Genomic DNA, 72,089 nt, shown 5'->3' on the forward strand with positions numbered 1-72,089 from the left:
TAATTCAGCCTAACAAAACACCTCTTTGCAAATGATATATAAGGCCAGAGAAGCTTCTAACACTAAATATACTACAATAATTATGTTGTTGGTGTTTACTCCAATTTAATGTTCGCGGGTTGTCATTTGTTTCTCCGATGAACATAAATGGAAGTGTCACCATTCATCAAAGGGGGGAAATTGATTCAATGAATTATCAACAAATTTGTGGAGCATTATCACTTGTTTTAGTATATCTACGGTTTTTGGGCACGGTTTGCAGTATTTGTCTGGTCAAAGTTCACTGATGGTTTCCTGCATTCATGATGTTGTTGCTTTACCAATATTGATAGCAATAAACATTGTTTAAATTAAATTTAAAGCTACCTCTCTTAAAATACAAATGTTTCGTGGACACAATTAAGAGAATACCACTGTACCATGTATTTATATGGGCTCCGTGCAAGCTGTTGAGGAAAGAGCCAGTGAAAAAGGCTGAAGTCGAGAAAACAGAACAAACTCAATACTGAGCGACTGAATTTGTATATGTTGCACATGTACGGGTAGTCTTGTTACATTGTTTAGAAGAGTATCAACACCTATCCCAAAGTACAGGTTTCTGCGAGTTTTCGATCTTAGTTTCCACCGTGATGGTTGTTTGGTGGTGAAAATACCCGAATGCCCCCCCCCCCCGAGGATAACATTGCACTGATATCGCAAATGGCATGTTCTTTATAAATAGTCTGCTTCATAAATAACAACAAATAGTCAGATGTGGGTTGGTTTCTATATCAGTTTATTTCCGAAGCAAACAAAACTATCGAACTGTTCAAAAATGTCGATACCTCCAAAATACAAAGTGTATAGATAGTTAACACTAGGTGGCGCTGTACAGTGAGAATACTCGTACTTTGTGTAATGAGTAGTATCTACTACGGTCCAGAAGGGGTACTCAAAGTCAGACCTGGTACCCATGCTGAAGTATAAGTTTTCAAAAAAGCCTCTAAACACGTAATTATTTTTGTGAAATTATACCCTTTTTAAAGTGCAGAAACTTAAAATAGATACCCTATATACATACTAAAATCATACTGTTTCCAACATGAAATCACTTGTTTTCACACTTTATTACTATACACACCTCAAATAACTAAATAACACCCATTTTACGCGTTTTATTACTTCAGCTTGCGTACCATATTTTATACAGAGAACCCCTACCCCTCCCCGGGTACTGTGGGAGATGTTGCTTTTGCAAAATGTATGCGCATAGTCAGACAAGGTTACATGTGAGTAATGAAGAGCGCCACCTAGTGAAATAAGATAACGATTTTCGTGTTTTAGCCAACAGAACATAGTTGTGTGTTTAAAGATTAAAATATACATCTAGGAACTACGACGTGAATGTGTTGGCGCCCTCAACTTATATTTCTGTAAAAACCCATCAATAAATATTAGTGAATGACAAACGTATACACATTGGTTTCATTCCAAAGTACCAGATTTACTACGTCATTTTGTCGCAACAAACGTCAGGAAAGTTTGTATTCGTTGAGTGTGATATTTATGGAATATACATATATCATTTAAAATGGAAAATATGTTTTTCACCATATAGGGAGTAAAATTGTACACTTCAATTCAATATAGACACGTATAATATAGAAAACATCCTGACAAAATAGACAGTCATGTAAGATTAAGATCTGTAATATATATGAAAATAGGCGAAAACGAATATATTTTTCATAATTGCATATTTTTGCATTCATATATCTACATAAAGATAATGGAGTCAACACATTTTTGTCTACAATTGAAAACTTCGAAGTATTTCAAATTAGTTTTGATTATTCCAGTTTTGTTGCTATTCTGTCCAATGGAAATATGTCTCCCATGATGCATTGGACAGTGTCGTTGGAAGAAGTTTTAGACAAATGGCCGCCAAGATCTCGTGAGAACAAGAGAGCCACGTGACCTGTTCATCCACTCAAATAGTGTTCATTCTTTCCCGCCGTAATGTCCACTGTACAACTAACCTATGTAACCATAATATTCAGAACAGTCAACGAGATGACAGGGAAAACTGGAAAAAACAATTTGAAGGAACGAAACAAGTCATGTGACTCCCTCGCTCTCGATGGCCATTCAAAATTAATATGCATTGTAAACATGTAATTTATAATTAAAACAAATAACATTATTTCATAAAAAAATATCTATCCGTGAACAATACAACATGAAAAATAAATAAGTACATACATGGCTCCTAAAGCAACAACCAAAGAAACAAAGGCCAGCCGCAGCAAGACACCCACATAGCTCCCAGATTGAATATCATTAAAAATACTATTACAACTATTGGAGTGTTTGATTATGATATTCAAATTTGCTTGGTAGCTCACTATAACTTACAATTTAACTATATTATCTCACAATTTAAGGATTACTAAATTGAATTTATGTAGTATAGATATTTTGTTTTGTAGCAAATTTAGGTTAAATTTGTGAAAAACAAATAACACATACGTGAAAAAAAATCCAAATTCGTAAGAAAAAATCACAATTTCATTGATAATAAACAATTGACTGAATTTATACGTGTCACACTTTCTGTACACAGTGGTGCAACGTGAAAGTTGGGCTTGTTTGCAACTTTCTTCACGAATGGAGGTGCTAATAATATGTATGCAAAATAGAGAGTGACCGTACAATGTCGAATAATAGTAATACAGTAATTGCAATACGGAACTGCCATCATATATCGGAAACATGCATATATATTTTGGGTGTATTGATAAGAATATGCCAATTCTCACCACATTGTGTGAAGGAAACTACGCATTGTGTTCGAGTTTAAAACTCTTACTTATTTTCACTTCCCCCACCCCCACTAAGAACACCACAGTATTATTAAAACACAAAAAGGATATTCAAGCGTTAACTTCAAATATATTAGAATATCTGTTTTTCATTCGTCGTTATCATCCTCACAGCCTTTTATAAAATGACGATAAAGTGTTTTTCCTTTGAATGATAGAGTTCCATTTTAAGCACTTGTCTGCCATAACAGAATTATGTATATCAATATTACATACGCCGGTGATATATATATATATATTGCCCATATGTATTGGGCATCGATTCAGAGCAGCTGATGTACCGGATAATATATGGATAAGTGAGAAATAAAGTCATTGCAACAACAAGTCATGTTTGTTTGTTTTTAGACAGAGTAGTTATGCTCTTGTTTAATTGTCACCAGTGTTAAATTACGTATTTACCTCTGTGAATGTTACTTTTTTACACATCCATCTAGTGTGCGCCCATTCGTAGCAGGAGGTGCGTGTTTCGTGAAACCAGTATGGTTAGTTATGGCTCCAACACGGTCGCGAAGCATTGCTTTATCAGAATTTCCAGAGTAAGTAGCAGGAAGGGAAACTTTACAATCACCGATATTCGATTTAGATGTTTCGACTGAAGAAGACGGATATGACTCTGCTACTTTTGTATTCAACCCTGACGACGTGCACTCTATTCCTTTGACATTTGTTTTTACTGTTATTTGTAGTGATTGACTTGGCACTCCATTTGAATGAGAGCTACAGATTTGTTCAGTTTCACTGGACCGATCGTAATTGAGGGTGACCATCGGTGCTTGTTTATTACTCTCGTGACTGGCCTCTTTTTCAATCACATCAGTAATGAACACAAACATGTTTTCTGCTAAATGTGGATCATAGAGATGTTTTCCTGGCTCTCCTGTTTCTTCGCAAATACGCGTGGCCTTGTTTTGCAACCGGGCACTACAGACATCCACTTGATTGGCAAATTCTTGGCTTGTTTGGATTTCGTTATCTCTCGACATTGGTAGCTCGGGTGTAGCATTACTTGGGTTTTCTGCCACGTGTTCACCCATTTTTGATTCGTCATCACCGTCTCCAACATAATGAAGTACATCGGTGTCAATGCGCATTAAACATCTTTCGAAAAAGTTGCATCAAAACGTCTCTTGCTCTAGAAGAAGCTAGTGTATAATATTCAATCTTTTTATGTAACTGTTTAGTTTCTATGGCCTTAAGAAGGTTAGCTCTAATTTCTCGTACCTCGGACGCACACTTTGACCGCTCAATGAATGGCTCATTGCAATTATTATCCGTCTTTGCCACATTAATAAAATCACACAGGATCTGTTTTGCTATTGTGTCATTTACGATTTTCTGATCTGTGAACTTTTCCTCACCAAACAAACTATGCATCAGATCATAGGATCCTGGGCTAGCCTTGAAGGCTGGGCCGTCACGTGCCACATTGCCACTTGTCGCCAGCGGATGCAAAACATCTTGCTTTGCCTTACCAGTGCCGAGGTTCTTCGTCTCGGCAACCTTTTCTACAGGAATTCGGTCGTCATTTGCTGGCATATTACTGATTGACAACAAATTATCTGTATGAAAATTGTTTAATCTTGACAAATTACTGAATATCACACACGCTTGTCGTTCCGAGTCGGAGTAACTTTCATCACTAGTAACACTCAAGGCTGATCGTTCTAAAATCTCTATCATTTCATCTGGAGTGTAGTCTTCTTTACTCAAAGATACACCAATCTGTATCAAATATTGTGGAAGAAACCAAACCGCTTTAACAATTTTTGTAAGATTCTCTTCACTAACTTCAATTCCATTATTGATATTTCTTTGTAGTAGATTTTTTGCGTCAGCAATTGAGAGTGGAAGCATATTATAGTTTAGCGTGTAAGGTCTGGTAAGTCTAAAAGATACTCTTGATGTAATTATAAACATGACATTTTCATATACGTCTAAGAGTTCAGCTAATGTATCTAGAAAAGATGTGCGACTGTCTCTATTTTCACCAAGGGTGTCGCAATTCTGCAGCAAGAACAAATGCGTTGCGTCTGATGATTGAAGAAAGTCACAAATGTCATCACAATTCTGTTTCAATGCACCTTTGATTTCTTTAGTTAAAGCTTGTTTAAGGTAAACCTCCTTATCACCTCGGAACTGTAGAGAATATGCATGCAATGATTCACCGCCGTTTGGGATATCGTCTTGGTACGTCTTAACAATATTGTGACATACATGTCTAGCAAAAGCGTCTTTTCCGGTGTTAGGTGTACCTTGAATAAAGACCAAGCGACGACCATTGATAAGACAATCTCGTAGGTTTTGAATCTCTGCCTTGTGTCCAATGAAATATTCATCGTGGACTTTGATGTGATCATATCGGCTGTCCGTTGTCCATCTTTTCCGTTGAGGCATTTTTCATCCAGCTATGGCAATCAACTTGTCCTGTCAATACACAGACAGAAAGTGTGAAACCATCACAGAGTGAAACGCAATAAGAACTTACTCAAGGATCAATTTCAATGTTAATCAGAAGTTCTTATGCTAAGATAGCTTTAGCATTCAATGTCGCTCATTATTAAGTGCATTCATTGTTCCAAAGATAAGAAACATCAAAAATAGATTAATACTTGATTTTGACAAACTCACAAGATGTTTTTATACAATTGTATACTAATAATAAATCGACGATTTTATGCTTCAGGAGCATCTATTTATAACGCATGCAGTACAGTCCTCTTATCTGAAGGTCGGATGTCAGATACATATCTCGTTTGAGAGGAGATCAATATCTCACTTAAAACCGTTAAAGCATCACATTCACCGTATCGTGTTGTCAGTACACGATATGGGTCCAAGCAACGCATGAACCACTTGTAAAACCTATTGTTTCACTAAACGAAAAAAACACATACAGTCTATTATAAGTCACATAAAATAACTCGAGGTTGTAAAGAATTTTTTAAAAAAGCAGTACTGTTTCAACAAAACTAACCACCTGTTGTTGCCTGCCTGCTACCAACATGCTCGCGCCGTTTATCATATGCGTGGTCACAAGACAACGAACAACATAAACAACGATAGCTGTCTTAATGATGAACCATGCCAAATCTACGTCTTCTGTGAGATACTTGACAAGCATAAGCATGAAAACAATGAGTCAAATCTAAAAAAGACAGGGAATCAAAATTGATAAAGCGAATTTCTGAGAAGCAAAATGAGTTGAAGCAATTACAGGACTCTCAAAGTCTCTAAATTGCACTTTACGCTGGCGGCGACTCCAACATTCATGGCCGCCGTTTGTAATGGCATAATTTCAAAACTATGAATGATAGGAACAGTAATGTTAATATGAATATTGGAGTAATCTAGCGCGAGTTGGCAACTCTTCCCAGTAGTTCGTCTTCATACTTACTGGTGGAGTAGAGTAAACAAACACATGCACAAAAGGTTCAAACGTAACATTTTATTTTCTGTAGGGTCCGCTCAAGTGGTTAATATAACAGGTTATGTGTACACACTGTTGTGCAGTAGTAAACTTTGGATATTATAGTAAAGATATAATGCTACATAATCCAATGTCTAAGCAACTGAACGGTACAAACAAACGTGTAAATAAATCTCATAGGATCTGACTTAGATTTATTGCTAGGTAAACAATATATTTGCCATGTACAAACTGTCGTCTGATCGGGTGGCTTTTATACACTGCATTACAAAACTGGTCCCTACAGAGCTTCTATCTTCACAGATTTTTTGCACATACACATTCACAGTAACAAAAGATTTGCGTTCCGTTTTCTGAACTTTTCAATTGCTTTGCATCATAAATAGATTACATTAAATATAAATGCGATCTCATCAAATTTTCATTGTGTGTTTGTTTGTGTTCTTGTTCATACGCCAACGCCATACGGTAACTTATGGGCCAACTGTGGTACTTATATTGGCTCCGCTCTACGGTCAATCGAGGTACACAACTATGTGTTAGGGTTTCACACATTAGAATTACCAATAGTTATGAATCCATTCACACAATTGCTTGTTATCCATGGGACAAACAGAGATTATAACTAACATATAATAAAATAACACTTCAACTGATAAGCAGCGGACAGTTCTCTGGCAAATGTATCTCAAATTATCTACTACCTCTGGTTTTGGTAATATACCTTGGCATGTACGTAGTCCACGTACTCTATTTTATAAAATATGCGATTATGGCTTGCCTTTTAATATATATTTATTTCGAGACGAACATAATTTGTCGGCGTCGGACAACCAAGAATTTATTTTTTGTGTATTATTGCCGCGCTAGCTGAGCTGTTGTCATTATTCACAAAATAGTTGGAAATATATATAGCTTTCAGTGTTTGTCTCAGCTGTGAAAAAAATAGTAGTTTAATCTTGATTCCCAAGTGTGGCATGGCTGCAATCATGCAGTTACGGAGTTAGCACTGCTGGCAACTGAAATGGACTATGAGGCAGTTATAAATTATGTCTATCGTTTTTCATTTTCCAGCACACAATTATACAGCATTTCTGGCGGCAGGACATTATGAAGAAATGTTGTTTTCTTACTACTCGGACCCGACTACGTAAGCATGTACACTGTATCACATAAAGGTGCTCCTCATTGTTATAACATGACGGTTTATATGTTTTCTATACAAGCACTGCGCAATGTACAGGAACGTAGAGGTGTGATTGATTTGTAGACAAAACTGACTTAAAATTGCTAATGGAGCGACATATGACTCAAAGAAAATGCATGTACAAGGAATAAGGTGGTGTGTTTCCTCGTTGTTGGGATGACTTACCTTTAATGATGAAGATGTACCAGCAATCGCAAAACCAGGGCACTCACCGCTCTTATCTCTTATTTCGGAGACTGGCGAATTTTCAAAAATACCTGTGTTTTAATGAAGAGAACACCCACGTTACTTTGCACGCATGCGTAAACTTGAATATTTACGCCATATACGCACCTGTGTGAACCTAGATGTATATCGCTGTGCAAACAATGACGTCATTGCAATACTGTAACGCACCATTGTCCGGTATCAAATATTATCATACAGTCACTCCTAGTCATTCCTTGTACCGCGTGCAGTATCTGTAGAGATGGCGCTGTAGAAAGGGTGCCATAAAACGTTATTTTAATTTGCTGCGTTTCTGTTGTTGAAGCCACATAAATTGTTCACTCATATGCTAGAAGATTGTATTATTGAAATTCGGTGATTTTACCTACATTTCCTGTGTTTCCGCGACCGCACACCGATCGTAGTATGGGCCGCAATGTACAATATATATGCATTACATTTCAGAGGCTTGATGTTTTCATACTCAAATTTTCATTGTAATCAACAAGTTCATGGTACGTCGAAAAGTTGCAGCGGTTGTGTTAGGATTTCATTTGGGCCAGGCAGTTACAGGACTGACATACAGCATGAGTAATACAATGGATCCCACATTGGCTGGCTTCAGGTCAGGAATGTTGTGTAGACAATTTAGTGTCATACCAGTTATGGTACAACGGCCAAGTTATCATTTCTAAAAATATACAGTTTTGTGTAGTCACTAGGTATATCCTCTGTTCATATGTAGTAGATTTAAATGACGTATGTTTTGCAGAAGTGTTAATAAGGGGAAAGATTTATCGTCACTTCACTCGAAACTTATGCTTGCCATGCATATTTATGTTCTTTGAATATCACACAGGCAATAATTATTGAATTCGAGTTTACGCAATCTGATACATTTCCCCATCCCTGCAGTTTATTATCTCAGAAAACACCCCCACATTGGCGCTTGGTATCCGGGTAGTTGCGCCCGACCCTGTATGTTATCCAGTAAGCCTTTATATTTACTGGTGAAGTACAGTAAACACATACACACAAAGGGTCATTGACATACTGTACGCATTAATATATTAATATTAAACATTTTATTTTCTGATAGATCATCTTTATTATTTAGTATCTTTCCAAAAGGTCAATCTAGCACGTTATGTGTGTACACCGTTCTGCAAGAGTGAACTTTAGATTCTGTACTAAAAATATTTTAATAATGCCTTAAATATTTTAACCAATTTCTATGTAACCATGCCGTACAAACAAACTTGAAAATCATATATAATATATAAGTGATATATTAGTATATAGTTCGGTTGTCACGAACATTTTATTCTACTTTCTGTAGTTCAGTTTCAGGGGAAACAACTTCAAAAATGACCGCGCGTAGTGAGGTGACTGACCACGAAAGCGCAATGAAGGCTACAATCAATTACGGCTGCAATTAGTTATGGATTTGGCACTCCTGGCTATTGCAATGAACTGTGAGGCAGTTATAAATTATGTCTATCATTTTCATTCTACAACGCGCAATTATAGCATTTCCGGCGGAATGACATTATGATGGAGTGTTGTTTTCATACTACACCGTCCCGATTACGTATTCGTGTACATGCCATATACAGAAACATTTCACAAAAAAGGCACTCCTCATTATTATAACATTCTAAGTTATTTCTATACAAGCACTGCGCATTGTACAGGAACGTAGAGGTGTGATTGATTTGTAGACCAAAACTGACTTAAAATTGCTAATGGTAGCGCCATATGACTCAAAGAAAATGCATGTACACGGAATAAGGTGGTGTGTTTCCTCGTTGTTGGGATGACTTACCTTTAATGTTGAAGATGTACCAGCAATCGCAAAACCAGGGCACTCACCAGTCTTATCTCTTATATCGGAGCCTGGCGAATTTTAAAAAATACCTGCGTTTTAAAGAGATGACACCCACGTAATTTTGTACGCATGCGTAAACTTGGATATTTACCGCCATATACGCACCTGCGTGAACCTAGATGTATATCGCTGTGCAAACAATGACGTCATTGCAATACTGTAACGCACCATTGTCCGGTGTCAAATATTTTCATACAGTAATCATGAATCATATAGTCATTCCTTGTACCGCGTGCAGTATCTGGAGAGAGGGCGCTGTAGAAAAGCGTCATGCGTCGACCATTGTCCCATACCAGTAATTAGCATACATTCAAAATATATCATATAGTCATACCTATTGTCGCGTAAAGGATGCGTTGAAATGACACTGTGCAAAACGATATGCTACACAACGACATTAGTTGAGCACCACGAATGGTTATTTATAACATGGTTAGTTGAATCTATACATTTGAAGATATACCCAAATTACCTGCGTTTTAATGAGAAGGGCATACAAACGTAATATCACACGCTTGTGCCATCCGGGATTTTCCGGCCATATCCTCAACTGCGTGAACCAAGATAGCTTTCACAGTACAAACAATGACATCATTGCTATACAGTAACGCTTCATTGTCCGGTTTGAGTAAGTATAATACATTCACCACGTCAGGAATCCAAAGTTTAATTGATTTCCGAGTATTACGCCCTCCCTGTTAGACTTATATGCTAAATACATACATAAATACATATTAAAACGATATATATGTCGATGCTCAGAAAGCTTGAAAAACGTTACAGTTAAAAGTTTGAACAGTTCATTATTTAAGATAAAGTTTAAAAAGCAGACGTAGTGCGATATAAAAAATATTGTTCATGAATGTTTTTCATATGTTAAAATCTTACAGGTAGTCGTTACGTTATTGTATCAGCAGTGGCGGATCTAGGGGGGTTGGGGTCCGGAAAAAAACATCATTAACTTAGTCTGCAAATAACACCGAATAAACGGCAAGGTAAAGACTATGTCTAATTATAGTAAATACGTACTGCGTGCGTGACTCGAACCGGCGCTCGCGTACGGCACCTAATCGCCTAGCTTCACGCCACTACACGTCTTCCCCTCGGCCACCGGGCATCCCCAAAAAAGGATGCTTAATAACCGAGCTTATTACGTGCAGAGAACGTGAAACCCGTCCACGCGATACGCGCCACACAGCATGGCCAGAATGCGGCAAAGGCCTTCAGATCTGGCTGTAGTAGGATGGTGAAAGTAATGGTACAGCATTTTAACAGTGAATAAGTACTGAGAAATAATTTTTAAACTCATAGTTGCTGTCGACATAGGAAGTAAAGTAAGCAAATAACACCGAATAAACGGCAAGGTAAAGACTATGTCTAATTATAGTAAATACGTACTGCGTGCGTGACTCGAACCGGCGCTCGCGTACGGCACCTAATCGCCTAGCTTCACGCCACTACACGTCTTCCCCTCGGCCACCGGGCATCCCCAAAAAAGGATGCTTAATAACCGAGCTTATTACGTGCAGAGAACGTGAAACCCGTCCACGCGATACGCGCCACACAGCATGGCCAGAATGCGGCAAAGGCCTTCAGATCTGGCTGTAGTAGGATGGTGAAAGTAATGGTACAGCATTTTAACAGTGAATAAGTACTGAGAAATAATTTTTAAACTCATAGTTGCTATCGACATAGGAAGTAAAGTAAGCAAATAACACCGAATAAACGGCAAGGTAAAGACTATGTCTAATTATAGTAAATACGTACTGCGTGCGTGACTCGAACCGGCGCTCGCGTACGGCACCTAATCGCCTAGCTTCACGCCACTACACGTCTTCCCCTCGGCCACCGGGCATCCCCAAAAAAGGATGCTTAATAACCGAGCTTATTACGTGCAGAGAACGTGAAACCCGTCCACGCGATACGCGCCACACAGCATGGCCAGAATGCGGCAAAGGCCTTCAGATCTGGCTGTAGTAGGATGGTGAAAGTAATGGTACAGCATTTTAACAGTGAATAAGTACTGAGAAATAATTGTTAAACTCATAGTTGCTGTCGACATAGGAAGTAAAGTAAGCAAATAACACCGAATAAACGGCAAGGTAAAGACTATGTCTAATTATAGTAAATACGTACTGCGTGCGTGACTCGAACCGGCGCTCGCGTACGGCACCTAATCGCCTAGCTTCACGCCACTACACGTCTTCCCCTCGGCCACCGGGCATCCCCAAAAAAGGATGCTTAATAACCGAGCTTATTACGTGCAGAGAACGTGAAACCCGTCCACGCGATACGCGCCACACAGCATGGCCAGAATGCGGCAAAGGCCTTCAGATCTGGCTGTAGTAGGATGGTGAAAGTAATGGTACAGCATTTTAACAGTGAATAAGTACTGAGAAATAATTTTTAAACTCATAGTTGCTATCGACTATGAGTTTATTAACTTAGTCTGGCGATTTTAAAGTTTGGACCCCCACCCCCTAAAAAATCGTGTATCCGCCCCTGACCCGCAAACAGAAGACGGTCTCCTACTACGTCGGCGATGGCGCTGTTTTCGCAGAACTTCAACGTTTCAATGGAATTATGCAGTAGATGAAACTTGAATCCAGGCGTTTTTTTTTGTCATTACTCTTGTTTTGAAGCACTACAGTACATCGGTTGGCTCTATTTCTTGTTATACCGTGTGATGTGGGTGGCTACTATAGCGGTATTTAGCAGGTAGCATAGTAGTCGATGTACAGAAGAAGTACGTTTTTCTCTTGGTGGGCCAAGGCAGTACCAGCGAATAGGAATATGATCTATTTCAAGCAATACTGATATTACATCATTGAGTGCTTTAAACAAAGGTAACAGTCTAGGGCACTCCAGAAAAATGTGCAACAAATCATGTTTATCATTGCAGTATGGACATTTATCAGAATTACGGATAATAGATTTTCGTAGAAAGCCACCTGTTGGATAGGCTCTGTATAATAATCGCCACTGTAGGTCTCCGTCCTTTTTAAGGATTGGTGTTACATACGTATCTATAAAATTTGGTTTTATATCTGTACTATACCATGGAGTGAATCTTCATCAGTAGTTATATTTTCTAGGTGATACTAGAAATTCATAGAGCGAACCCTTTTCAAGTTTATATAGAGGATAATGTAAAAGCACTCCCTGGTTATCAGCTCAATATATAATCTCACAATGATATGAATTGAGCATTTTCGAGTCGTCCGGCTTAGGTCCAATCTGATTAAAATAAGATCCTTGTGGGGATATGTTTATATTTTTTTCATTTTATTAAAATTATTGTTTGTTTATTGTTTTATTTGTTAATATATTTGTTTTCATTCCTTTCTACGAGTTTTTTTTTTCGTTCGCGAAATCATGTACGGCGGAATTACAAAAAAAACACAAAATCAAAATCAAAGTAAAATAATGAAATAAAAAAGCATTAATAACAAAAGTAATAAAAAATAAAATAAAAATAAATGTATAGCCAAAATAATTAAAGCCCGTACACTACATCAGATTTTAATCAGATTGGCTTAGGTCCGCCATTAAGAGAATGTTTCCATTCTAACGGAATTGCTCTTTTTACCACATCAAGAGCCATATCTAAGATTCGCCGTGAATATATGGGTACAAGGCATTCGGGCTCTAACCAACCACTGTCATCAATCAAGTCCAATCTTTTTTTTTTTTTTTTTTTTTTTTTTTTAGTGTAAAGTAGATATTTAATTTGCCTGAATCGTAAAACAGGCTAATAAACTAATTGTCAACAACAACTCATTGGTAACGCGTTCAATGACGTGCTAGCACTAAAACTAACATTTTGACTTATACACAAGGAGTATGTTATTAACAGAATCAAAGGCTTACTGAAATATGTGTATACACAATCAACCTAAATGTTCAAGTGAAAACTGTCAATGAATAAACATATCTTAAAAGATTACTTTGTGTTTACCGACGATTCACCTATCAATGATATGTTTATTATACAACCCCCAGAGCGAAAACTGCGACAAAATACTATTTGTTACATGTTGTTTTTTTCCGGGGTTCTGAACCGCGAGTAACCCCGGTGGCAGCCATTTTTTCCAAGGTCGAACAAGGACACCTATAGTGCATAACGAGGACACACTTAGCATTAATCTACACGCAATTTCAATCGCCTTTACTGCGTATGTTGTTTGACCTGCATTCCTTTGAAGGTCCATATACTATAACAGGCGAGTTATTGTGTGTACCCTATAGTGACATTGTATTAGTACTTAACGAAGCTGTTACAACGAACTGTTAATATGCTAATATGCTGACTCAATGTATATATAAATTCATGACATATGTGGGGAACCCTTATCAAATAAAAATACATTTAAAATGCATTTACAATGCGTTTTTATTTACACATTTTAATGCATTTACATGTGTTTCAAAGGTGTTTGAAAGACATTTTACACGGCGAAAAAACGCCCTTTAATGCCATATTTTCGACACTTGGAGCGATGAAGTTAATGCATTTTGAATATGTTAAAAATGCGTTTTAAGTATGTTTATTATATTTGGCCATATTAGTTTGTAAATAAACAATAGTACTAGTTTCACTATGTACGGCTTTTTAAATGCATTCATACAATTCCGTGAACATGACTTGATAAACAGCAGTTGAACCAATCTTAGTAATTCCGGCTACTTTGAAGTGCACCAGTTTTAATGGTGTTCTTTGTACGTGATTCAAATAGTGTTGAATGTAACTTAGACGGTAACAAGATATGCGAGTATGGAGGTCAATCAATCCTTGGCCACCCGCCCTGACCGGGGGATAAACAATTTCTTTACGAATCCAGTGTCGACCATTCCAAAAAGAGTTTAGAAACAGCTCTTGAAGCTCATCAATGATCTTGTTGGGCGAACATAAGGAAACAAATTTATGAATCAGTTTAGACACAACGATCTGGTTGACAACTAGAGTGCGCTCTCTATAATACATCAAGGGTGAAAATTTTCCAACCACTCAAGTTTGGTCCTGGTATTGTTAATCACGGCGTACGTTCAGTATGTCATTGTCCGATTTTTCATGTGCTCTTTTAGCAAACTTTTTGTTTTTAATTGTTTGTTTTATAGTGAGCCTTCAGTCTAAAGAGCATGCGCATAACAAGTGCTTTACCATTGATTGGCATCTCGACATTTTTTAATTACATTATTGATAGACCTGATAAGTAAAGCAAGGTCGGAGCAAAAACCAAGTGCAAATTCAACAATTCTTTTGTTGTGATATGACTTTTTTATGAAAGCCAACACCGACGCTTGGTCTAACAGTTTGTCTTTAGCTGAATCACTAGTGCTCATTTGAGATATATCAGAAATGTCTGATGAGATAGACTCTGCATCATCCCCATTATCAGGGGGGCTACCATGTTCGTCAAACTTGCTGTCAAAGACATCAATAAATTGTGGGACTGGACTGAGTGACGGACAAGGGCCAGGCTAGTACCGACTCCTCAATGGTATGTATGCCATCCATGCTGACTGACAAATCATCAGTTACTACGTCGGTCGTATCCATACTATTTTTAGTTGATTTTGAGAATCAGGAAAGTCATTCTCGTTATTGTTTGCATGTACAACAGACTTGTGTTTTTTATTCACAATGCTCACGTTATTAATTTCATTATTTTCAACATCATTATTAATATTTTTAATTATTGATTCATTTTGAGTGTCATTGGCAAATGTGACCATATCAATCGGGTTTTTCCAGGGTTCAATATTTTTAACAACTTCTATGACCTTAGTGTTGGGGTATATGTTGGACCCGATAATGTAACAATTACCGATAATGTATCATTAACCGATAATGTAACACGAATTAACCGATATTGTTATAGAAACCGATAATGTAACAACACGCAACCGATAGTGTAACAAAAAAAGCAACCGATAATGTAACAACAAATAACTGATAATGTAATAGATTATTTTCCAACTGATAACGTAACAAGATGATTACCGATAATGTAATAACATATTTCCAAATAGAAAAATCAATATTAACGACATGTCAACATATGTGTGGGCACCTAATTTTGGGAGTCGGGATTCTATTATTCACGATTTTTATTATTGTTTTCTGGTAATCTCTAACACACTATTTTTTCGGTGTAAGATTGACCTCTAAAGAAGTAAATCACATGACATACGACCTTTGTGCATTGCAATAATGAATATTCATGCCAATGAGTTACTGATTTCCCGCCAACTTGGCCACATAGGAGTAGTAACCATTATTGAAGCTTTTCACACATTCAAGTCTGCTGTTTCGACAATAACGACAGCACTGTGTTGATTGATGTAATGATATAAATGAGAGAACGGGGGAAAATAACATAACTATGCTATCTGTGATGGATACATTGTCTAACAGAAGCACGTACAGGGAACAGTGCCAATTAGATAAACAGTCAGAGCGCCGCCAGTTTGCGTGGTTGATGTAGAGCAATGCAATGTGTCGTACAACGTGACGTAGGCACCGAAACTAAAGTGCATTGAAATGATAAATATTTACGCCTGCCCTGTAAGTTACTGATTTCCCGGCAATTTGGACACATAGAAGTGGCCATCTTAGCATCAGAGTTACTTTAGCATGAACTCATGTCATCATTGTACAGTGTCCGACTGCACGGTGTAGTTCCGTTCGGATATTCCTCCTTCTACAAACACAGTGCGGTAATTCTATTCATAACCGTGTATGTCACGTGGTTGCGCGATAGAAAGTTTACCGACCAATAGAAAGCTTTGTTACAATGACTGCCAGTAAGCGCTTGGATCTTTGCGTTTCCGATGTCTTTGGCTTCATTTCTGCCAATATATGTTGCAGTGACCTCATGAAATTTGAGGTATAACACCTAGTCTTCTACAATAGTCAGCAGTGGCGACAACACAATTACCACACTCGATGGTCGAAAGGCCGGTAAACCATAATAACATAAGGATTTACTATTTCCAGTGCGACAAAACAGACTCGGCACTAAGTACAGTTTGAATAGCTTTGGTCTGAATATCTGTGAGTTGCATGATGTATGGATATCGTCGCTGTATTGCCTCGACATCCAAGCCAAAAAAGCTTCCACTGTGCGCAGCGACATTTATTCTCAGGTCAGGCATTTTCACCGCCTGGCAACCATGGTGAAAACAAAGACCAATAAATTCTCAGAAAACGGTATTTTGGGACGGTTGTTGACACCCCCCTGAACAGTGTAACAAGATTACCCTACATATGCGACATATTTCAATTTGGTTGTTTAGAATTTCTTCAAATGTATATTTGTGTTGTTTCCTCGATTTTAGCTATTTTCACCGGCTCGCACAGAGCCCATAGAAATACATGGTAGAGTGGTGCGCGTCTCGTGAATTGGCCCCGCCTTGAAAATTTCAATAGCTTTCCAAGCGCGTTGTAGAAAGAAGCAATATGATTGGCTGTTGGTACTAAACTGATTCTAAACTGTGAGGGCATTGTCACATACACATAGTCCTAATGAAATACTTCAAGGTGATAGTGGAGTGCTTCACCGGAACATTCACCTTGAAAATTCAAGATGACCGTAACTCGAACAATTCAGCATTTCCTCCGCACGTGCCACTCTACCCAAGGCTTGTAAGTACAAGGATCGCGCGAACCCCGAGGCACGCTGCGTGATTGGACATTGGACAATTACATGGTTGGAGCGCGGACGTTTTGCTTGTCGAAACATTTGTACACTATCTGATACATTGGGAAAAATTACAAGTCACCATGTAAAATCTTATTTAATCCCATGAGGCAATTCAGTGTTTTATTGTGGGTGTTTGATCATAGTGACATACATTGACACACAGATGATTAGGTCTGGCGTGTTAGTTTGTTTAAGTGACGCCGGTATGATAGAACCGGTTCCAGTCATGAATTTTTATTTTCAGTGATCAATCGTTTTCGCCAGGCAAGGTCCGTTTATTCGACGATTGCCTCACTGCCACACCTCAGCATATATTGTTTGCAGTAGCCAACGAATATTTGAGTGCGCCCTCTTTGGCAATACTAACATATTTCCTGTATTTACGCTAAATTTGATTGGGCACGTGCTTTAGAGACGCCTCCAATCAGATCTATGCAATTTACTGAAGTCTAATACGTGGTTTCTTGTTGGAATCCAGCACGGGTTCGAGTGATTCGTCGCCACTTCAGATCGTCTATAGAGGCTGTAAGCATTGTAGGCTATTGCGTGTGTACGAGTGTGGGCTTGTCGCACTTTGTTGTCCAAGTACAGTTATATGTTGTTAATAAAGCTTCCAAATCCTAGATATATGTCTTCTACTAGTACATGTTTATTTGTCTGAAATCCACTGAAACATTGTTTCATTGGTGGACGTGTATTCTGTTTCCGCCATTGACAACAATGTCATCAATAATTTTGTTGCTGCCGGGTATTCTATTGTCACACTGTCCCACCATAGAATTGACATTCGTTGTGGAACTGTCTGCTTTGGTAGGCAGTCATAATTTTAGCCACAGACAATGGACGCGGATTTCAAAACACGAAATAAGTACCCAATATACGTGGCTTCGAAATATGCATCACCCCCTTTAGAAGTTCTTCCGTGATTTAAAATAGTGTACATGACGTCATTCACGGCGTGGTTATTGTTTTAATATGCGGGTGTATAACAACCAGTTCTATATTTCAATTTCAATGACGTTGGTCACTCCCTGTCTATGACGTCATTTTAACGTCATAGAATCTAGATGTTTCATGGTGAGTCGTGTATTTCTTTACGTACAGTTAATTGTAGCAATGTTGTGATACTGACGATCTTTTTTAGTTCAATCATTTCGCCAAAATCATATCAAGTCTATTTTTTCTTCAGATAAACACATTAAATTTCGATCAATTATGTTTCTTACCAACTTTTTACTATTGTACCACATTTTTGAAGCTCCTCATACATTTCATAAAAGTTTGCTGCTTCGGAAATCACAACAAACTCTGTGTTGATCGACAGAGATGAGGGCATGGAAAAAGATAACAGAGCGAAGCTATATTAGGGATACAGTGCCCAATAAAAGTGCGTACAGGGACTTTAGTAAAAAGTGGGAGAGCCGGCAGTTAGCATGGTTGGTGTAACTGTGCAATGTGAAGTTCGTACAATAACGTGCCGTAGTCGCCGAATTATTGTAAACAACTAATGTGTTATACGCTGTATATGGACCTATATCGAACATGGAGACTGTGCTGCTTTAACGCAGGTCGATATTTTCCCATTAATATTACCCTGTCAGCGATAATTGGGGCCTACTTGAATGAAACATTCATTCAGAATGATAGTTCGTTCTTTTTTCTGTATAACACTTAGATAAAGGCTTTCCGTTGTATACATTGTGAAATTCTTTCGTTTTTACAAAGTAAAATTGTATTTATTAAAGTCAGTGTTTATACGCGAGTTGTTGAGCGCATTTTATATTTTTTAATTTCATTCAGATGTTTGCAGTCATAATTCAAAACAAATGAAATGGACAAACAGAGAAATACGACTTGTCTTTTACACACAGTTAGTAATTATCACATGACACTGTCGGCTATAAATAATCATACTCCATAAATAAAGTCAGATGTGGGTTGACTTCTATATCAGTTTATTTCATCAAACATGGTAGTAACACATATCCAGATTCACTATATATCACAGTGATAAATCAACCTTATATTTTTATGAAGCAAATAAAACTATCAACCAGTTCAAACATGTCGTTGCATCCAAAGTTGTGTATAGTTAACATAAGATAGCACTGTACTGAGAGAACGCTTAGTTTTTTTCGTGTAATGAATAATCACTGCGGAAATGCAGCCCACATGGTTAGACATGCATACTGCAGGGCGCCTTTGAGTGAAAGATGTAACGACTTTCGTTTTTTAAGCCAACGGAACTTAATTGTGTTTACAGAATACAATTCACATTTCCACGAACTGATCTGTGACGTAAATGAGTGAAAAGAAGGGCGACGATATTATGTTGTTTTGTAGTAAGCCATCAATGAATAGGAGTGTTTTTATTGGTTTACTGTTTATTCGTAATGAGGAACCAAAATCTCCATAATCGGTCACATTGATTTCATCTCAAACTACAGGATGCCTTACTTAATTTTTCGCAGCAGAATTCGAAATTTGTATTGTACAATTGACTAATTCAATCATTGGATGTAACGCCACGTACACGAACACGTTGACGCTGTCTAATACAAATATGCTAGTACAGTTGAGAGAAAGGTATATTGAATATATATATATATTTCATTTAAAATATTCTTTTTGCAGCATATATATTAAAAACTAACACCTTAGTCCAACACACATGCATAATACAAAGAATTAAAACGAAACAGACAATCAAAAATGTTTAAGATTCGTCACAGTAATATATAAAATCATTTGGACCAAATTAAAGATCATTGTATATATACGGAATCGTATTATCTGGATACAGACAACAAGGTCAATGGGGTCAAAGGAAATTGTTCCTACAACCAAAGATGCCGAAATGTGACGTGACGACGGAAAAAGTTAGAAACTATTTGAGAGATAGAAAACAATTTCGAGGTACATTTACATTTAAGGTATATTTAGCTCTAGTAGCATTATTCAATAAAATAAGTTAGCACCAAATAAAAACACACTATAATACTACATATATACTTTAAATACATAATAAGATTTTATAAAGAAAAATATATATTCTTCTATAAAATAACCACTCTATAATAATACAAAATAAAAATAAATTAATACTTCAATGGCTCTTAGGACAAAAATAAAGCTGTTTAAAAATAACTTTAAAAAAAACTTAAAGGTCAGCCTCAATGAGACACCCACATAGCACTCTGGTTAAAACAGCTTGTTCACCGACAATCAATAACAGTACTATTGCCACTATACCATACTAAATATGACCTACATTTTAAAATTCAGATAAAATTATTTCAATACAATTTGAAAATGCGATTATTACATAACATTAGCAAAGTGTTAACAACATTGTTAACATTGCTCAGTAATTCACTTTAGCTTCAGCAATTTAGCTTTAGTATCTCATAATTAATTAAATAAATAAGTCATTGCATTTATGTATTATTGCCTATGGTTGGTAGCATTATGAAGCGTTATCTTGTCATACTAATACACATGTAATCATGGAATCGAAACATCGTGGAGTTTCATTCTATTACCATAAACAAAATTACAATTTTATTGAATAGAATCAGTTGACTGATATAATATTGCATCAGTACAAAATAGCGGACTCAGACTTCCATCACGCAATAGACTTACATTCCTTCCCACATTAAGGTGTGACTTGATTTATTCCTAATATTTATGATATATGCAGGTATATTATGGTACCCCACCACAGAAGGAAGCTAACATTGTGTTCGAGCAGAGTAACATTTAGTAATTACAAGAATAATGACTAAATTTACGCAGATAGATACACCATTTAATCGAATAAAACATGTAGAATATATAATTGAAGTAATATATTTTCTAAATCTATCAGATTTTATAATGTTAAAATAACGATGCCGACAAAGTGCATACATCATAGAAATAGAACGTGTTAAGTATAATTATATAATATTAAAAAACAGTACCAGAATGCCATGTATCGTTAACGCGCTGTGCATACGGTGCCAGACATCGGCAAGTGTGACTAGTGGTAAAAATGAGAAATATAAAAATAAAATAATATACAAGAAATATAAAAATGGAATAAAAGTAAATCAGCCTAAAGCGTCCATATGGGGAATAAAGAAAATATTAACCGCATGAAATGTACTTCGGGCATACAGACATTCCGAGCGCTCTATTTTGTGTGTGCCTTGGCATAAGGGTACTTATTTTAGGTCGGTGGCCGTTATCAGGTTATGGCAGTGTTTGAATGAAGCAATGGCTGAATTGTTAGTAGGCATCTACATTAGATACATTTTTTTTTCTCTTGGCAATTGAGGAAAAAGCTAACAATAATTTTACGAAAACATAACGTGAAAATATTAAATACTTGGTTAACATTTCGCTCATAATCAAATTGGTACACGAGAGCTCTATAGTACTGGGGACAACCAAAGAATGTTGGAATTTAAAAATCAGTGGTAAATTGTTCTCAATTTAATTTTTTTTTTGGTAGCACACTTCTTAGTCGTTGTTACACACACAAAAGGATACGTATGTGTAGTCCGTACCGTCTTGCTGGCATGGCATGGATTTGATGTTTGAAAGAACGCTTTTTATTCGCCATTATCATCCTCGCAGCCTTTTATGAAATCATGGTGCTTTACATTGGTGTTGCTTGGACTGGCAGGGTTTCTCTTTAAGGAACCACTGGCCATAGCAGGCGTTGTAGACGTATGAATCGGTAGTTTGGCTGCGAAATAAAAATGTTACATTCAATAATATTACATAATTCAACGCTATATTACAAGTGTTTACTACAGTTAGTGGGTTGCCTGTGGGTATTCGGTCTCTGCCACATGCAAAATGCTTGATCTCAATCCGACTGTCTATGATATTTGGATTCATTTATGCTATATTATTCATGGTGAAGCATTTAATTTGTATATTTTTGTAAAAAACATGATATGTTACAGCACGTGTTATAAATAGATACGAAAACGTTGTCAAACACAAAAAGTAGTCCGCGTTTGAGTACAGTCGTTCAGTTGCTTTCTTTGGAACGTTTAAGGACAGAAACGCATGAATACAATTAGCAATATGATACTGTTAAAACGAGGCGAATAAAGCTCAGACACTGAGCACAATAAACGTGTTCTACTGTGTGAAGAAATGTTCAAACGTTCACTGTACAGAATACAGAATATTAAAATAAGCCTACGGTAGAAAATGATTTGATATGTTTAGTCGTTGCTTGGAGGTTGATTCCTACTTCATCAAGAATTAAAGATGGGGAATATTCACCCGCTACATGTGGATGGAAACTTTAGCCGTACTGTCTTCGTGCACAATTAAGTATTGTAATCACCTTATATCATGAGCATTGTTACTATCGTGTATAATCAAGACATGGCTATGCATTTACCTGTATGACTATTACTTTGTTTTTCAGATCTATTTAGTGTGGGTCCAACCTTAGCGGCAGGTGTGGGTATCTCAGAATCATCCGCGTTTCCAGAGTGAGCAGGTGAGGGGAAAATCTGCCTTTCATTGACTTTTGATTTAGATAACTCGACTGATGGGTGTAGCGGCTGACCTGTTACATTCTCACTAAGTCCTTGCGCCATGCACTCTATTCCTTTAACATCAGCGTTCACTATTAATTGTTGCTCTCGTATGTCACTTTGATTCTGTTGCTCAGCATCAATGGACCGATGATGGTTGATACTGAGCACAATTCTCTGTTTCATACCCTCCTGGCCAGCCAAGCTTTCAGCGACATCGTTGTTTTTCACTAACAAGTCTGCTATATTAGGATCGCATGGGTGGTGCTTCTTAGGTTCACCTGTCTCTTCGTAAGATGTTGTGCGACCACGTGTGGCTTGGTTGCGCATCCGGGCACTACCGTCATTCAGTTGATTGGACATTTCTTGGTTGGTTTGAATCTCTTTATTTTGTAACAGTGGTGTCTCATGTGTAGCCCTACTTGGATGTACTACTGCCACATGTTTACCGAGACTAACACACTCTGTAGCATCGGCAAGATCTGCCTCATATTCATCGCTTTGTATTGGTTCTTTCTTTGGCGATTTCTCATCAACATATCCATACGGATCCAAATGAGTGTGTATGAGGTTTTCACATCTTTCGAAATACTCCTCATAACATTTTCGTGGCCTTACAAAATTAGTCAGGATTGTTTTTGCTATATTAGAAGCTAGTTTATAAGAACGATACTTTTCATCTAACTGTTTAGCTGCTATGGCCTTGAGAAGGTTATCCCGCATTTCTCGTAACTCAGGATCGTACTTTGATAATTCAATGCACGACTCAGTGCTTCTAGTAGCATTATTTGCAACTTCTCTTAAATCACGTACGATTCCTCCTGCAATTGTGTCATTGGTGATTTCTTTGTCTGTGAACTTCTCGACACCAAACATACTACGCATGAAATCATATGACCCAGGACTAGCGATAAAGTCTGCACCATCACGTGCCACATTGCCACTGTTCACCAGAGGGTGCAAGAAATCTTGCTTTGCCCTACCAGTGCCGGTGTTCATCGTCTCTGCAACCTGTTCCACGGGGAAGGGTTGATCTTCTTGTAATTTGTGAGAACACAATGTGAATTCCTCCGTAAGAAACGTGTTTAATTTATTAACACCAGACATTGTCAGACACACATGTCGATCAGAATCTGAGTAACTTTCATCACTAGTAACACTGACGGGTGATCGTTCTAAAATCTCCACCATTTCATCTGGAGTGTAGTCTTCTTCTCTCAACGATACACCAATCTGTATCAAATAATGTGGCAAGCACCAAACACCTTGAACAATCTTTGTAAGAGTCCCATCACCAACCGTGGCTTTACTTTTTATGTTCCTTTGCAGTAGATTTTTTGCGTCAGCAGTTGAGAGTGGGAGCATATTATAGTTTAGTGTGGTAGGCCTGGTAAGTCTAAACGACACTCTTGATGTAATTACGAATATGACATTTGTATGCGAGTCTAAGAGTTCAGCCAATGTATCTAGAAACGACGTGCGACTGTCTCTGTTTTCAGAAAGTTTATCGCAATTCTGTAGCAAGAACAAATGCGTTGCGTCTGATGAGCGGAGAAAAGTATCAAGGTCTTCAAAATCCTGTCCTAATGCTGCGCGGATCGTCTCAGTCAACACTTGTTTAAGAAGAACCTTTCCAACCAGATACAACTGTATAGAATAAGCGTGTAACAACTCTCCGCCATTCTGTACATCATCTTCGTACATTTTAACGATCCCGCGACATACATGTCTGGCAAACGCGTCTTTTCCTGTTTTGGGTGTACCTTGCAAAAAAATCAAGCGATCACCATCACCGACACAGTCACGTATGTACTTGCACTGTTGTTCCCGTCCAATGAAACAGTCATCAATAGGGCGGATGTGATCATAACTGCTGACCTTTGCACGTTTAGGCATTTTTCCCCACCAGGTTTCAATATTATAATAATATCCACTTCAGGCTACATCAATTCGAGCTGAAAATAAGCAATAATTTAAAAAATCAGATCATCAGAAACCAAGTATCGTTCATCGTATAATTTTGCAATAAGATCCTTGATAAACTAACTCGACAACATTTCATTCACTAATACATTTTGTCAAGTTTCGAACATGTCAAAATATATCGGCTCGTCAAACGTATTTCCGTGAAAATGCTGATGTACCGACCCCCAGCCATGTATTCCACTCTAAATTGTACATTTACAGGACTGGCATGCGGTTTGAAAGTATCGGCCTTGGCTGTTATTATATTGATTTCAATGTGTTTGAGCAGTAATTATATACTCATGGAATTGCGGCAAATCAAAATTGCTAGGAAATATGGGTTTGAAGTCTTGGCTCAAATTTTTGATCAACGATTTTGAACTAAATACAACCTTCAAGTGAAAAGTTGTTTTCCAATTTATGTATACAGACCTGATTTTCAAAATAGGTACGTTTCTCTGTTCATGATCGTGAAAACTTATCCATAGGTACACATTTAATTTAAATATTATAAACAGTTTATATTCATTGGTAACCTCCCAAATAAACAACAGTAATCCATACTCTACTTCACCTGAGCTACCAGGTATGAACAGCACATAAAACGTAATCGATTGATGTGTGAAAGTAATTACGTTGATGACAGATGTAAATGTATTATCATGATACAAACCGAATACACAGTAAACACTTTGTGGTTAACTTTCAGTCGTATCAGCCTGGGTTGGACTTATGACAACACACGCAAGAACAGTGCTCAAATGCCGTTATGTATGTACCCCGGTATAAATCTTGTTTATAAACAGCCACGTAATTCAAGTAAGGGATCGGGGAATGAATGGGAGATTCCCCATTGAAAAGCCCACATCACTTAAAGCACGGTATTGTTCCAAAGGGTGTAATAGTGAAAGTAGATGATTACTCAGAAATAGAACGCTGAATTGGGCGAACCAAAATGCTCATAGGGGTGTCCGAGTTTAGTAGGACGGTGAACACTGCAACTCATTATATAATGTTAATAGCATATGGAGTTAATTTCGACAACAAGTTAGTGTGTTTGTCAATATAGGGTTGTATGACGTGCTGTGCGAGTGAGATGGGGAACACGGGTGGATTATTATAACACCAAACACGAGAGGAATGCAAGGTTTATGATTACAATAATATGATAATAAACATTTAGTGGATGTTAGTTTCTAATTTCCGTGCATCACTTTGTCCAGGACTGGTGCAGTTGCTTGGTGTACTCAGTCCTTCGTTATTCAATGCCAATATGGGTATATATATAGTTTGATTTACATGGGTAGTGTTCATACTAATTCCTCTGATAAAAATTGAGAAGTTGTGGTCTTTTGGTATCAATGGTATAAGATATGAACATCCTACTTATGTAACATATGGGCCTGAACAGTTCCTCTTTCTTTTAATAATTTGAAGAAATATATTCATATTGGACAGTCGAATTCTACACAGTGGCAAACATAACATGACGCACAGGAAATAGATAATTTATAGTGAAATGTTATAAGGGTGGGTGTATTTCCAAGAATAAGCCAACAGGAGAACTTCCATTACAACAACACTGATATAGATATACGTGTAGATTTTCTTACTTACTAGAAGCGTATTATTATTCCGGCTATACATGTTTCACGAAATGAATAATATGTTTGTATTTGCTCAGTCATATTTGCAAATAACATAGCAGCGTTTGCCAACCACGTGAATAATTGACATGGTGTATTTCATGTGGGTCAATGTTGTGATTGTAATAATCATATATACATATATCACCTCACTCGTTATTGGAATCTAATTCAAAAACGTTTATATATTTAGTATATTTATGTACTTTCACTGAGCATGACTTGCTGTCCCCGTGAATCAATAATTTAGGCAAATTAGAATGTTTAGCCAGTTCTTTTTACTCGAACCCTTCCGCTCAGTGAGCAACCTGCGTAAGAAATATAAATTATTAGTTTAAAAAATCATGATAGATGGTTTCAGCCGTCGATTTTAATGCAGATTTGTCGACCAATGATATCGACACAGGTTTAACAGCCAACGATATTAACACAGGTTTAACACCCAATGATATTAACACAGGTTTAACACCCAATGATATCAACCTAGATTTAACAGCCAATGATATTAACACAGGTTTAACACCCAATGACATCAGTATAGGTTTAACAGCCAATGATATCAACATAGGTTTAACACCCAATGATATCAACCTAGATTTAACAGCCAATAATATTAACACAGGTTTATCACCCAATGATATTAACACAGATTTAACACCCAATGATATTAACACAGGTTTAACACCCAATGATATCAACCTAGATTTAACAGCCAATGATATTAACACAGGTTTAACACCCAATGACATCAGTATAGGTTTAACAGCCAATGATATCAACATAGGTTTAACACCCAATGATATTAACACAGGTTTAACACCCAATGATGTCAACCTAGATTTAACAGCCAATGATTTTAACACAGGTTTAACACCCAATGATATCAAAAAAGATTCAACAGCAAACGATATTAATACGGATTTAACACCCAATGATATCAACCTAGATTTAACGGCCAATGATATTAACACAGGTTTAACACCCAATGATATCAGGATAGGTTTAACAGCCAATGATATTAACACAGGTTTAACACCCAATGATATTAACACGGGTTTAACAGCCAACGATATTAACACAGGTTTAACACCCAATGATATTAACACAGGTTTATCAGCCAATGATATCAACCTAGATTTAACGGCCAATGATATTAACACAGGTTTAACACCCAATGATATCAGGATAGGTTTAACAGCCAATGATATTAACACAGGTTTAACACCCAATGATATTAACACGGGTTTAACAGCCAACGATATTAACACAGGTTTAACACCCAATGATATTAACACAGGTTTATCAGCCAATGATATCAACCTAGATTTAACAGCCGATGATATTAACACAGGTTTAACACCCAATGACATCAGTATAGGTTTAACAGCCAATGATATCAGCACAGGTTTAACACCCAATTATATCAACCTAATTTAACACCCAATAATATTCACAGGTTTAACAAACAATAATATTAACACGGGTTTATCTGCTAATGATATTAACACAGGTTTAACAGCCAATAATATCAACCTAGGTTTAACAGCCAATGATATTAATAATAGGTTTAACAGCCAACGATATTACCAAGGGTTTAACACCCAAAGATATCAGTACAGGTTTAACACCCGATGATATCAACAATAGGTTTAACAACCAATGCTATCAACACAGGTTTAACAGCCAATGATATCAGGATTGGTTTAACAGCCAATGATATTAACATAGGTTTAACACCCAATTATATCAACCTAGGTTTAACAGCCAATGATATCAACACAGGTTTAACAGCCAACGATGTTAACAAGGGTTTAACACCCAATGATATCAGCACAGGTTTAACACCCAATGATATCAACCTAGGTTTAACAGCCAACGATATTAACACAGGTTTAACACCCAATTATATCAACCTAGGTTTAACAGCCAACGATATCAGCACAGTTTTAACACCCAATGATATCAACAATAGGTTTAACACCCAATTATATCAACCTAGGTTTAACAGCCAACGATATTAACAAGGGTTTAACACCCAATGGTATCAACCTAGGTTTAACAGCCAATGATATCAACACAGGTTTAACAGCCTACGATATTAACAAGGGTTTAACACCCAATGATATCAGGATAGGTTTAATACCCAATGATATCAACACAGGTTTAACAGCCTACGATATTAACAAGGGTTTAACACCCAATGATATCAGGATAGGTTTAACACCCAATTATATCAACCTAGGTTTAACAGCCAATGATTTTAACACAGGTTTAACACCCAATTATATCAACCTAGGTTTAACAGCCAACGATATCAGCACAGTTTTAACACCCAATGATATCAACAATAGGTTTAACACCCAATTATATCAACCTAGGTTTAGCAGCCAACGATATTAACAAGGGTTTAACACCCAATGGTATCAACCTAGGTTTAACAGCCAATGATATCAACACAGGTTTAACAGCCTACGATATTAACAAGGGTTTAACACCCAATGATATCAGGATAGGTTTAACACCCAATTATATCAACCTAGGTTTAACAGCCAACGATATTAACACAGGTTTAACACCCAATTATATCAACCTAGGTTTAACAGCCAACGATATCAGCACAGTTTTAACACCCAATGATATCAACAATAGGTTTAACACCCAATTATATCACTGGGTTTAACAGCCAACGATATTAACAAGGGTTTAACACCCAATGGTATCAACCTAGGTTTAACAGCCAATGATATCAACACAGGTTTAACAGCCTACGATATTAACAAGGGTTTAACACCCAATGATATCAGGATAGGTTTAACACCCAATTATATCAACCTAGGTTTAACAGCCAATGATTTTAACACAGGTTTAACACCCAATGATATCAAAAAAGATTCAACACCCAATGATATTAACATAGGTTTAACACCCAATGATATTAACACAGGTTTAACACCCAATGATGTCAACCTAGATTTAACAGCCAATGATTTTAACACAGGTTTAACACCCAATGATATCAAAAAAGATTCAACAGCAAACGATATTAATACGGATTTAACACCCAATGATATCAACCTAGATTTAACGGCCAATGATATTAACACAGGTATAACACCCAATGATATCAGGATAGGTTTAACAGCCAATGATATTAACACAGGTTTAACACCCAATGATATTAACACGGGTTTAACAGCCAACGATATTAACACAGGTTTAACACCCAATGATATTAACACAGGTTTATCAGCCAATGATATCAACCTAGATTTAACAGCCAATGATATTAACACAGGTTTAACACCCAATGACATCAGTATAGGTTTAACAGCCAATGATATCAGCACAGGTTTAACACCCAATTATATCAACCTAATTTAACACCCAATAATATTCACAGGTTTAACAAACAATAATATTAACACGGGTTTATCTGCTAATGATATTAACACAGGTTTAACAGCCAATAATATCAACCTAGGTTTAACAGCCAATGATATTAATAATAGGTTTAACAGCCAACGATATTACCAAGGGTTTAACACCCAAAGATATCAGTACAGGTTTAACACCCGATGATATCAACAATAGGTTTAACAACCAATGCTATCAACACAGGTTTAACAGCCAATGATATCAGGATTGGTTTAACAGCCAATGATATTAACATAGGTTTAACACCCAATTATATCAACCTAGGTTTAACAGCCAATGATATCAACACAGGTTTAACAGCCAACGATGTTAACAAGGGTTTAACACCCAATGATATCAGCACAGGTTTAACACCCAATGGTATCAACCTAGGTTTAACAGCCAATGAGATCAACACAGGTTTAACAGCCTACGATATTAACAAGGGTTTAACACCCAATGATATCAGGATAGGTTTAATACCCAATGATATCAACACAGGTTTAACAGCCTACGATATTAACAAGTGTTTAACACCCAATGATATCAGGATAGGTTTAACACCCAATTATATCAACCTAGGTTTAACAGCCAATGATTTTAACACAGGTTTAACACCCAATTATATCAACCTAGGTTGAACAGCCAACGATATCAGCACAGTTTTAACACCCAATGATATCAACAATAGGTTTAACACCCAATTATATCAACCTAGGTTTAACAGCCAACGATATTAACAAGGGTTTAACACCCAATGGTATCAACCTAAGTTTAACAGCCAATGATATCAACACAGGTTTAACAGCCTACGATATTAACAAGGGTTTAACACCCAATGATATCAGGATAGGTTTAACACCCAAGTATATCAACCTAGGTTTAACAGCCAACGATATTAACACAGGTTTAACACCCAATTATATCAACCTAGGTTTAACAGCCATCGATATCAGCACAGTTTTAACACCCAATGATATCAACAATAGGTTTAACACCCAATTATATCAACCTAGGTTTAACAGCCAACGATATTAACAAGGGTTTAACACCCAATGGTATCAACCTAGGTTTAACAGCCAATGATATCAACACAGGTTTAACAGCCTACGATATTAACAAGGGTTTAACACCCAATGATATCAGGATAGGTTGAACACCCAATGATATCAACACAGGTTTAACAGCCTACGATATTAACAAGGGTTTAACACCCAATGATATCAGGATAGGTTTAACACCCAATTATATCAACCTAGGTTTAACAGCCAATGATTTTAACACAGGTTTAACACCCAATGATGTCAACCTAGATTTAACAGCCAATGATTTTAACACAGGTTTAACACCCAATGATATTAACACAGGTTTATCAGCCAATGATATCAACCTAGATTTAACACCCAATGACATCAGTATAGGTTTAACAACCAATGATATCAGCACAGGTTTAACACCCAATTAGATCAACCTAATTTAACACCCAATAAAATTCACAGGTTTAACAAACAATAATATTAACACGGGTTTATCTGCTAATGATATTAACACAGGTTTAACAGCCAATAATATCAACCTAGGTTTAACAGCCAATGATATTAATAATAGGTTTAACAGCCAACGATATTACCAAGGGTTTAACACCCAAAGATATCAGTACAGGTTTAACACCCAATTATATCAACCTAGGTTTAACAGCCAACGATATTAACACAGGTTTAACACCCAATTATATCAACCTAGGTTTAACAGCCAACGATATCAGCACAGTTTTAACACCCAATGATATCAACAATAGGTTTAACACCCAATTATATCAACCTAGGTTTAACAGCCAACGATATTAACAAGGGTTTAACACCCAATGGTATCAACCTAGGTTTAACAGCCTACGATATTAACAAGGGTTTAACACCCAATGATATCAGGATAGGTTTAACACCCAATGATATCAACACAGGTTTAACAGCCTACGATATTAACAAGGGTTTAACACCCAATGATATCAGGATAGGTTTAACACCCAATTATATCAACCTAGGTTTAACAGCCAATGATTTTAACACAGGTTTAACATCCAATGATGTCAACCTAGATTTAACAGCCAATGATTTTAACACAGGTTTAACACCCAATGATATCAACCTAGATTTAACGGCCAATGATATTAACACAGGTTTAACACCCAATGATATCAGGATAGGTTTAACAGCCAATGATATTAACACAGGTTTAACACCCAATGATATTAACACGGGTTTAACAGCCAACGATATTAACACAGGTTTAACACCCAATGATATTAACACAGGTTTATCAGCCAATGATATCAACCTAGGTTTAACACCCAATGACATCAGTATAGGTTTAACAGCCAATGATATCAGCACAGGTTTAACACCCAATTATATCAACCTAATTTAACACCCAATAATATTCACAGGTTTAACAAACAATAATATTAACACGGGTTTATCTGCTAATGATATTAACACAGGTTTAACAGCCAATAATATCAACCTAGGTTTAACAGCCAATGATATTAATAATAGGTTTAACAGCCAACGATATTACCAATGGTTTAACACCCAAAGATATCAGTACAGGTTTAACACCCGATGATATCAACAATAGGTTTAACAACCAATGCTATCAACACAGGTTTAACAGCCAATGATATCAGGATTGGTTTAACAGCCAATGATATTAACATAGGTTTAACACCCAATTATATCAACCTAGGTTTAACAGCCAATGATATCAACACAGGTTTAACAGCCAACGATGTTAACAAGGGTTTAACACCCAATGATATCAGCACAGGTTTAACACCCAATGATATCAACCTAGGTTTAACAGCCAATGATATCAACCTAGGTTTAACAGCCAACGATATTAACACAGGTTTAACACCCAATTATATCAACCTAGGTTTAACAGCCAACGATATCAGCACAGTTTTAACACCCAATGATATCAACAATAGGTTTAACACCCAATTATATCAACCTAGGTTTAACAGCCAACGATATTAACAAGGGTTTAACACCCAATGGTATCTACCTAGGTTTAACAGCCAATGATATCAACACAGGTTTAACAGCCTACGATATTAACAAGGGTTTAACACCCAATGATATCAGGATAGGTTTAACACCCAATTATATCAACCTAGGTTTAACACCCAATGATATCAGTACAGGTTTAACACCCAATGATATCAACCTAGGTTTAACACCCAATGATATCAACAATAGGTTTAACACCCAATGATATCAACAATAGGTTTAACACCCAATGATATCAACCTAGGTTTAACAGCCACTGATATCAACACAGGTTTAACAGCCTACGATATTAACAAGGGTTTAACACCCAATGATATCAGGATAGGTTTAACACCCAATTATATCAACCTAGGTTTAACACCCAATGATATCAACACAGGTTTAACACCCAATGATATCAACCTAGATTTAACACCCAATGATATCAACCTAGGTTTAACACCCAATTATATCAACCTAGGTTTAACACCCAATGATATCAACACAGGTTTAACACCCGATGATATCAACAATAGGTTTAACACCCAATTATATCAACCTAGGTTTAACAGCCAACGATATTAACAAGGGTTTAACACCCAATGGTATCAACCTAGGTTTAACAGCCAATGATATCAACACAGGTTTAACAGCCTACGATATTAACAAGGGTTTAACACCCAATGATATCAGGATAGGTTTAACAGCCAATGATATTAACACAGGTTTAACACCCAATGATATTAACACGGGTTTAACAGCCAACGATATTAACACAGGTTTAACACCCAATGATATTAACACAGGTTTATCAGCCAATGATATCAACCTAGATTTAACAGCCGATGATATTAACACAGGTTTAACACCCAATGACATCAGTATAGGTTTAACAGCCAATGATATCAGCACAGGTTTAACACCCAATTATATCAACCTAATTTAACACCCAATAATATTCACAGGTTTAACAAACAATAATATTAACACGGGTTTATCTGCTAATGATATTAACACAGGTTTAACAGCCAATAATATCAACCTAGGTTTAACAGCCAATGATATTAATAATAGGTTTAACAGCCAACGATATTACCAAGGGTTTAACACCCAAAGATATCAGTACAGGTTTAACACCCGATGATATCAACAATAGGTTTAACAACCAATGCTATCAACACAGGTTTAACAGCCAATGATATCAGGATTGGTTTAACAGCCAATGATATTAACATAGGTTTAACACCCAATTATATCAACCTAGGTTTAACAGCCAATGATATCAACACAGGTTTAACAGCCAACGATGTTAACAAGGGTTTAACACCCAATGATGTCAGCACAGGTTTAACACCCAATGATATCAACCTAGGTTTAACAGCCAACGATATTAACACAGGTTTAACACCCAATTATATCAACCTAGGTTTAACAGCCAACGATATCAGCACAGTTTTAACACCCAATGATATCAACAATAGGTTTAACACCCAATTATATCAACCTAGGTTTAACAGCCAACGATATTAACAAGGGTTTAACACCCAATGGTATCAACCTAGGTTTAACAGCCAATGATATCAACACAGGTTTAACAGCCTACGATATTAACAAGGGTTTAACACCCAATGATATCAGGATAGGTTTAATACCCAATGATATCAACACAGGTTTAACAGCCTACGATATTAACAAGGGTTTAACACCCAATGATATCAGGATAGGTTTAACACCCAATTATATCAACCTAGGTTTAACAGCCAATGATTTTAACACAGGTTTAACACCCAATTATATCAACCTAGGTTTAACAGCCAACGATATCAGCACAGTTTTAACACCCAATGATATCAACAATAGGTTTAACACCCAATTATATCAACCTAGGTTTAGCAGCCAACGATATTAACAAGGGTTTAACACCCAATGGTATCAACCTAGGTTTAACAGCCAATGATATCAACACAGGTTTAACAGCCTACGATATTAACAAGGGTTTAACACCCAATGATATCAGGATAGGTTTAACACCCAATTATATCAACCTAGGTTTAACAGCCAACGATATTAACACAGGTTTAACACCCAATTATATCAACCTAGGTTTAACAGCCAACGATATCAGCACAGTTTTAACACCCAATGATATCAACAATAGGTTTAACACCCAATTATATCACTGGGTTTAACAGCCAACGATATTAACAAGGGTTTAACACCCAATGGTATCAACCTAGGTTTAACAGCCAATGATATCAACACAGGTTTAACAGCCTACGATATTAACAAGGGTTTAACACCCAATGATATCAGGATAGGTTTAACACCCAATTATATCAACCTAGGTTTAACAGCCAATGATTTTAACACAGGTTTAACACCCAATGATATCAAAAAAGATTCAACACCCAATGATATTAACATAGGTTTAACACCCAATGATATTAACACAGGTTTAACACCCAATGATGTCAACCTAGATTTAACAGCCAATGATTTTAACACAGGTTTAACACCCAATGATATCAAAAAAGATTCAACAGCAAACGATATTAATACGGATTTAACACCCAATGATATCAACCTAGATTTAACGGCCAATGATATTAACACAGGTATAACACCCAATGATATCAGGATAGGTTTAACAGCCAATGATATTAACACAGGTTTAACACCCAATGATATTAACACGGGTTTAACAGCCAACGATATTAACACAGGTTTAACACCCAATGATATTAACACAGGTTTATCAGCCAATGATATCAACCTAGATTTAACAGCCAATGATATTAACACAGGTTTAACACCCAATGACATCAGTATAGGTTTAACAGCCAATGATATCAGCACAGGTTTAACACCCAATTATATCAACCTAATTTAACACCCAATAATATTCACAGGTTTAACAAACAATAATATTAACACGGGTTTATCTGCTAATGATATTAACACAGGTTTAACAGCCAATAATATCAACCTAGGTTTAACAGCCAATGATATTAATAATAGGTTTAACAGCCAACGATATTACCAAGGGTTTAACACCCAAAGATATCAGTACAGGTTTAACACCCGATGATATCAACAATAGGTTTAACAACCAATGCTATCAACACAGGTTTAACAGCCAATGATATCAGGATTGGTTTAACAGCCAATGATATTAACATAGGTTTAACACCCAATTATATCAACCTAGGTTTAACAGCCAATGATATCAACACAGGTTTAACAGCCAACGATGTTAACAAGGGTTTAACACCCAATGATATCAGCACAGGTTTAACACCCAATGGTATCAACCTAGGTTTAACAGCCAATGATATCAACACAGGTTTAACAGCCTACGATATTAACAAGGGTTTAACACCCAATGATATCAGGATAGGTTTAATACCCAATGATATCAACACAGGTTTAACAGCCTACGATATTAACAAGGGTTTAACACCCAATGATATCAGGATAGGTTTAACACCCAATTATATCAACCTAGGTTTAACAGCCAATGATTTTAACACAGGTTTAACACCCAATTATATCAACCTAGGTTTAACAGCCAACGATATCAGCACAGTTTTAACACCCAATGATATCAACAATAGGTTTAACACCCAATTATATCAACCTAGGTTTAACAGCCAACGATATTAACAAGGGTTTAACACCCAATGGTATCAACCTAAGTTTAACAGCCAATGATATCAACACAGGTTTAACAGCCTACGATATTAACAAGGGTTTAACACCCAATGATATCAGGATAGGTTTAACACCCAAGTATATCAACCTAGATTTAACAGCCAACGATATTAACACAGGTTTAACACCCAATTATATCAACCTAGGTTTAACAGCCATCGATATCAGCACAGTTTTAACACCCAATGATATCAACAATAGGTTTAACACCCAATGGTATCAACCTAGGTTTAACAGCCAATGATATCAACACAGGTTTAACAGCCTACGATATTAACAAGGGTTTAACACCCAATGATATCAGGATAGGTTGAACACCCAATGATATCAACACAGGTTTAACAGCCTACGATATTAACAAGGGTTTAACACCCAATGATATCAGGATAGGTTTAACACCCAATTATATCAACCTAGGTTTAACAGCCAATGATTTTAACACAGGTTTAACACCCAATGATGTCAACCTAGATTTAACAGCCAATGATTTTAACACAGGTTTAACACCCAATGATATTAACACAGGTTTATCAGCCAATGATATCAACCTAGATTTAACACCCAATGACATCAGTATAGGTTTAACAACCAATGATATCAGCACAGGTTTAACACCCAATTAGATCAACCTAATTTAACACCCAATAAAATTCACAGGTTTAACAAACAATAATATTAACACGGGTTTATCTGCTAATGATATTAACACAGGTTTAACAGCCAATAATATCAACCTAGGTTTAACAGCCAATGATATTAATAATAGGTTTAACAGCCAACGATATTACCAAGGGTTTAACACCCAAAGATATCAGTACAGGTTTAACACCCAATTATATCAACCTAGGTTTAACAGCCAACGATATTAACACAGGTTTAACACCCAATTATATCAACCTAGGTTTAACAGCCAACGATATCAGCACAGTTTTAACACCCAATGATATCAACAATAGGTTTAACACCCAATTATATCAACCTAGGTTTAACAGCCAACGATATTAACAAGGGTTTAACACCCAATGGTATCAACCTAGGTTTAACAGCCTACGATATTAACAAGGGTTTAACACCCAATGATATCAGGATAGGTTTAACACCCAATGATATCAACACAGGTTTAACAGCCTACGATATTAACAAGGGTTTAACACCCAATGATATCAGGATAGGTTTAACACCCAATTATATCAACCTAGGTTTAACAGCCAATGATTTTAACACAGGTTTAACATCCAATGATGTCAACCTAGATTTAACAGCCAATGATTTTAACACAGGTTTAACACCCACTGATATCAACCTAGATTTAACGGCCAATGATATTAACACAGGTTTAACACCCAATGATATCAGGATAGGTTTAACAGCCAATGATATTAACACAGGTTTAACACCCAATGATATTAACACGGGTTTAACAGCCAACGATATTAACACAGGTTTAACACCCAATGATATTAACACAGGTTTATCAGCCAATGATATCAACCTAGGTTTAACACCCAATGACATCAGTATAGGTTTAACAGCCAATGATATCAGCACAGGTTTAACACCCAATTATATCAACCTAATTTAACACCCAATAATATTCACAGGTTTAACAAACAATAATATTAACACGGGTTTATCTGCTAATGATATTAACACAGGTTTAACAGCCAATAATATCAACCTAGGTTTAACAGCCAATGATATTAATAATAGGTTTAACAGCCAACGATATTACTAATGGTTTAACACCCAAAGATATCAGTACAGGTTTAACACCCGATGATATCAACAATAGGTTTAACAACCAATGCTATCAACACAGGTTTAACAGCCAATGATATCAGGATTGGTTTAACAGCCAATGATATTAACATAGGTTTAACACCCAATTATATCAACCTAGGTTTAACAGCCAATGATATCAACACAGGTTTAACAGCCAACGATGTTAACAAGGGTTTAACACCCAATGATATCAGCACAGGTTTAACACCCAATGATATCAACCTAGGTTTAACAGCCAATGATATCAACCTAGGTTTAACAGCCAACGATATTAACACAGGTTTAACACCCAATTATATCAACCTAGGTTTAACAGCCAACGATATCAGCACAATTTTAACACCCAATGATATCAACAATAGGTTTAACACCCAATTATATCAACCTAGGTTTAACAGCCAACGATATTAACAAGGGTTTAACACCCAATGTTATCTACCTAGGTTTAACAGCCAATGATATCAACACAGGTTTAACAGCCTACGATATTAACAAGGGTTTAACACCCAATGATATCAGGATAGGTTTAACACCCAATTATATCAACCTAGGTTTAACACCCAATGATATCAGTACAGGTTTAACACCCAATGATATCAACCTAGGTTTAACACCCAATGATATCAACAATAGGTTTAACACCCAATGATATCAACAATAGGTTTAACACCCAATGATATCAACCTAGGTTTAACAGCCACTGATATCAACACAGGTTTAACAGCCTACGATATTAACAAGGGTTTAACACCCAATGATATCAGGATAGGTTTAACACCCAATTATATCAACCTAGGTTTAACACCCAATGATATCAACACAGGTTTAACACCCAATGATATCAACCTAGATTTAACACCCAATGATATCAACCTAGGTTTAACACCCAATTATATCAACCTAGGTTTAACACCCAATGATATCAACACAGGTTTAACACCCGATGATATCAACAATAGGTTTAACACCCAATTATATCAACCTAGGTTTAACAGCCAACGATATTAACAAGGGTTTAACACCCAATGGTATCAACCTAGGTTTAACAGCCAATGATATCAACACAGGTTTAACAGCCTACGATATTAACAAGGGTTTAAGACCCAATGATATCAGGATAGGTTTAACAGCCAATGATATTAACACAGGTTTAACACCCAATGATATTAACACGGGTTTAACAGCCAACGATATTAACACAGGTTTAACACCCAATGATATTAACACAGGTTTATCAGCCAATGATATCAACCTAGATTTAACAGCCAATGATATTAACACAGGTTTAACACCCAATGACATCAGTATAGGTTTAACAGCCAATGATATCAGCACAGGTTTAACACCCAATTATATCAACCTAATTTAACACCCAATAATATTCACAGGTTTAACAAACAATAATATTAACACGGGTTTATCTGCTAATGATATTAACACAGGTTTAACAGCCAATAATATCAACCAAGGTTTAACAGCCAATGGTATTAATAATATGTTTAACAGCCAACGATATTACCAAGGGTTTAACACCCAAAGATATCAGTACAGGTTTAACACCCGATGATATCAACAATAGGTTTAACAACCAATGCTATCAACACAGGTTTAACAGCCAATGATATCAGGATTGGTTTAACAGCCAATGATATTAACATAGGTTTAACACCCAATTATATCAACCTAGGTTTAACAGCCAATGATATCAACACAGGTTTAACAGCCAACGATGTTAACAAGGGTTTAACACCCAATGATATCAGCACAGGTTTAACACCCAATGATATCAACCTAGGTTTAACAGCCAGCGATATTAACACAGGTTTAACACCCAATTATATCAACCTAGGTTTAACAGCCAACGATATCAGCACAGTTTTAACACCCAATGATATCAACAATAGGTTTAACACCCAATTATATCAACCTAGGTTTAACAGCCAACGATATTAACAAGGGTTTAACACCCAATGGTATCAACCTAGGTTTAACAGCCAATGATATCAACACAGGTTTAACAGCCTACGATATTAACAAGGGTTTAACACCCAATGATATCAGGATAGGTTTAACACCCAATTATATCAACCTAGGTTTAACACCCAATGATATCAGTACAGGTTTAACACCCAATGATATCAACCTAGGTTTAACACCCAATGATATCAACAATAGGTTTAACACCCAATGATATCAACAATAGGTTTAACACCCAATGATATCAACCTAGGTTTAACAGCCACTGATATCAACACAGGTTTAACAGCCTACGATATTAACAAGGGTTTAACACCCAATGATATCAGGATAGGTTTAACACCCAATTATATCAACCTAGGTTTAACACCCAATGATATCAACACAGGTTTATCAGCCAATGATATCAACCTAGATTTAACGGCCAATGATATTAACACAGGTTTAACACCCAATGATATCAGGATAGGTTTAACAGCCAATGATATTAACACAGGTTTAACACCCAATGATATTAACACGGGTTTAACAGCCAACGATATTAACACAGGTTTAACACCCAATGATATTAACACAGGTTTATCAGCCAATGATATCAACCTAGATTTAACAGCCAATGATATTAACACAGGTTTAACACCCAATGACATCAGTATAGGTTTAACAGCCAATGATATCAGCACAGGTTTAACACCCAATTATATCAACCTAATTTAACACCCAATAATATTCACAGGTTTAACAAACAATAATATTAACACGGGTTTATCTGCTAATGATATTAACACAGGTTTAACAGCCAATAATATCAACCAAGGTTTAACAGCCAATGGTATTAATAATATGTTTAACAGCCAACGATATTACCAAGGGTTTAACACCCAAAGATATCAGTACAGGTTTAACACCCGATGATATCAACAATAGGTTTAACAACCAATGCTATCAACACAGGTTTAACAGCCAATGATATCAGGATTGGTTTAACAGCCAATGATATTAACATAGGTTTAACACCCAATTATATCAACCTAGGTTTAACAGCCAATGATATCAACACAGGTTTAACAGCCAACGATGTTAACAAGGGTTTAACACCCAATGATATCAGCACAGGTTTAACACCCAATGATATCAACCTAGGTTTAACAGCCAGCGATATTAACACAGGTTTAACACCCAATTATATCAACCTAGGTTTAACAGCCAACGATATCAGCACAGTTTTAACACCCAATGATATCAACAATAGGTTTAACACCCAATTATATCAACCTAGGTTTAACAGCCAACGATATTAACAAGGGTTTAACACCCAATGGTATCAACCTAGGTTTAACAGCCAATGATATCAACACAGGTTTAACAGCCTACGATATTAACAAGGGTTTAACACCCAATGATATCAGGATAGGTTTAACACCCAATTATATCAACCTAGGTTTAACACCCAATGATATCAGTACAGGTTTAACACCCAATGATATCAACCTAGGTTTAACACCCAATGATATCAACAATAGGTTTAACACCCAATGATATCAACAATAGGTTTAACACCCAATGATATCAACCTAGGTTTAACAGCCACTGATATCAACACAGGTTTAACAGCCTACGATATTAACAAGGGTTTAACACCCAATGATATCAGGATAGGTTTAACACCCAATTATATCAACCTAGGTTTAACACCCAATGATATCAACACAGGTTTAACACCCAATGATATCAACCTAGATTTAACACCCAATGATATCAACCTAGGTTTAACACCCAATTATATCAACCTAGGTTTAACACCCAATGATATCAACACAGGTTTAACACCCGATGATATCAACAATAGGTTTAACACCCAATTATATCAACCTAGGTTTAACAGCCAACGATATTAACAAGGGTTTAACACCCAATGGTATCAACCTAGGTTTAACAGCCAATGATATCAACACAGGTTTAACAGCCTACGATATTAACAAGGGTTTAACACCCAATGATATCAGGATAGGTTTAACACCCAATTATATCAACCTAGGTTTAACACCCAATGATATCAGTACAGGTTTAACACCCAATGATATCAACCTAGGTTTAACACCCAATGATATCAAAAATAGGTTTAACACCCAATGATATCAACCTAGGTTTAACAGCCACTGATATCAACACAGGTTTAACAGCCTACGATATTAACAAGGGTTTAACACCCAATGATATCAGGATAGGTTTAACACCCAATGATATCAACCTAGGTTTAACAGCCAATGATATCAACCTAGGTTTAACAGCCAACGATATTAACACAGGTTTAACACCCAATTATATCAACCTAGGTTTAACAGCCAACGATATCAGCACAGTTTTAACACCCAATGATATCAACAATAGGTTTAACACCCAATTATATCAACCTAGGTTTAACAGCCAACGATATTAACAAGGGTTTAACACCCAATGGTATCAACCTAGGTTTAACAGCCAATGATATCAACACAGGTTTAACAGCCTACGATATTAACAAGGGTTTAACACCCAATGATATCAGGATAGGTTTAACACCCAATTATATCAACCTAGGTTTAACACCCAATGATATCAACACAGGTTTAACACCCAATGATATCAACCTAGATTTAACACCCAATGATATCAACCTAAGGTTTAACACCTAATTATATCAACCTAGGTTTAACACCCAATGATATCCACACAGGTTTAACACCCAATGATATTAACAATAGGTTTAACACCCAATTATATCAACCTAGGTTTAACAGCCAACGATATTAACAAGGGTTTAACACCCAATGGTATCAACCTAGGTTTAACAGCCAATGATATCAACACAGGTTTAACAGCCTACGATATTAACAAGGGTTTAACACCCAATGATATCAGGATAGGTTTAACACCCAATTATATCAACCTAGGTTTAACAGCCAATGATATCAACCTAGGTTTAACAGCCAACGATATTAACACAGGTTTAACACCCAATTATATCAACCTAGGTTTAACAGCCAACGATATCAGCACAGTTTTAACACCCAATGATATCAACAATAGGTTTAACACCCAATTATATCAACCTAGGTTTAACAGCCAACGATATTAACAAGGGTTTAACACCCAATGGTATCAACCTAGGTTTAACAGCCAATGATATCAACACAGGTTTAACAGCCTACGATATTAACAAGGGTTTAACACCCAATGATATCAGGATAGGTTTAACACCCAATTATATCAACCTAGGTTTAACACCCAATGATGTCAACACAGGTTTAACACCCAATGATATCAACCTAGATTTAACACCCAATGATATCAACCTAAGGTTTAACACCTAATTATATCAACCTAGGTTTAACACCCAATGATATCAACACAGGTTTAACACCCGATGATATCAACTATAGGTTTAACACCCAATTATATCAACCTAGGTTTAACAGCCAACGATATTAACAAGGGTTTAACACCCAATGGTATCCACCTAGGTTTAACAGCCAATGATATCAACACAGGTTTAACAGCCTACGATATTAACAAGGGTTTAATACCCAATGATATCAGGATAGGTTTAACACCCAATTATATCAACCTAGGTTTAACACCCAATGATATCAGTACAGGTTTAACACCCAATGATATCAACCTAGGTTTAACACCCAATGATATCAACAATAGGTTTAACACCCAATGATATCAACCTAGGTTTAACAGCCACTGATATCAACACAGGTTTAACAGCCTACGATATTAACAAGGGTTTAACACCCAATGATATCAGGATAGGTTTAACACCCAATTATATTAACCTAGGTTTAACAGCCAATGATATCAACACAGGTTTAACAGCCAACGATGTTAACAAGGGTTTAACACCCAATGATATCAGCACAGGTTTAACACCCAATGATATCAACCTAGGTTTAACAGCCAATGATATCAACCTAGGTTTAACAGCCAACGATATTAACACAGGTTTAACACCCAATTATATCAACCTAGGTTTAACAGCCAACGATATCAGCACAGTTTTAACACCCAATGTTATCAACAATAGGTTTAACACCCAATTATATCAACCTAGGTTTAACAGCCAACGATATTAACAAGGGTTTAACACCCAATGGTATCAACCTAGGTTTAACAGCCAATGATATCAACATAGGTTTAACAGCCTACGATATTAACAAGGGTTTAACACCCAATGATATCAGGATAGGTTTAACACCCAATTATATCAACCTAGGTTTAACACCCAATGATATCAACACAGGTTTAACACCCAATGATATCAACCTAGATTTAACACCCAATGATATCAACCTAAGGTTTAACACCTAATTATATCAACCTAGGTTTAACACCCAATGATATCAACACAGGTTTAACACCCAATGATATCAACAATAGGTTTAACACCCAATTATATCAACCTAGGTTTAACAGCCAACGATATTAACAAGGGTTTAACACCCAATGGTATCAACCTAGGTTTAACAGCCAATGATATCAACACAGGTTTAACAGCCTACGATATTAACAAGGGTTTAACACCCAATGATATCAGGATAGGTTTAACACCCAATTATATCAACCTAGGTTTAACACCCAATGATATCAGTACAGGTTTAACACCCAATGATATCAACCTAGGTTTAACACCCAATGATATCAACAATAGGTTTAACAGCCACTGATATCAACACAGGTTTAACAGCCTACGATATTAACAAGGGTTTAACACCCAATGATATCAGGATAGGTTTAACACCCAATTATATTAACCTAGGTTTAACAGCCAATGATATCAGGATAGGTTTAACACCCAATTATATTAACCTAGGTTTAACAGCCAATGATATCAACACAGGTTTAACACCCAATGATATCAACAATAGGTTTAACACCCAATGATATCAACAATAGGTTTAACACCCAATGATATCAACCTAGATTTAACAGCCAATTATATCAACCTAAGTTTAACACCCAATTATATTCACAGGTTTAACACCCAATGATATTCACAGGTTTAACAGCCAATGATATCAACAATAGGTTTAACACCCAATGATATTAACAAAGGTTTAACTACCAATAATATTAACTCGGGTTTATCAGCTAATGATATCAACACAGGTTTAACAGCCAGTGACGCCAACACATTAATATCATTATTAATTCCCTTACATTATTACAGGTTTATCGGCCAGTTATTTCACTAAAGGTTTAAAAAACCAATGACTTACGGTTGTTTACTTGGGTACCAATGACAATAAACTGCTTATAATATTTAAATTAAACGTGCACCTATGGGTAAGTTTACATAATCATGAACATGTAATTTTGAGCTAAGATATCAAACCGTCATTTCCAAATAAATATGTTTCTTAGGCCAAATTTGTGTCACACGTAAATTATGAATTAAGACGTACATGTTTATGCACAGTCTGAGATTTAGCCTATGCATTATTTGCTGGAGATTTACAAATCTCGAACAAACTTATATTTTTTTTTTCCAAACAAGTAACTAAATACAAATTTAAGCAGGAAAAACAAAAAAAAATGTAAAACCTATTAAATCTGACATTTAAATTAACAATTTCCGGGTTGCAGTTTTTGTAATACCAAACACATGCGTAATCATTATCATAATACGAGTATGACGTAAGTTTTATTGTTAGAATGACCTAATTGAAGAAACGAGTCTAAACGTGTTGCCGCATATGAATGTACACCCCTTTTGTTTTCATTTTATCACGGCTACCGTTCGTGGGAATAATACACTAAGTTGGTGACGTCAGACGTGTGGGTTGAACGCATTTGAAAGCAAGCTGCAGCTGTTTTCTTTGAGTTGTTTTGCGACACATCGAAATAAACAGCGGATGTGTAACAGTAGGTCATTTACATCAGCCTTTGTTTACGTTTACCGTGACCTCAATGGTGTCGGTCTTATTTCAGACTGGGTGAATGTGATTTATTTGTTTATTTAACATTATGACGTTCGTTTTCTTAGAGAGGCATGTGTGTATGATTTGTGTGCTCCTATTAAAGTGCAAATTACAAGGCATTTTGGTGAAAATTATTCGTTTCAAAAACTACCCTGGATACTATCCTCCTCACCCCTATATAATTAATGGTTCGATAGAGCCTTCGTGTCTGGAATTCCCCAGTTTGGTATAATAGTAATTTACATAATTTATGATCTGTTGAGTATATATTGTAGCGTGCTATGCTCCCGTTCAACGCGTTACACACGTTACCATGCATTACACACGTTACCATGCATTACACACGTTACCATGCATTACACACAACTCCATTACAGAGCAATGCGTTTAGAATTTACTCTCACAACTTAGTTACTCACGCTCGTATAAAAAATAATGATCAACAGCCAGATTTTATGATGCACTTTTTCTGAATAGGTAAAACACATTCGTACATGTTTTAAGCGAACACAATATTATAAACGTGCTTACCTACCGAGCCAGAACACACGTGTAGAATGTTTTTTTAGTTTATACGACTTAGTCATATACATACAGCGTGATAGCAGAGCACGGTCAAGTTCGCGAGACGTGCGTTGATACGCCAGCAACACATCTATTTGACACGGTAAAATAAAAGGGGATTTCCCCAGTACTAGTAGAGAACCCGGATGTAAGTTGAGGGCGCTACAGCGTAGGGTCTAAAAGTTTTAATTTAACTTTAGATCGAATGCCAGCAGGAATTTCAAAATACACTTATTTTAATGTTAGACGACAATTTGGCAAATATATGCTGCTTTTATCACTTCTGCTTACCGATGCGTCGTAATGTTATAGTTTGCTCACATTCAATGCTTTGTGGCAATCTGATAATTAATAAAGGCAATTCAATGCGTTATCCCGTCGTTTACTAGTTAATACCAGTGGCTCCAAATTCACACCAATCATATAAGCCGAACATAGTTAGTATTTCATGGCACGTGATCTATGTCTAGTTATTTACAAAACGAAAGAAACAAGCCTGTTCGACGCTGGGGTATTGCCATGTTGATAAATTAGGTCGTCACTGCTGTGCTGTCTTCGATAGAATAAGGTATAGGCTATATTTTTCATATTTATTTATATTTGTTCATTCTTGTTTTTTGTCATACATGTTCATGTTTTAGTTTTACGTGCCGTTATGTATTTTTAAAACGGAAAGTAAATTATAAAATGATGTCATATCAAGGGCGATATATACTCTAGGACAGCTGTGATTGGTTTATACAGGCAGTAAAACTTTCGCAGTGTTACCGTTGTACGTGATCTTTCAAAATTTATTTTCCATGCTATGCAAAGACGAGACCTGAATTGTGATACGAGTTTTATTGATTAGCCCTCATATGTGTAAATATATACTTTATATCTGATTTGTACTTAAATGGCCGGTGGCATATGTACTTGAACAAACTTGTTACTTGATTGATTCGGTCGATGAGGGCGCACTATCGTCGATCATTATTTGTTCACATTTCGAATATAACTTTCGAGTCGTGCGTTAGTCACTGAATGTCAACTCCTTGACGTGTTTGACCTAAATAAAAAGCATATTCTACAAACCGAGAAAATAGTTACCACACTGGCTTTAGTCTCGATTAATGTCCGATGACAGATAGGGAAATTTTGGGAAATCGATGCAGTCAACACAAAATGTTAGCGCGACTCCTTGATTTTACAATAATCTCACAATTTTTTGAAACTAATTCTAACTTTTCCCCTATCGAAAGTTATGCTTCTGAGACGCACATTATGAAGTTGTCGCTATCACATGGCTCTAATAACTTGAATAATGCATGGAATTGTTATTTCAATCAACAGAGACGCCAGTGGAGATGTTAAAAGTTGAACATGAAATCAATTACTGGGGAGAAATATACAACTTATACACGCACAATATCAATTCGAGAAAGACTTTTTTATGAAATATACATGTAAACTGGCATGGTTGCGACCTCCCGACATATGAGCTTGACGACCATGGTCACGTGCAAGTTGACAATAAAACAAAAAGACTCACACAAATTGGCTGCAATATTTTTCCCGCCAAAATTTTAGTGAAACATTTTTCTATAATTTATTCCTTTATATTAGACCTAATTCGCACCCTGACTAGGTAAATATTAAGGGCAAAATTGTAGCTAAACTTGAAACATAAAGCGTTAATTCGCGTGTTTAATATTAAAATTGCGAAAAGAAATAATAAATTATTCAACGACAGATTTGTATATAAGTTTACTATAATCACGAAAAAGGGAATGATAACGTTCTAATAATCCTTCAAAAGTGAAAGTTCCTTTAGCGTCTTTGATTCTATCTGTACAATAATAAACCAAAGCATGACAATTCTTGTTATTCAAATAATATGAATATAAAGAATCATATTCAGATGCAACTACGCACAGCCTATCAAGTAACTTTTTCAAGAGTGTTTTACATATGACAATTAGACCATTTCTGACAATGAACCAAACGGCAGTCACCTGCCTGTATTCCAGCTATCCACAGACAAACGACTCAAACTAATAATTCCCGTAGTGAACTTTATGACACTCATGAAATAATCAAATTCAAGGATGACTGCCGCCAAATTACCAATTAATAAGTATCAACATGTTAATGATTTAAATACATCTACAACAAAATAACCTACCATCGATTTTATCCATTCCAAGAGAAAAGTGGAAGATTTCTAGGCGACAACAATTCTCTTTTAAACGAAATATTGTGATTTGTATATGTTCAAAAATGCACACAAAGACCCGTGGGCATCATTCTATTTAAACGCCGCACCACATTGTTAGTTTCGGAGAAATATTACATTTTTAATTACCTGGTCAACGACTTTCTGTAATTTTGCAACATTTTTCAGCAACATACTTCAAGTTGATACACAACCTTTTTAACTTGGTAAATTTGTAGGCCACTTTTCAGATCACGTTTTCTTACACAGTATACAATTATATCCCATCTCATTAATAAATGTATTGAGAATCAACCTACGGCTATGCTCATGTCACGCTGCATGTTAGTTACATACCGACGGTTGTATTTGTTAATAAAATATTTGATGGGATATGACAAATTTACAGTATGGGTTTCAGTATTGGCATCGCAAACAATAAATGTGCTATTGGGTGACCTGAATTGTTATCACAACTACGCTAAAGTATTTATATCGGCAACCGTTGCACATTCCGAACTTAATGTGCTTCATTTATGAGGTATATTGTTAATGTCTTCGACCTGAATAAGTCTCTGCACTCTTATGCCCCCCATGTCTCCAGCGTTTTACTAAGGGGTAGCATACACGAATAACAGATAGTTTGGCGATGTGCCATGTATGTACTGTAGCTTTGCGTTACACCCCTTAAACTTACTGTAAGTTGAATATTCAGTGTGGACCTTTCATAAACTAAAATATTCCTATCAATATAATGCTCAGGGCAACTTGGAAAACATTCGCGTTAAGTAAGGCTTTGTGAAGATGCACGATTAATTTATAATTTTCTTTTACTGTAACAGGTGCAGAGATACACTTTGAGACAAATATGACGTTTTTTACCTAAATTTGTCATTATCAATATTAAATTGTCTGACAATTTGACAATTACTGAAATACGATCTGACAAGTGCTGATTTCATTGCGTAGATTGTTAATCGTGCACTGTTTCAAGTTAAGATACACAGTATCATGTGTATGTTTAGAAAAAGCAAAATAAATCATTTCTGTCCGTGATTCGGGGTACACTGAAAATCACTACATACTTTGCAAAGCGCAAACAAACTGTATGAAAACGCATGCGTGTAAGGTAAAGTTAAGTCAGGTACTTCCAACGACTCGTACTTGATATTATCAATGATTTATAGATGATGATATGTAAGTAGTATGGCATGCAATGAAGACCCAACTCAAAATCCTAGTCACCTCGGCGACTAATTAACAAAACAACTGTCTCATCCGACGCGACAATATATGAAGTATTAGCAGTGAATGGAAAATTAGTGACGAATATAAATATTGAGTTAATTCGCTAACTGATGTGTCAAGATACATGTTACGCTAACTGTTACACTAGATCCTCCATTGTGGATACCATGGTTACTTCGTACAAAGTACCCAACAAATCTAGCAAGCTAAATAATAGCATGTATGTGTAGTAACTACTATATATCACAAGTAACCTGTAGAATGCTGTGTGGGTAATATTTTTATATTGATTTTTGCTGCATTCGCAGCAAATAGTTACCAAACAATGAGAAAGGTGGCTTCACATGCACAGTTCAAGCCTGCCTAACCGGTGCTTATACCAGGATTTAGTTACAGCTTCATGTTCCCAGTAATCGCACGAAATTGACATGACCATAGACATTCATGAAAGACTGGCACTCCCATGCAATTAACAGCGAGTTAAATTGAAACATATATTTTGAAGTCACTGATGTAGGCAATGAATAAATTAAAGTTGACATAAAGACGAGGTAGTTTATGATTTAATCAGTGCTCAACTAGAGGCTGAAATTATAATTAATTTGTTTATTTCAATTTCTCCTGAAGTCAAATAGAATACACTGGTGAAACACGATAGTACCCATGGGCGAAAGGATGTTTTGGGGTGTAGTTTACATTGTGTATGGAGTGGTAGGGTCGGGTGTAATTTGTTCATTTCCAACTCTTATGAAGTCACGTAGAATTTCACTTAATTTATTTTTGCTGACATGTTTTCAAGCATTACATGTGAATCAAATTTTCACTGTGCTGTGTCTCAATAGAGTGTGAGGGAAATGGGAACCCAATTGCCCATTAATATGCTCCAAGACGGTGCTGCGACCTAGCAACGCGTGTCAGTGTAGAACGCGTGTCACTGTACGTGTGAAAATAAAATAATCAGACGTCTAAACTTGAGTCATTGTCCGAATAAATACTGCTCAAATTGACTAAGTGTTCAAAACGTCATAAAAAAGACGCCGCCTACGACGCGCGTCGCACAATCTTTTTGCTAGCTGTCAAACAACTTGTCAAGTCAAAACATCTACGCGCCAAAGTGAAAAGGCTAATTTTACTGCGGGTCCAGGCTGCGGTTGGATGTTCAGAGAGCCCTTCAAGATTGATAAAACTCAGTTTCCAGGTGGTCAACATACATTAAGTTCTCCCAATCCTAGTATTCTATGTGATGTACATCTAACATGCCAAAAATGAACGATTGGTGAACGATTTGAATCTGACAAAAATAGCAGACGGAAATGTGTTTACAAAATAAAAAATGAGAAATTTGACCCCAAAGTTAGAGTAACTGTTCACCAGGAATGGCGTTTTAACTCTTCTGTGATTTTTTTTTGGCTTGGCTGATTTTGTTCAAACTTGATCAGATCGTACCATCACTAATTGGAAAAACAATCCTGACCCACCGCTACCATGATATGGCAACAGCCAAAATCTGTTTTTTGAATACTTTCGCCCCAAGTTTATTACCTTCTACCAGTCTTGTAATAGCAGTGGCCAAATGATCATGCCTTTTATTCTGGCTACGTTGCGCACTGGTAAGAGATCACTGGCGCCGACATCGTTACACTGTCAACGTAATCCCAATTGAACTTTGAATAAAATCTAAATGGTGCCTCCAATCTAGAAAATACTATCGCAAAACGGTTGGAAATAATACATTTAACGGCTGAATACGTCCTAGCAATAAAATAAAATAAAGTGACTTCTAAAGACTGAATGTTAAGTTATAAACCGACGTTAGCTTCACGTTCATGTCCTACCATGGTAACAGCCGAAAACATATTGCTTGTTTTTTACCGGCTTGTTTTCATTGGCAACCGAAGTATTTTTATTTTGTAAATAAATGTTCGTCTGCTATTTTTATCCAGTTTAGCAACATTTTTTGCATATTAGGTGTACATCACATGGAATACTACGATTGACAGAACTTAGTGTATATTGACTGAGTTTTATCATAGTACGAAGTACCAGGAGGTTTCTGCTGGCGACGTTGCGGCGTTACCCAGTTCCAAATAAAGATTACCAACGCCAAATGAGCAACATTTTAACCGGTAATCAAGATTCATTCAATCCACGGCTAGCAAGCAACATCAGAAGCGAAGTTGTAGCATGCAGTACTAGTAAGTCATCCCGTCAGTGGAGTACCACAGTAGCACGGCATGCTTGCCTTCAGCATTGTATTCAAATGAATCACGTGGTGTGTCGTTCTCGTTCAAACCCGGAATTCGATCAATAGGGGAGTTTCAGTAAAAAAAAAACATTGCAAATCATGCAAGTTCAACATTTTCAAACCAATATATTAAAACAGGAATGCTCAGAGTGCAAAAGTATGATAGTTATTACTTTCCAGTATACACATCTCTGTCAATACTATCCCTCACATATTCTACTCCCAATTACTCCTGCGTATAATGGACTAGCCTCTTTTCATGTTGACATTCAGAATAAAATCATGTGACAGGCTGTTAAAATTGGCTGTTGCATACTCTTTCGCCGGTCTGGAAAATGTGTTTAATTAGCTCTCATTCAAGCAACAATGCAGATTTCCCAGTGGGCGTGAAACTATTCGACTCTGCCATTAAAAAATAGGGGTGTTTTCAGCAAAAAACGAATAACCCTGGAATGTACACAAAATACTGAATTTCGGAACAAATCGTGCATTACTTACAGCAGCAGAATACTACAGAAATATCAGACGAAACATGAAAACACTATATATTGTATTTCGGCCTGAACCCTCTATATTGCAATTCAAGAAATTAACCCCTTATGTGCATCCATTTCCCACCTTGGTATCACCCACCCCTGAAAACAAACTCTTAATACCACGCTGAAGCGTTTGGTAACTCACTATGGGTGATAAGTTAACTACTATATTACGAGCGTAACTCACTATATATTGCGAGCGTAACTCATTATGTGTAATAAGTTAACTACTATATTACGAGCGTAACTCACTATATATTGCGAGCGTAACTCACTATATATTACGAGCGTAACTCACTATATATTACGAGCGTAACTCATTATGTGTAATAAGTTAACTATTATATTACGAGCGTAACTCACTATATATTGCGAGCGTAACTCATTATGTGTAATAAGTTAACTACTATATTACGAGCGTAACTCACTATATATTGTGAGCGTAACTCACTATATATTACGAGCGTAACCCACTTTATATTACGAGCGTAACTCACTATATATTACGAGCGTAACTCATTATGTGTAATAAGTTAACTACTATATTACGAGCGTAACTCACTATTTATTACGAGCGTAACTCATTATGTGTAATAAGTTAACTAATATATTACGAGCGTAACTCACTATATATTACGAGCGTTACTCATTATGTGTAATAAGTTAACTACTATCTTACGAGCGTAACTCATTATGTGTAATAAGTTAACTACTATATTACGAGCGTAACTCACTATATATTGCGAGCGTAACTTATTATGTGTAATAAGTTAACTACTATATTACGAGCGTAACTCACTATATATTACGAGCGTAACTCATTATGTGTAATAAGTTAACTAATATATTACGAGCGTAACTCACTATATATTACGAGCGTTACTCATTATGTGTAATAAGTTAACTACTATATTACGAGCGTAACTCACTATATATTACGAGCGTAACTCACTATATATTACGAGCGTAACTCATTATGTGTAATAAGTTAACTACTATATTACGAACGTAACTCACTATATAATACGAACGTTACTCATTATGTGTAATAAGTTAACTACTATATTACGAGCGTAATTCGCTAAGTGTAATAATTTAACTACTATGTAGGCCTGCTTTTCAAAGTTATTTTTTCAGATGTCTCCACATCCTACACAAGTAACCTTGACAAAAAATATGTAATGAGTAATTTAATTCCTGGAGTAGTTGATAACATTACAGATGATTATTTTCAATTTGGCAACTTTCGATTGGTTCGGTTAAATTTGGCTCTTAGAATAGAATTTGGTTTATTCGAATCTTCATGTGATGCAATTCCCCACCTTTGTTTGGGTAATTCCGGTTTGTCTAATCTAACCTCGCTGCATGATTATTATTATAAATATAATTACACTATTCATAGTCAATGTATCTAGTTACGGTCTATATATGTTGACCTTAAAAACCGTGGATTTTACAGGCAATTTCCGAGTCTTGGATCTCTTCACGAAATCAAGAATTGAAAGAATCCAACCTACATTGCTTAGTCTTCATTATATATACTTACATGTGCTCTTAATAAGCGTTAAAATCAAAACATCGGTGCCAGTGGGCGACAATCGTTCTGATAATTTTCGAAAAAATCAAATGACGATTGTTATTGTCAAAACTAGATTAGTTTTATTTGGTGTATTATTGGACAGCAGCAATAAAAAATGTGCTAAATATAACTTAACATATTTCGGAACTGATAAATATATCAGATAAAATATATAGTCTGTTCAATCAAGGCGACTACTCGCATATATTAGTTACATAAGCAGGTCTTAGTTGAAGACAAAATGGCCGCCATTACAGTTTTTTACATTTGACAAATGTGCTTAAATCACGATCATCACAAAACATTTGACAAATATGAACAAGATTAATACGTGATACAATCAAAAGTTACTATTGTGGTCCATTGCGAACGTATTGCGATACACACTCATATAAGTAAATAGTACGGTGGCCAGAAAGAGCTTTCAAAAAAAGTTTTTTTTAATAATTGTCTCTAATAGTTATCTATGAATACAGATAGTACAGGCTTCAGTGATTATTTAATAACCCTTAAACTTTAAAAACAAATATGTACCACCATATATATTATGTGGATGTTGTCAAAAACAGTTGAAATCGTTTGTTATTATTGTAAAATGTATATATTATTATCATAGTCTAAACCTGATAGAAACTTGTTTAACGCCAACTAGAATTGCATTCACACTTTGATAATATGTGGAACACCTCCCACTCATTATTGTGAGAAATGGTACATCGGTTGGCTTGGCAACATTGGATAACTGAAGTTAGATTGCAATCGCCAAAAATCGTGCTATCAAATCACCAAATTAAATATTTGCATTTTTGTGATTCCTCAAAACTATTTGTAAGTGTATTTTGATATTTGTACGGCTTTCTTTATTTTAGGAGGTACTCCTAAATTAGATTTTCAGAATTCTTAGATTTTTAGCAACAATTGCCCAAATCAATGATGATAATTACAGGGGTCAGTGAGATATTATCCCCAGAACATACAGAATTGAATGCAATTGTAAGCGCGTACGTGGTAGGGAGCACTCTATAATTGTTTTTGACCAATAACCGTGCTGTACTTATATTAAAATTTCTCGATCAATTTCAGAATCCTTCTAAGATTATATAATCAACCATTCAATATATTTGTGTATGTCCTGTTTAGGTTTGTTATGAAAAATAAATGTTCGCAAAATATAAGAATAAAAGAAAAATGCAAATATATTCAAGAAATGACAAATCTGTATGTCTAAGAAGATGCTAAGTGTAACCTAATATTGACTAAATATAGCAGATTACATTAATTGGAATATACAAAATTCGATCTGATTTTGGATCGTCACTGTTCATAACATTTGCATGAATTCTAACAACACCTTTTATAATATATGTACGACGCGTATATCTAAAATAGCAAAGGTTACATAGAGTAGAAATAAAGTTACTGCAACAGCAGATGAAATGGTCTCTTAGAAATCTCATTTCTGATATCGCACTGTGTTCTACAAGAACCACGCCACATATGCAGCTAACACAAGTGTTATTACAGAGTTTCCCACGATTTCATTCCCAGCGTCAGGCTCGCTATCCCCTACTATTTCAACTTGTTGCTTATTCTCTGACTTTGTCTCTGTCTTCACAAAATCACCTAAAAGTGAAATTGAACAAATGGTGGTTAACGCCTCCTATATGAACTTGGTAGCAAAGACTGAGAAGAGAACGGCGATCAGGGAAACGGTGGTCATTGCTGCACCAGCAGGTTGCTCGGGCTGATGATTAGTCTTAACCTCGCGCAGGAATGGCTCCTGTTTTATTGTACCTGCGGGAAACACAGTGATACCACGTGACACTTTGGTATAGTGCAAAGTTCAAACTAAGCATTACATGCATACACTTTATCACAAGAATGTACATTTACATTGCAATAAAGAAAGCCAGGAAGCCCATACGAGCATTGATCAAGAAAATTATAAATTGTTACCAACAATACATTACTTACAATTTTTCATGCCAGCTCCACCGTCTACTATCATCGAATTGAATGCTAGACATCGTTCTTCGTCGTCATCCATGGAATCGCTTCGGGCAGTCACACTCGGCAACAACCGTAGACAGAGTTCTTGGTACTTCTCGCAGTTGTTCTTATCCAGCAGCACTTCTAATGCAACATCATTGACGGTCACCACGTTGCTTGGATTCTCAGGATGATTACGGCCATAGAATGCCTGGTGAGGCTTTTCTCTCTCCCCAGATTTGACTCTGACGTATCCAAGGTCAATAGATGCTTCTGGGCCTTGTAGGTACAGGTCAATACCCCAGTGACTTGATGCTTCCTCAAAAGGAAGATCGACTGCTCCAAGGTTCTTAACACCGATTGAAGCAGTTATTTTTTCTTCCACACCAGCCTTGTACGTCACCGCCGTGGGAGACGTGATGTTGAAGAAATCGATAACCAAATCTGAGATTAAAAAAATCGTGTAATAATTAAACTATGCTCATGAATATTCATTACTGGAATTATTAGACATATTCGTGAAAGGTAAATTACTGTGAAATTGGCCTCACCTGTGCAGAATAAATTACCAACTCCCCCAGGTGGTGGTACTCCCACTTTTAAGCAGAAGTCATCGTTTGTCATATTTTTGTCCGTCTTGTTTGGGTAAATCTGCACACACATGTGTGTGTAGTGAAGACAGTGTTCGGCATCGACCTTGATGGTACCTGTTATAGCGGTCAGGTTCACTTTTGTTTGCTGTGGGAAGGCTCCAAACACATTGGCATCTGTAATTGTGAGATTAAAATGCTCTGATTTCTGGTGTGCATTTTCCTCTTCTACGTTATCAGCTAGGTAAGCCTGTGCGTAGAAATGTGGAATCTCCTCGGGTGAGGAATGCAAATCTATGTCACCCACGTTCTTAATGATGAGATCTAACGTAATGGATGTGTCTTCTGCTGGTCTATATTCTGGTATCAGCTCATTGGTTATCTCGAACTGCTCAGCTCTGAGATCTGTAAAGATTATTATCAACAAACCAACAAATTAAGTTTTGTTTCAAACAATACTGTATAATAAATAAATAAGCCCTTATGTCCATAACATGTTGTATTATTCAGAGGATGGCGTGAAATCACACACTATTAAATTTACATGTTACGGTTTTAAATCTCATTTATTTTTCAAATGACCATATTTGGCTTGGCTATTATTCAAATATAAACAATTCCCATCATTGTTATATCGGTGATATTTCTTGCTACAAGGATGAAAAACTTGGAATTATTTCGGAATAATTGTGGCCATCATAAATTATTTATTATATAGTTTGCAAGAAACTGAAAATGTGACAGTTTGAATGCAAATCTACATAGTTTTTTTTCAAATAGTTTTCTTCTAAATTTTTACGATTAGGGCATTTTTCAAAATGTTTCCTTCTTAAGTCTACAACATACCACATTTCACTTAGATGTAAATACTAGTATATATTAAACATAAAATAGGCAAATAGAGAACATGTTAACGAACGATATAAAATATGGCTGTTCGAAAATGACCTCTGTGCTATCAAAATGACTTTTATGTCTGTTTGTTTGTCATTCAATGCATGAAGTGTTCACTTGTGTTCACGTGATATCGCTCACACGTGTACTGGGGAAGATGTTGTTACTGTATACCAATGTCGTCAATTTTTAAATCCTGGTTTTGAAAGCGAAATATATGCATGTAATTTTATTTTTAGATTTTAAATCGCCGATCCGAATATATAAACGGAAAATGATTATCAAATTGGAGTGCTTTGCGAAAAAATATATTTTCTATACTCAGAATGTAAGTAGTAATTTATTTTTCTGTACTATACAAACAAGAATATTTGTGGAATGCGATTCCTGGTTTACTTGATTAGTTGGACAAATGTTTGAGTGTAATTCTTGTCTAAAAGTCGGTAAGAAGACATGTTTTAAACAACCATGAAGTCATTCAATTTACTGTTGATCATTGTGTAATTCAAAACTGTCAGTGATAATACATTCTTTCATGGTAGAAAATGGTGAACTTAAGCTTATAACATAGGATTGCCACCTTTGCTAATGACTGCATGAATGACAAACGATGGGTGGACAATTCCAATAACATTCCTTGTGACACCCTGGTGCAGTCCCAGAGGCTGTAGAGTCGCACTTCAAGAACAATGGTATGTGGGCGGATTGGCTATGAGTAATATTGTTAGCAATGTTTTGAGTGGTAATAGTGGTTTATCGAGTGGGTGGATTGGTGGTAATCGGGCATGGTACGGATTCTGTCACCCACGGAAAATAATATGTTAAGTAGTGGCCACCAAGGGGTTGTTGTGACTCAGGTGGGAGAGTCATACTATATATTCGCTGATTGTGATCTCGTCACATTTGTTTTGTTTGACCACGTGCTACAATAAGTAAAAACAAAAAGTTCCTGACAACCGAACAATTTATAAATACGAACAACTTTATCAGAGACTGGGTAGTACGTGGTAAAGTTACTTGAGTGAAATGACACAAGAGTTACATTGAAATTGAAGAAAAAACAGCACTATATCTGTTTAAGTAACTAGTTCGCGAAAAAAACTTTTCGTCCAGATGAATTTTCTACCGTCTTCATTTATCTAGTTTGTTTGTGTGCATTATACTTGCCATAGAAAACAGCACCTAGTCGCAGTTTGTAAATGTTTTTTTTTTTTTTTTTTTTTTTATTGTAACCACAAGCAAATAGGTAATGTAACATGCTGTGATTGTTAAGACATATGGTAATTAGCAAAAACCCACAGTTCTCTTCTTGCTCAAAACGTGAACACGATCGAACGACCGCGAGTCACTGAACTCAATTATTTTCTACATTACCCCATAGCAGTGGCAGCTCAAAATGGCGGCCATATTGTATATAATATGATGAACTATTTGAAAATTCCAAACAAACAAAATTAGGCGGCCTCTAAAATGATATTGTAAGAAGTTATATTATTGGGATGATTACAAACGGTACATTTCATATAAATCTTATAACATGCATATCGATGTTCGTGTGATAAAATGATGATGAGAGCCTCTTACCTTCGTTAGCCGTTATCAAAATAAAATTAATCACAAAGATCAGCGCAGCAATGAAACGGGTTGCCATTTCCAGGGTGGTTTACGTGAATATCCCTGTAAAAGAGAGGTACAATATTTGAAATAGTTAGCATTTTATTGATAATGAATGTAGCTACAATGACAATGCTATTGCACGTTATAATTGGGGAAATGTTATGATTCTACATCAATCTCCAAAGTAATATATTAAGAGGTTCGTCAATATTTGAAAAAAATAAACAAAATAAGGACACGTGATTTTTTTAAATATATTGTTGATGAACTATAGTCATTTTATTGACTATACTAGTTTATTTTCAAGACGCCAGTGATCTTATATGTTCAGTCGCATTTTACTTTAAGTGGTAATGTACACGTTTGATATTTAATGTGTCGATTCAATCTGTTGATCTACAAGATTCAAGTCGATATAATCACGTGATATTATTAGTGCAAGAACAATTGCAAGCTTAATAAACACAAAACAAAGAAACAACTGCATGCGTTTATAAAAAATAACTGAAAACGCATGCGCACTCACAAGACAGCCTCGTACCTGGCGGGACGCGTACTACATTCATAGTAGTATATAATTTTTTGTTTTGTGACAAATTGATATTAATATCAATGATTTAGGGTATTCCATGTTACGACAGGAACCAGCTAAATGTGGCTAATTGTATGTTACGAAGGGGCACATGTTGTGTTTTTCGACAGTTTGTTTTAACCATGTAATACTGAGCCCAAATTGATATTAAATGAGTAAATATGTAGTAATACATCATCCAACATGGCAGATTATAATACCATGCAAACAGCTCGAACATTTTTGAATGACCAAAACCAATCCCTCTGTCTGTAGAACTTGTTTGCATTCGCCAATCGTTAAGATTCTAGAATTTACCCCCACGTGTACCCCATGTGCGACATTTTGACTCATAATTATGTAAATTAACACCAAATGCGGCTCATGTACTTTAATGAATAAAAAGTATCGAAAAACTTCTAACTTTGTCTTTTACATGACTAAAAATTTGGTGACACCTGGTGTCGTAAAGGTAGAGTAAATACATGCACACACAAAGGACCATTGACACGCTTAGCTAGCCATTAGTTAATGTGTAACAATAATGTTAATTTCTGCAGGGTCATTTTTATGAAGTAGCGTCTGCAGGAAAGGTAAATCTAACAGCCAATGTTTGCACAATGTTCTTCAATATTGGATTCGGTCATTTCGCGGCTTCAAATATGTGGGGTGCGCCTCTGATTTGCAGGGCGCGAGACTAAAATTCAAATGACCTAATGATGCTACTTGAAATTGAATATTAATTGTTTTATTTTCATATTTTTCCTTTGTTCATAGTGATATGGGATTTGGCTTGCTTGAGGTTTGGCGGTCTTTGTTAGACATGTAAAAAACACGATATGATTGTTAATTAAATACACCTCACCTCACTTAGTTGTACATCGAAGGGTATATATCTTTCTGTCATTGATCACATAATATGATATGTTTGTGGCAAACATCTCTATTAATATAGACTTGTTTGTTTCACGAACCACGTGGATATTACAATAATAACTAATTGTAACAAATATCACACAATTTCTCTAAAGTACAATATCTGATGGGGAAATTTACAGGTTGCCGACATGACGTCATCGCCAAAAATAGCATTGTTTTAACAAAATTACGTAAGTACTAAACTATGCAGATGCGTGGGACGATGATTGGCGTTGGTCAAAACAACTCACAATGCATGTATTTTTGTAATGACGAATATTAACCCAGACATTGTACGATGTAAAACCGACCTGACAATTTCTAAAGTTGAAGAGTGTCTAATTGTATTTTATTTGATGTCTTCCACGTGTCATGAGCGGACCTTTCAGTAGATTAGATTAAAATTGTCGACACGCTTCAGTACTTAAACCAGTCATCTCTGTTTTGTGATCAGGAGAAAATTTCGCATTTGATCATAATCTTGTCTAAAATATAAAGTCATTGCCATGAATATATAGACGGTCTGATTAAGCTGAGCATACTTCACTGGTGTTTGCCTACAGTGGACTTTGAATATTTGAAGAGGCACGGTAAAGGTTTTTTTTTTTTTAACGAGAATGCCCCTTGATCCAATTTATAACCTACTAGACATTGATATTGTAGTTTGTAAAAAATCTAGCAAATTTATCCCATACGATCTGCCTCAGAAAATGAAAATAAGACGCTTTGATGATTAGTACCAGTGTACAATTGGATTTACCATATGCACAAAGGTGTCTGGTCGGGACGCCTTGTAAACTGCACGTGGTGTGTTTCCGCGTTGCCGCGCCTGACTTACTTACCTATTCCAGAAGATTGACTAGTGATCCAAAAACAAAGACGCACGCAGGTCCCTTGTATTTCAACGTGCTGCAGACAGATGAGTTATATACGGCAGATTTAGATAACTTTCCGTGCGACTATTGAGGACACCTTCCAAACCACTCTGTGTTTTAACGAAGAGCACACCCACGTTACTTTGCACGCATGCGCAAACTTGGATATTTACCGCCATATACGCACCTGCGTGAACCTAGATGTATATCGCTGTGCAAACAATGACGTCATTGCAATACTGTAACGCACCATTGTCCGGTATCAAATATTATCATACAGTCATCATGAATCATATATTCATTCCTAGTACCGCGTGCAGTATCTGTAGAAAGGGCACTGTAAAAAGCGTCATGCGACACAAGGTGCACATCACGAATGGTGCATGCCAAGAACAACAACAGGATATCATCTACGTTAGTCAGATTCATCAAAATTCCTGTACTATTACAGTTAACTCCTACGACGTGAGTCCGTGGACATGAGCGGAGGAGTGGAGGGTTATTTCAAGAGTGCGATACAACTTGATTGGCGCATTTTATATCGAGGATAATTGAGTCATCTGACGAGGCTGCTTGAAGAATCGTCATCAACAATATGTGCGAGACATACATGCTCTTCTAGAGACATCCACGTACTGGTTTGAAGCAAGAGGGCTGACTACTAAGGCTGGTTGGACAATCGTACCCAAGGGCGCGAAATCTGGTGTTAACCACGCCAGTAATTACTTTAGTATAAAGTCCGTGCAAAAGAAAATGGTTTACATAATCCCGTTATATTGGTTCGTTATCTTACTTGACGCTTACCAGAAAGGTTCACCTACCCCTCCCCTATTAACATCTTTAGCCTTCAGTCGAAAGGACTGGCCAGGCCCCAATTGCGCTTTAATTTACATGAAATCCCGAGTGACACGTCATCGTGTGACTGTTTTTTTAGTTCAGGTGTCATATATAGGTGTCTCACGGAAGACTCACCATGGCCAGACAGGACAGGTCTACTAGTTACCTACTAGTTTCTCGGAGTCCTTGTGAAATGTTAAATATTCAGGGTTTTTTAATCAGCAGATTGGTTTATCAAGATCAGGATCAAATTAAGGCCTTGATAATCCATATATGTCCGTATTGGCATTCAAGGAGCAGACAGAAGTTCATGGCCGAGCAATTGTGAACAAAAGTTGATGACGTACTACTGAGTGTGTCTGGCCTACTAGGGAAGCAGTTATTAAGATTATACTGTTCATAATGTTTAATATTTTATTTTAGTAATCTTTATCTTATATTTGCCCGATTTTACGTAAAATATAGACCTCTATATTTGGTCAGTGTTAGATCGTTTGGAAAACCTCTAAAGTACGGTCAAACACCTGAGAGGTGACCCCTGAGCTATGAGGTGATAACTCTAACGCAAATAAGTTACTGATTTCCCGCCAAATCGAACACATGTTAGAGTTTAATATCCTTACCATGAACTCATATTAGCATTATAAAAGTGCATTGACCTTTCTATTTGACGTAAAATAATGTAAACCTTTCAACTAAACATTGTGTCCAGTCTATTAGTCTCGAGATACTAGTAGTGATAATAATAAAAAGTTTATTTCGAGAAAAAAAATCTTAAAGAGCAGAAAAAATAACAAAAAACAGAGTTTCGAAAAAAATATCAGCAAAGACATTTTTCTAGTAGTTACTGCCTCGAAACATGTCAATAGACATGGCTGCCGTAATTAAACAATTCACACTTGCAGTCAAACTTGTGTAAAAAGCTCTAGAATTACGCACGCAATTCAAAACGTGGCGTGCACTTACAACAAATTGTGTTAGCATATTGTTATTTAGTTGACAACAATGTATCCGAATTAATTAAGTAGTACTGTACATTTTTATTTCAATAGAACCGTTCTTAAATTATTAAAACCTTGTTATTTGAATTGCCAGTGACAAGGCTGCGTTGGACAACAGTATAAGTAAACAACACACAGAAATGCATACATGGTGTACCTGTAAATCACATGCCATAGTTGCGTACATCAGTTAGCTCTGTTGAGTGAATGACATAAACATTTCCTAACGAATTTGTTATTCGCATATAACCCGAAATGATTTATATGACTCGTTTCAACTGCCCATGACTATGTGGAAATTCTATATGTCGTTTTATCTGGGAAAGTGAAGATATAAACATGAAATCCAGCTTTGACAGTTCAGAATTTTAGAATAAAACTATAGATCAATTCCTAGTACATACACGAATGAAGAATCCTAAAAACTTTAGGCGCTTTTCAAACAACATATATTTTGCCAGTATCTGAATTCCTAACTCCCACCTTTCTGACATATTACTTGATTTACTCAACAAAGTTCACCTGCTCCGGTGTGAACTCCATAAGTTACATGTATTGCTGGGAGCTACTCCTTATGTGTAGTACGTTCTGATTCTCACATGATGGTACAAGGATAGGCAACATTGTGGTACTTCGGGAAACACTTGTCTGAGTTCGCTTACTTACTCGTTCTCGTAACCAACCACACATTTCCTTTTATTTTGATAATGGTCAGACATATGCTTATCGGAAATATATAAGCTCACTTTTATTTCAACTAAGTAATCCGCTGTGTCGTGACATTAAAGCAACGTCGCTCGAAAAGGCTGTGATTGTCATCCACCATAATCACCATAATTTGCACGTATATTACTTTGCATATATATAACACAGTTCTTGGCCAGGAAGTAACTTATTTGATTTTAGCGGCTAAAGTGCTTAAACAAACATTTTTTCTGGGTTGTTGTGATCGCTTATATGGTCCTCGTATGTCAACTTTTTGTTGTTAACGCAATCGAACTGAAACAATGATCAACATAATATTAATACATTTTACAAGTCAATTGATATGAAACTGATTTCCAGAGATTCGGTGAGTAAGGCTCACTCATCTAAACCTCACAATGTCCCTAAAATAAAATCTGAAACGCCACATCCGTGGGAAAAAATACAATTGTGTTATCGGGCACACAATATATAATATAAAACTACACAATTGCAGAAAACGAAAACGTAATCATAACGGCAACAAATGTGAAAACGGTATTATGACATAAATAATGGTCAATATATTTTTGCTGCAAATACGTTTTGAAAAATGTCATTATGATGATTTTAATTATAATTTTGGAATCTAATTTTGAATTGTCATATGAAAGTTCGGAATAATGTGTTCTTTAAATTACATCATTATAACGAAATGTTCTACAATGTCTTTACCATGCTTCAAAGTGTTTTCCTTAACTTGTTGATAAGACGTTAGTAATTTATTTCATCCAATGTATTTACAGATATGGTAAACATACAATTACTAATATTATACCTCATGGCCATGAAAGCCTGTTGACATATTCGTACGATCTACCTCCATCCGGGCACCTTCCTCTCGAATTTAGCTGATTTTGTAGTGATTTCGCGTGATTTTTAGTCGTGCTTTCCGTCAGTTTTGCCACGCGCTTTGAGACATTCGATCTGCGATTGCGCAGTTCGTCTACCTAAAGAATTTGATAGTCGTGGACTTTGTTTTGTTTTTGTTACGTATTTTGTGTGTTTTGACAGTATATCGACTTATTATGTACAGTGTATTTGAGAATGATGTTGACATAAACCTATACCCAAGCATTGTGCAGCCCTGTGAAGCCCGTTTCAGTGTTCTAATGCAAACTCTGCTCTCTAATGCAAACTCTGAATTCAATCACTGCTCGTGAACTCTTTCAACTTGTATATTTGTGTTCATACATGCATTCAGCTCTGCGAGCGTGGTCCGGAAAAGAGCTTATTGTCAACCGAGGCGAAGCATGATAGTATCATATTATGTGATGAATTTACCATTTCATGTTGTTCGTTAACATCGCTATGTTGTACTTTTTAACCATGTGCATCTACTTTGTTATGTGAATGTATATATTTATTGAATGTATATATTTATTGCAAAGCAAAGGGCCCAAAGAGCAAATACAGTTTCACTTAACAATTGTAACAATATAGAAAACAAAAATCATTAAAGTTCTGCTTTTCATGGCAAAATATACATAACTCGCTAACTGGTTTAAAATTACATCGTTTCTTAAACTCATGAGCGAGATAGATTTGTTGTAAGTGGGGTTGGTGCAAAACCATACAGGCAAACAATCTACTCTAATACGTTGATAACGATGGCAAATAGCTATAAAATGATATTCGTCTTCAACATAAAGTTGATTTCGTTCAACACAGTATTCACACAATCTATTATCGAGGGGGACATTGTCATGAATTTGTTTTTGCGTATCTGTTAACCGACTTAATTAGCTGATTATTAGCGAATTGCTGTGTTACGTCTGTCATCGTTTAGGCCTATTTGAAGTTTTGGACGGAACTTGGCTCAGTGATTTGGAACTAATTACCAGATAACCGCCGCTATTTAGACTATTAATTCTGACAGTTTATATCCATAGTTATTAATGTAGTGAACGATTAATCAAAAGATATGACGTATTCAGTACTTAGTGTGATTGGCTTTATGATTGAAGGTTACGCCCTAGAGTCTTTTTACTGCATTGTTATTGGTTAGAGTTTTGAAAATGAATAGAGAGAGTTTTGAGTTGGTCTTGGGGAGCACAGCACGATAGATGCAGTCGCGAGGAGTCCTGGAGAGCCTTGGGGCGAGTCTAAGCACAGTCTTGGGCTAGTCTTGGTTCAGCCTTGCGATAGATTTGGGGACTTTTCCCCAGCGCGCTGTGTCTTGTAGAGTGCTCGACTGATCGACTAAGACGAGAGCTGAAACGTATTTCGTTGTGTGTGTCTTATTTGACTGTAAAGTATAAGTGACTTCCACGATCCCGTACCTCAAGGGGACGAGATAGAGAGACGAGACGAGATTCCCCCTTGGCAAGTGTGGAGACCCGAGAGTACAAGATTTTCTCCCGTGATATGTGGTGTGAGAACCCTGGGCATTGCGTCTTACGCATATTGACATCCTGAGAAGAAAAGTGAAATGGCGAAGGTGTGTCTTTCTTTCGAACCGAACTAACTGGCTCGATGGCAGAGACGAAACCGCGCTTGATGACTAACGGCTTTACCCGAACGACACCGATGTACAAGGCTGAAGAGATGAAGATTTCAGAACCCCTTATGAAGGACGAGTATCGTATAGGACTGAATAATTAAGAATTGAGCGACATTAAAGACAAGAAGATGAAGAGAAAGAACGACCCGGAATAACGCGACAAGAGAAGAGACGCTTATAGACTTTGACTTTAGCTATTTGTGTATTGCTTAGAGAACCGCTCATTGGACACTGTAACAGACACTGTGTAACTCAAGGATGTTGAACTCTTTTCACAATCACAACACTATTGCTTAGTAATGTAATGTATTGCTTGCTTTTTCCTATCGTTTTTTCTTACCCTTTTTTTTGTGATGTTGAATTGTATGTACGTGAGCGCCCAGATCTTTGTTTTGAACTGATATTTAGTGACGTGCGAGGTCCTTTATAACGATTTAAGCGCGCCTCAGTGGACAAGTATTTGCAACACAGTGTTTTGAGTTTTGTGAAGTTTTATGGTGTTTTAATGAGTTCGTGAGTACGGATTATGATGGGGAAAGTAATGCCCCAAAGAGTTTTTAAGAGTTTTGAGATTTGTCGAGTACAGAGATACCGACGTTTTGAGAGTTGTTTTTGTTTACGTGTTGTTCCGGAATACTTCTGACACTTTTTGAGTTTAGAGCACCTTTGTAACGTTTTTTAATGTCTTTTTGAGATGAGAGTTTGGTGCGCTTATATATGTATTGTTTGATATCGCAAGCTTTTGTTCATGATTGACAGGTTTATATGTAATTCAGTAGTTTATATCGTTTTAGTCTTTTTCCCGTCTTTATTGCCAGAGAAGTAATGTATTATGATAGCTTTGTCTTTGCATTCTGTTTCCACGCCATATGACTTTTGTTTAGATTAACGACTTATGAGTTCAGTTGAAGTTTATAAGCGTATGTGACAGGAGTTTGATTAATAGCTTTTTATTCATTGTTTATTAGTTACCGCTTTGCAATGCTTTAACCGAGAGACGCATCCCTGGTAATCATGTGATCATGCTGTCGACTGCAGCGATTGGCTGATCGCTTGGTTACACCGCCACGCCTTAGTTTTTTGACCTTTTGATATAGAGTTTGTAACCTTAGTAACGAGAGACAGTGCAGTGAAGGGTTATCTCAGCGAACTGTTTTGAGAAAAGTGAGTCGATTGGTAGCCTTTCCCTTGTTTTTGATTTATAACCGTTGATATTTGAGACTTTATAACCATTGTATTTAGACTTGATAATCATTGTACTTAATTAGTGTGTTTTACTCTTTTTGATTTATACCTTTTATTAGTATTGTATTTAACCCTATGACAATGAGTGGCTGACGGTATCTTTGATTTATGAACGTGTTATGCCAGGAGGCACAATCTCATTTTGGGTGAAGGGATGTGTCATGAATTTGTTTTTGCGTATCTGTTAACCGACTTAATTAGCTGATTATTAGCGAATTGCTGTGTTATGTCTGTCATCGTTTAGGCCTATTTGAAATTTTGGACGGAACTTGGCTCGGTGATTTGGAACTAATTACCAGTTAACCGCCGCTATTTAGACTATTAATTCTGACAGTTTATATCCATAGTTATTAATGTAGTGAACGATTAATCAAAAGATATGACGTATTCAGTACTTAGTGTGATTGGCTTTATGATTGAAGGTTACGCCCTAGAGTCTTTTTACTGCATTGTTATTGGTTAGAGTTTTGAAAATGAATAGAGAGAGTTTTGAGTTGGTCTTGGGGAGCACAGCACGATAGATGCAGTCGCGAGGAGTCCTGGAGAGCCTTGGGGCGAGTCTAAGCACAGTCTTGGGCTAGTCTTGGTTCAGCCTTGCGATAGATTTGGGGACTTTTCCCCAGGGCGCTGTGTCTTGTAGAGTGCTCGACTGATCGACTAAGATGACAGCTGAAACGTATTTCGTTGTGTGTGTCTTATTTGACTGTAAAGTATAAGTGACTTCCCCGATCCCGTACCTCAAGGGGACGAGATAGAGAGATGAGACGAGATTCCCCCTTGGCAAGTGTGGAGACCCGAGAGTACAAGATTTTCCCCCGTGATAACATTTTTATGTCTTTCCTTTTCAATACGCAAATTGTGAGAAGAACAACGTAACCTTGACAATGCAGCTCTGAATTTGAAAACATGGATGCATAACAAATATTTTTCTTGCTCAAGTGACAACTTAAAATCGAGATAGGAACGGAGTTTGGGGGAAGAAGCAGTGTCGTCGTGCCATACTTGTTGCGCACAATCTTTATTTCTCTGTGTGAACTGTGAAAGAAACACAGCCATACATGACCGAATCCAAAGCGAAATAGCAACATTTTTACATTAAAAGCCCAATTTACCGATGTTATAACACGTTGGTCGGATAATCTTTTTAACATTAAATAACTATGTTATGTGCAACATATATATAAGCAGAGGACGCTAATACGAAAGTCATGGTTTGTCGCATACGACTTATTTACCACTTCCGTGTCACGGAGAATGTTCTAGAACCGTACTGTGTCTGGGTGAAATATTCTATATTTTTTAGAAAATGGTTGAATAGGTAATAGAACACTGTAGGAAGCAATAGAAGGTAATGGAACACTCTAGAAATTTGTAGTAAGTTCCAGACTCATTATATATGCTGATGTAATGGTCTATTTATAGACAGTGGGGGTATATATAGGGGAGTTGTTCAGCACTGAGTTCAGATCGGAGATCTCGTTGAATTGTGTTGGAGTTTAAGTATCTAGTTATTGGAGTAGTGGAGTTTTACCGCGTTATTGTACTTGATGTTTGCAGAGTATAATAATACCAGTACCAGTTGAAACCTCATCTGTTCGCTCCGTGTTCGTATGTTATCATCGCCGCCAGGGAAGTCTTTATGTTACTGTTGCCATTTTGGTATTTCACGGTTACTAAAAAAGACGGTTAGGAAACGCCATTGTTAAAAGGTGTGAATCTGCAAAATCCCTCAAGGATGCGCGTCGCGCTGTGTACGCCCTCTATTGCTTGAGATTTCAAGGTCCACCATTTTGTTTAATTTTTGTGTCGATCACTTGATGTTCCGCGAATTTGAAATTTTAAGCTCGTTTTCGATAGAATATCCACGTTTAGTGAACAAGCTCTACGAAGAATCACGTGTACATTTCGGATGAGTACTCTTTGTGACTGTGAAAACATTCAGAATCGAGAATCGTCATTTATCGTTTTCACTGTTGTCATGAGAGTAAGCTTGGGTCCCGGTAGAAAAGTAACACAAATTCTAACCCCTAAGTCACTATTTTAAAATACATTATATTATAAAAAATACTACCAAATGAATTTTTAGTATACTACTGTGTGTACTTATGAAGGTTGTGTGCGATGCCGCCGTAGAAATTGTTGAAAATGTATTCAACATTTTCTGCCAGTTTCATAAAATGCTTGTTTAATTGTTCTTGTCTGTCCTTGTTTCAGTTTTTTTGGAAAATTTTTCATGTTGCAATATTCAGCGTGCCGTTAAATGTGGTTTTAGTCAACGCTACAATTTTTGAACACATTGAACTGTCGGTACAACTTTCTAGCAGTCTCTTCGCCAAATCAATTTTTCGAACCCTTTTTAACCGTTCTTAATTTCATTGGAACTGCCTGTTGTTGCATATTTGGTCTGCTTGCATGCATTTTGTAGAGCATGGGCGGGTCATTTCAGTTATCTTATCGCATATTTTGTTTATTTCCAACAAAATGTACGTGGTATCATGGCTCCTCATTAAAACTTTCGCCTGGCTGAAATATAAACACTTGTATGGTTTCTTTGACGTCTTTTCTTCTGATCATATTTTGTTGTTGTTTTTATTTCAGTTTTCTGCCGATCTTGTTATTTAGAAATGAAAATGCCAAACACGTCATGCAAAATTACTATTTTGTAACTATTCAACTGTAGGATATCTAAACTACTAGGAAGAATAACAGATTCTTTCTATATATCATAGAGGGACTATGGAAGAATCTAAACCTACCAGGAACACATCACCGTACCGCGATTGCTTCTACGATTTTTATCTTTAGTGTCTTTAAAAAGTTTTCGTTCAATCGTTCTTTCAAGTTTTTGTCGCATAATTTCGTACGCCATTTTTTGTTTCCCGTTGAGCTATCAATCTATCGCAATAATTCGTTTCTATATATTAGGACGCGTACCTCTTATTCAAGCCTGAAATTGCGTGAAAATATGAAAGATGTTGTCTCCGCCATAATTGAAATGAGGATTACTCGAAGAAGACGATTGAGGGCATGATTTCGGCTTCGATAGTTGGGCCCCGATGCGTTTGCACGATCGGAACCATGTCTGGACTCAACCCTATCGGAGTTCAACCCGAGGGTTTAGTAGAGCCGAACTTGGCTCAAGCCGTTGGGCTCCGATAAAATGCTGTCGTGTGAACGTAGATTGTTATCATTTAACTTGTTATCTGTGTTCGCCCTCTATATTTAATATTCAAAATCAACGCAAACTCACTATATTCACTACATAAAATATGTCAGCGAAAACGAGGCCAGTAGTTTAAGCCGCAGACATTGCTATGCTTTAGATAACCAGTTATTATCATCTTGGTTGGATTTCATCCTGAGAGACGGGAAACATTGAGCAGCGACGTTCCACAGAAACCACTGATTGGTGCTTCACATTTTATCGTCTATATATTCTCTCTGAACCCAGGTCCACCAAGTTTTGCTATTTTCTGACGAAACCACGATTTACAAGCAAAACTGTGATGAATACGATTACGGCAGTAAGACGTAGATCACATGTATCAGTTGTGTTTGAAAACTCTCCCCAAATTGACGTAATTGG

General features: G+C 36.5%; 2 protein-coding genes across 2 annotated transcripts; both read right to left on the reverse strand.

The window, feature by feature from the left end:
- Positions 1-19,233: 19,233 nt before the first annotated feature.
- Positions 19,234-24,800, reverse strand: LOC102801558 (uncharacterized). The gene is made up of 2 exons (XM_006817319.3): positions 22,707-24,800; positions 19,234-22,034 (listed from the first exon to the last, which is right to left on the reverse strand). The coding sequence occupies exons 1-2, from the start codon at positions 24,739-24,741 to the stop codon at positions 21,898-21,900; spliced, it is 2,172 nt and encodes a 723-aa protein (XP_006817382.2). The 5' UTR covers positions 24,742-24,800; the 3' UTR covers positions 19,234-21,897.
- Positions 24,801-55,893: 31,093 nt separating this feature from the next.
- On the reverse strand, positions 55,894-62,300 carry LOC100372275 (uncharacterized). The gene is made up of 5 exons (XM_002735397.4): positions 62,141-62,300; positions 59,777-59,869; positions 57,260-57,703; positions 56,694-57,152; positions 55,894-56,342 (listed from the first exon to the last, which is right to left on the reverse strand). The coding sequence occupies exons 2-5, from the start codon at positions 59,841-59,843 to the stop codon at positions 56,197-56,199; spliced, it is 1,116 nt and encodes a 371-aa protein (XP_002735443.1). The 5' UTR covers positions 59,844-59,869; positions 62,141-62,300; the 3' UTR covers positions 55,894-56,196.
- Positions 62,301-72,089: the final 9,789 nt, after the last annotated feature.

This window comes from Saccoglossus kowalevskii, chromosome 17 (assembly GCF_978046115.1).
Source record: "Saccoglossus kowalevskii chromosome 17, keSacKowa6.1, whole genome shotgun sequence".
NCBI lineage: Eukaryota > Metazoa > Hemichordata > Enteropneusta > Harrimaniidae > Saccoglossus > Saccoglossus kowalevskii.

Bases quoted from the DNA above. Each gene is read 5' to 3' on its own strand.
- LOC102801558 (XM_006817319.3), bottom strand. From the start codon at position 24,741: ATGCCTAAACGTGCAAAGGTCAGCAGTTATGATCACATCCGCCCTATT. The intron at 22,035-22,706 runs GTAAATGCATAG...TTTATTTCGCAG, and splicing joins ACAAAGTAATAGTCATACAG to CCAAACTACCGATTCATACG.
- LOC100372275 (XM_002735397.4), bottom strand. From the start codon at position 59,843: ATGGCAACCCGTTTCATTGCTGCGCTGATCTTTGTGATTAATTTTATT. The intron at 57,153-57,259 runs GTGAGGCCAATT...TTTTAATCTCAG, and splicing joins TGGTAATTTATTCTGCACAG to ATTTGGTTATCGATTTCTTC. The intron at 56,343-56,693 runs GTAAGTAATGTA...TTTCACTTTTAG, and splicing joins TGGAGCTGGCATGAAAAATT to GTGATTTTGTGAAGACAGAG.